This window comes from Peromyscus californicus, unplaced genomic scaffold (assembly GCF_007827085.1).
Source record: "Peromyscus californicus insignis strain IS unplaced genomic scaffold, ASM782708v3 Scaffold_10__1_contigs__length_136768540, whole genome shotgun sequence".
Lineage (NCBI taxonomy): Eukaryota > Metazoa > Chordata > Mammalia > Rodentia > Cricetidae > Peromyscus > Peromyscus californicus.
This window is the reverse complement of record NW_026294391.1, coordinates 103,148,754-103,220,842: the sequence shown is the minus strand read 5'-3', so window position 1 is coordinate 103,220,842 and position 72,089 is coordinate 103,148,754. Positions and strand designations below refer to the sequence as shown.

The window sequence follows — 72,089 nt, the reverse complement described above, 5'->3', positions numbered from 1 at the left end:
GATGTGTAAAGGTTAAAACCTTCCTTTTTAAGAAAAGAAAAGGGGAAGTGCTGTGGGATGGTCTGTATGTCAAATGTGTTGCTGATTGGTCAATAAATAAATCACTGATTGGCCCGTGGCCAGGCAGGAAGTGTAGGCGGGACAAGGAGGAGAATAGAGCTGGGAAGTGGAAGGCTGAGTCAGAGAGACACTGCCCGCCACCATGATGACAAGCCGCATGTGAAGATGCCGGTAAGCCACAAGCCATGTGGCAAGGTATAGATTAATGGAAATGGATTAATTTAAGCTGTAAGAACAGTTAGCAAGAAGCCTGCCACGGCCATACAGTTTGTAACCAATATAAGTCTCTGTGTTTACTTGGTTGGGTCTGAGAGGTTGTGGGACTGGCGGGTGAGAGAGATTTGTCCTGACTGTGGACCAGGCAGAAAAACTCAAGCTACACTTACTACCAGAAGTTATATGTACAAAAAGGAGATTTATTTGGTTGGATTACATGACAGGGGTCTGGTAAGTATAGTGCTTTTGTGCACACTGGAGAGGCTGAGAACCTAGTAGCTTCTCACAGTCCACAAGGCTAGAGGCTTGAGTAGTCCCACCTGGCAATGTCCTTTTGATAATCTAGTGGTGAGCATAGTTCCCTTCCCATCTGACATGGAAGGCCTGGGGGATTCCTGGCAACTGCTGCTCTTCAGTCCACATTGGAAAGCTGAAAAAGCTGGGTTCTAATGTTAGCAAACAGCAACAACGAGTTTGCACTCAGCAGCAAGGAGTTAGTCGTTCCTGGAAATGCCCATACTGACCCACCCAGAGGAATGCCTCTTAGTTATATCCAGATCCAACCAAGTTGACAGCCAAGATTAACCATCACAGACTCATAATATTTATATTTCACATATTTGAAATTTGAGGCTTAAAAGGCTAAAGTAGCTAGCCTAAGGTCATCCATGTCTCTCAATCTTTAAATTTTACCCCCATTCCATCTGACAAACTTACTCTAAGATTAGTGTTCCCCATATCTTATATATGTAGCTGTTTTCTAAACATTAAGACTGAATTTTCAGAGTCAATAACTATTCTATTACCCTTGTAACTGATATTATTTAAACATCTATGAACCATAAATAAACATGAGTCAAGACACAGTGCTAGATTAAGTGTGATGATCTAGGTGAAGGTTTGCAAAGCACAGAAAGAACAGTACAAGACAAAAAGAAAATAATTAAAATGTGGGTCTCTTTGATAAGCACAATTCCTTTTAACAGACAAGTCAACTGATACTTATCTGGCAAAACCTTGAAACATACATTATGGACTTTTAGAAATGTTGTGACAAGGCTGAATTATTCTCTGTAAAGCTAATCTCCAGAATTCTGTATAATCACATAGTAGTTGACTTCTCTAGTAAGTGGGATCTAAGAACTGTAACATGAATCTTAAAAGGTCTTACAATAAAAAACCCAGAGCCAGATATTAGGGTGAAAGATAAAAGATCAGAGAAGCAGAACAGCCAGCCACTAGATTACCTCTATGAAATCCTCAGCCTAAAGGGAGTGAGTTCCTATTTCCTCACGACTTATATAGCTTTCTGTGTCCTGACATATTACTTCCTGGGGTTAAAGGCATGTGTTACCACTGCCTGATTCTATTTCTCTCATGTAGCCCAGTGTGGCCTTGAATTCACAGAGATCTAGATGGATCTCTGCCTCTGGAGTGATAGGATTAAATATATGTGCCACCACTGCCTGACCTCTGTGTCTAATTTAGTGGCTGGCTCTGTTTGTGTAAGCTTTATTGGGGTACATAATATATCGCCACAAAGAACATTTCATGTCACATGAAGAAACAAGTGGATGGTAACAAACAGAAATAATGAATTATAATCCCTGCATTTTCTCTCCCCCAAAGACAGGTTTGAAAATGTGATAAAATTTCAAAGCAAAGACTGTCTTTTTTTTTAATTCTAGAGAATGTCACTACCATCCTTCTATGTTTTTCAATTAAGGAAACTGTTATGAAGTTTTCTGAACTACATCCCTTCAGATTGGCAAAATGATGTGTTAGTATAAATGCATGTGTTTTTTCTGAAGATCTGAGTTCAAATTCCATCATTAGATGTCCATGCTCAAAATTAATTTATTCATGTCAAAAATAGGCAAAGTTTTTTTAGGGCAATTATGAACAGTAAAATGAGATGATGTAGTTGTCTTAAAGTACTTATTTTTTATTTTTATAAACTTTTCTTCAAACTACAGCTTTAGATGAAGCTCAAATTATACAACAGATGAGTACAGAGCTGTTCTTCAAGATTCTGTGTAGGTAGAAACAGAATTGGAATGTACATTTTAAAATCACTCTTTATGTGTATAATGTTCCCAGTAAGTGCTATATGGTAAGCAAAAATAAGCAGCAACAGTTGCCTTTGTTAGAACATTCTCCTTTAAATCAGCTGATAAAAAAATATTGAATCATAGACTGAAATAATTGGCAGCAAAAAATCTTTTATTCCACTTGCCTTACAATACCATGTTTATTCTGGGAAATTTTGACTTCAAATTTAACTTATTAACATCAAAGTACAGTTCAAGAAGAAAACTAGGGTTTTTGGCATAAAAATGGTGTAAATTCAATATTAGCACAAATAACTACCTTTATCTATCACTGGCCTTTCATGCTGAAGAAACCATGAGATTAGCAGACTACAATAGTCTGCATTTTGCTGCTAAATAGTTATTGTGTGTTTGTGTCTTTCCAAATTTTGTACCTTGAAATGTAACTTCCATGGTGATGGTAATGGACCTGGGGATTTTACAATATGATTAGGTCATAAAGGCTCTACCTTCATGAGTAGAGTTAGTACCTCTAAACAACAGAACTGAGGATATTATGTGCTTTTGTCATTTCACACTGTGAGGACATGTAGTAGTCCCCAAGAGGCACTCGGACAGGACAGAATCTTCTGCTGCCTTTATGTTGGCTCTTCCAGATTACTGATCTGTGAGCAGAGCATTTCTATTGCTTATAAATTAAACACCTATTTTGTTATAGGTGTCTGAAGACTAAAGACCTTCCCAGGTAAAGATTTTGTGTGTGTGTGTGTATGTGTGTGTGTGTGTGTGTGTGTGTGTGTGTGTGTGTGTGTGTGTGTGTTTTATATCCCAATCAAAGTTTCCCCTCCCTCCCATCTTCCCAGTTCCTCCCTGTTTCCTTCTCCCCATCCACTCCTCCTCTACTGTTTCTCTTCAGATACAGGCTGACTTCCTGTGGCTATCAGCCAGCCATGGTATATTAAGTTTCAGTGAGAACAGGCACCTCCTCTTCTATTCAGGTGGAACAAGGCAATACAATATGAGGAATAAGATCCAAAAAGGTGGCAAAAGAGATAGCCCCTGCTCCCACTACATAAGAATATCAAGTACACAACTGTAATACATATGCAGAAGGCATAGCTCAGTCCCATGCAGGCTCCCTGGTTGTCCTTCAGTCTCTGTGAACCCCAATGAGTCTAGGTTACTTGATTCGGTGGGTTTTCTTGTGGTGCCCTTGACCCAACTGGGTTCCACAACCCTTCCTTCCCTTCTTTCACTGGATTCCTGGAGATCCACCTGATGTTTGGCTGTGGGTCTCTGCATCTGTTTCCATCAGTTGTTGGGTGAAGCCTCTCTGATGAAAGTTGGACTAGGCACTAATCTGTGAGCATAGCAGAATATCAACAGGAATCATTTCATTGACTTTTTGCCAGTTGTGTTTGGTTCTATCCTAGGTCTCTTGGGTACCCACCCTCTGATTCCTGGCTCTCACGGGTGAGCTCCCTCTCAGGATATTATTCTCAAGCTGGGCCAGTCATTAGTTGGTCACTCCCACAATTCCTGTGCCATCTTTAACCCAGTACATCTTGTAGGCAGGACAAATTGTAGGTTGAAGAGTTTGTGGCTGGTTTAGTGTTCCAGTCCCTCTACCAGAAGTCTTGGCTGGTTACATGAAATGGCCAATTCAGACTCCATCCATATCCCTATTGCTAGGAGTCTTAGGTAGGGTCACCCTCATAGATTCCTGGGAGTTTCCATTGCTCTAGGTTTCTAGCTCATCCCTCCTGTTCCCATGCCCACCTCTCCTTCCAGCCCCCACACTGGCAATGTCTATTCAATTTCCCTTTCACAGTGAGATTTACGCATCCCCTCCTTGAGCCCTCGCCTCGTTACTTAACTTCTCTGGGTCTATGGATTATAGCATGGTTCTCCTTTTCTTTACGGCTAATACCCACTTACGAGTGAGTTACATACTATGTTTGTCTTTCTGGTTCTAGATTACCACACTCAGGATGACCTTTTCTAGTTCCATCCATTTGCCACCAAATTTCCTGATGTCATTGTTTTTAACAGCTGAGTAATACTCCATTGTTTAAATGCACCACATTCTCTTTATCTATTCTTCATATGATGTCCTTCAGTCATTAAACAATACTCCATTGTTTAAATGTACCACATTTTCTTTATCTATTCTGTTGTTTCTAGGTTCTGGCTATTATGAATACAGCTGCTATGAACATAGTTGTTCAAGTGTCCTTGTGGTATGGTGGAATGTCCTTTGGGTATATGCCCAGGAATGGTATAATTGGATCTTGAGGTAGATCGAATCCCAATTTTTTGAGAACCTGCCATATTGATTTCCAAAGTAGCTATATAAATTTGCACTCCCACCAGCAATGGAGGAGTATTCCCTTTGCTCCACATCTTCTCCAGCATGAACTGTCACTGGTAGTTCTGATCTTAGCCATTCTGACAGGTATAAGATAGAATCTCAGAATCATTTTGATTATCATTTCCCTGATGGCTAAGGATGCTGAACATTTCTTTCCATAATTCTCAGGCATTTGAGATTCCTCTGTTGAGAATTCTCTGTTCAGATCTGTACCCCTTTTTAATTGGCTTATTTGGAATTTTGATGTCTTTTTTCTTGAATTCATTATATATTTTGAATATTAACCCTCTTATGGCTTTGGTCAAGACCTTTTCCCATTCTGTGGGCTGATGTTTTGTCCTTTTGACAGTGCCCTATGCCTTACAGAAGCTTTTCAATTTTATGAGGTCCCATCTGTTAACTGTTCATCTTAGTGCCTACGCAATTGATGTCCTATTAAGGAAGTTGTCTCCTGCATCAGTATGTTCAAGGTTATTCCCCACTTTCTTTTCTATCAGGTTTAATGTATCTGGTTTTATGTTGTGGTATTTGATCTACTTGAACTTGAGTTTTGTGCATGGTGATAGATATGGATCTATTTGCATTCTTCTAAATGCTGACATCCAGTTAGATTGGCACCATTTGTTGAAGATGCTTTTTTCCATTCTATATTTCTGGATTATTTGTCAAAAATCAGGTGTTCATATGTATGTGGATTTACTTCTGGGTCTTCAATTCTATTCCGTTTATCCACCTGTCTGTTTTTATGCCAATACCAAACAGTATTTAATACTATTGCCCTACAGTACAACTTGGAGACAGGGATGGTGATACCTCCAGAAGTTCCTTTATGATACAGGATTGTTTTAGCTATCCTGGTTTTTTTTTTCCACATGAAGTTGAGTATTGTTCTTTCAAGGTCTGTAAAGAATTGTGATGGAATTTTGATTAGATTACATTTACTGTGCAGATTGCTCTTGTTAAAGTGGCCACTATGTTAATCCTGATGATCCATGAGCATGGGAGATCTTTCCATCTTCTAATATCTTCTTCAATTTCTTTCTTCAAAGACTTGAAGTTCTTATCAAACAGGTCTTTCACTTGCTTGGTTAGAGTTACCCTCAAGAGACTTTATGTTATTTTCAGCTATTGTGAAGGGTGCTGTTTCCCTAATTTCTTTTTCAGCCCATTTATCATTTTTATATTGGAGAGCTACTGTTATTTTTTTTAGTTAATTTTGTATCCAGCCACTTCATTGAAGGTATCTGTCAGCTGTATGAGTTCCCCAGTAGAATTTTTAGGGTCATTTATGTGTAGTACGATATCATCTGCAAATAACAGTACTTTGACTTCTTCCTTTCCAATTTGTATCCCTTTGATCTTCTTAAGTTGTCTTTTTGATCTAGTTAAACCTTCAAATACTATACTGAATAGATAGTGTGTGGACAGCCTTGTCTTGTCCCTGATTTTAGTGGAATTGCTTTAATTTTCTTTCCATTTAATTTGATGTTGGCTATGGACTTGCTACACACTGCCTTTATGATGTTTAGTTATATCCCTTGTATCCCTGATCTCTCCAAGACCTTTATCATGAAGGGGTGCTGAATTTTGTCAGTCTTTTTCAGCATCTAGTAAGTTGATCATGTGGGTTTTTTTCTTTCAGTTTTTTTATATAGTGAATGACATTGATCCATTTTTATATGTTGAATCATCCCTGCTTCACTGGGATGATCATGGTGGATGCTTTTTTTGATGTGTCCTTGAATTCAGTTTGCTAGTATTTTATTGAATGTTTTTGCATCAATGTTCATGAGGGAAATTGGTCTGTAATTCTCTTTGTTTGTTGAGTCTTTGTGTGGTTTGGGTATCAGGGTGACTATGGCCTGACAAAATGAGTTTGGCAATGTTTCTTCTGTTTCTATTTTATGGAATAATTTGAAGAATACAAGTAAAGTTTCTTAAGAATTCCAATTTTACTGTTTTCTTTACAGGATGAGCCATCACAACCTTTCTAAAATAGTCTAGACATTTTTTAATATATTTGTTTGTTTGTTTATTAATCTATTTATTGTGGTTCCTAAGCCAGATGAGGGGTGGTAGAGCCTTGCTCGTACCCCTGATATCCTTCACAGAACATGGCAAGAGTGGGGGCTGCTTACTACACAAATTAGTCTTGGGCCTACTCAACTCTATAGGGACAAAGGCCACATCATGATAAAGTCAGTCAAGCTTCTTTTCCCTACAACCTGGGACCTGGCTTCTCAGAAATCATGTGCATATAGAGGCCAGAGGCACTGGATTCCCCAGAGCTGGAGTTACAGCCCAGTGTGTGCTGTGGATAATTGATTGATAAATAAAATGCTGATTGGCCAGTAAACATACAGGAAGTATAGGTGGGACAAAGAGAGAAGAGAAGTCTGGGAAGTGGAAGGGTGAGGCAGAGAGACACTGCCAGCTGCTGCCATGAGATGTTAAGATACTGGTAAGCCAAAAGCCACGTGGCAACTTATAGATTAATAGAAATGAGTCAATTTAAGATATAAGAACAGCTAGCTAGAAGCCTGAGCCATTAAGCCAAAACAGTTTAAATAATATAAGCGTCTGTGTGTTTATTTTATAAGTGGGCTGGGGGACTGCGAGGGCTTGGTGGACCCCGGAGAGAAACTCTCCAGCTACAAATGTATATGCTGGAAACTAAACTCAGATCTTCCAGAAGAAAAGTATGTACTCTAAAACACTGAGATATCTCTCAAGCCCCTCAATTTCATTAAGTAGAGCTTGTTTCAAATATGTCTTTTTAAAATATTATTTTTATTTGTAGTCATATTGATCAATTTGCTTAAACATTTAATTTCCAGTGAATCACTGAAACTGTTTCATTTATCTTTTTAGAGATGAAATTTTGGCCATGCTAATCATGTCTATTGTATTTGTTATGCCTCAGATGCAAAGTCTTCCCCCAAAAGTCATAGTTATTGAAGGCTTGGTCCATAATGTAAGCAGTGCCCAGAAATGGGGATTTTGGAGGAAAGATCATGGGGGCTTTGGCTTCACAGGTGGCCTAATATACTGACACATTTAAATTCTGAATAAGTGATGGAAGATAGTGGAACTATGAAAGATGGAACCTGGTGAGGGAAGAGTAGATTGTTCAGAGTGCATCTTTGAGGGACAGCTCATGTTTCCCCCCGACCCTGTCACACTTCCTGGCTGCCAGAAGCTAAACAGTGAGTATTAATAGATTCTTATGTCAAGATGTTATATGTCACCACATGCCCTAGAATACTGGAGTCAGTCAACTATGGATCAATACTTCTGAAACAACAAGCCAAAAATCTATCTTTCTTTTAGTTAATTTGGTCAGGTATTTTCACAGTGACAAAATTATGAAGCAGTATTAATAACCTCCTTTGACCTGAATACTACTCTTATTTGTACTATCTCCCTTTTTCAATATTTATTTATATGTAATATTATTGTATATTATCAAATTAATTGTCAGCTTTCAGTGTAGAGTTAAAATAATTTAGGTTCTAGAGAGTTGGCTGAGCAAAGAGCTTTCTAGATGACTTGAATTTGGTTCTTAAAACCCATGTCAAATATTGTACAACTTCCAATTTCCTGTTATTCCAGGATTGGGATTTAATACCATTTGGTGCCAGTGTCTTCACAGATACCCACTCACATGTGGTACACATGCACACACACCACTAATAGATAAAAATAAATCTTAAAAAGTGTCAATGTAAGATATACAAAAATGTTCTAAAAATGTACTAACTAGTCAGGCACAGTGGTAGACACCTTTAACCCCAGTACTCAGGAGACAGAGAGGCAGGCTCATCTCTGTGAGTTTAAGGCTGGCCTGGTCTACAGAGCGAGTTCTAGGACATCAAGGAATACACAGAGAAACTCTGTCTCGAAGAAACAAAACAAAAAGTTCTGACACATATAAACATTGTGAAAGGAAATGGCAGCAAAGCAAAGCTAATTAATATACCAAAAATGACATAGTGGTTTTTCCTTTATATTTGTGCATTAAAGGGAAAACTTAAAATCTGTCATCTTAGCAAATTTCAAATACATAGAACAGTATCAGTTTATAACATTATATATATTTATATATTCATTTACCATATTACATATTAAGTCTCCATAACATAGTTATCTATCATAACTAAAACTTTGTGCTTTTTATCCAGTATTTGCCTCTTTTCTCTGACTGCCATTGTTATTCTCTTTATGAGACAACTCTTTTAAATTAAATTTCACAAATACTCAGAATTATTTTATATTCTTTCTTATACCATTCATCCACTGATTAGTAGACATTTTGTGTATTTTTATTTATTTACTATTTTGATGACTATGGCAATGAAAACAGAAGTACAGATATTATAATTATTTTCTTTTCTTCAAATATATTCAAAATTAGGATTTCTATGTCATATGGTAGACCCATTGTTAATTTCTTAGGGAACTACCATACTGTTTTTAAAATGGCTGAATCAATTCACATCATCACAATAATGTACAAGATTCCCCTTGACAACACCTGAAATCTATTGAAGTTTTTATAATTGCTACCCTAAGTCATACAGGTGTTATCTCAGTGTCATTTTTTCTTGCATTTCTCTGCAGTGTTCAGTAGCTTACATATAGACATGGACCATTTTATGTCTTTGGAGAATTACTCAAATTCTTTGATTTCATTTTTTCCTAATTTATATTTCATTCATGAAGAATTTTTATGAAGAAGTCTATTTTTTAAATTTTTAATTGGCAATAATTGCATATTAATGAAATTTAACATCATTTATATATACTTACTACTGTAAGATTGCTACATTAAAACTAATGAACATATCGATCACTATGTAATTTTTTTGGTCAGAACACTTACTTGAAATCAGCCTATTATGAAATTTTGAAATATATGCTACATTATTACCTATACTCCTTCAGTCATTTTGAATTGTGGTTATCTATTTTCTTTGCTATTGTGGTATGTAAGCTCTTTATTTATTTGAGGTTTTGAATCTTTATCAGATATATGTTCTTTAAACATTTTTTCTTACTCCTTAGTTTGCATTTTCAGCCCATTATTTCCTGTGCGTTTAAGTTTGAAGTAGTAAAACTACTCCATTTCTTCTTTTATTACTTGTGATCAATATCCAGAATTTTTTCCCTTTATGGATTTCAGTCAATTTACATATGTGACTGGAGGAAATGGTTTAGGATGTATGTATGTAACAGTGAGAATGCTAGGTTTAAGTTGGGTGCATGGTGGTTTCATGGACAAGAACATGCACATAATATTGTCAGAACATGGAGAGGTATGCCTGGCTCAGGAAGCACAGGGACCTCCTAATCTTGCTTCTTATTGATTCTTGGTTTTAGGTACTTGAGATTTAAATGGATTCATTAAGATAATACTTTTCAATCTTTCCTCTTCTCTATTATGTGCTATTAGGGTAAAAGTAAAATATTCCTCTCTAAAAAGTACTTTAGAAGATTCCTGTAATTGATATATTTGTGATATATAAATTATATATATATATATATATATATATATATATATATATATATATAATTGTATCACTATTTGTTTGAATAAAAATGGCCCCTATAGGCCCATAGGGAGTGGAACAGTTAGGAGGTGTAGCCTTGTTGGAGTAGGTGTGGCTTTATTAGAAGAAGTGTGTCACTGGTCATGTGGGCTTTGAGTTTTCAGAAGCTCAAGCCAGGTCTAACAGTTCACGGTTTCTTCCTGCTGCCTGAGGATCCACTTCCTATCCAGGACCCTGTCTGCCTGCTTGTGGCCATCTGTGATGATAATGGTCTAAACCTCTGAACTGCAAGCCACACCCAGTTAAATGTTTTCCTTCATAAGAGTTTCTGTGGTCCAGCCAAACAATAGGCTGAGCTCAGGGAATCATGCTGTAGAGAGGGAGGAAGGATTATAGGAGCCATAGAGACACCACAACAAAACCCACAGAAACTACCCTGGACTCATGGAGGCTCACAGAGACTGAGCAAACAATCAGGGAGCCTGCATGGGACTGACCTAGGCCTTCTACATATATGTGACAGTTGTATGGCTTGGTCTACTTGTGGGAATCCTAACAATGGGAGCAAAGGCTGTCCATAATGATTTGGCTGGTTCTTAGGAACCTATTACTCATACTGGATTGCATTGCCCAGTCTAAATACAAGGGGAGGTACTTAATACTATAGGAACTTTATATGCCATGCTTTGTTGATACCCATGGAACGCTTGCTCCTCTCTGAACAGAAACAGGAGAAGTGGGTGGGGGTATGGGAAGGAGGAGAGATGGCGGAGGGAATGGGAGGAGAGAAGGAAAGGGAAACTGCAGAAGGGATGTAAAATTTAAAAAAAAGAGTTGCTGTGGTCATTGTGTCTCATAACAGCAATAAAACCCTAACTAGGACACCTTTAATTTCCAACATATGCTAATTTCTATTGTGATTTTTTTATTATTTTACATAGGTATTAGGAAGTATTTTGGTGTATTTCTTTATGTCTTGGATTATTTATTTATTTATTTATCCATTTATTTATGTATTTATTTATTTATTCATTCATTCATTTGTTCATTCATTCATTCATTTTTTGCTTCCAGTGCTGTGTATAACATCAAGATTTTCATTCATGGTAGACAAGTGTTTTGATTAAATGTCAAATATAATAGAGTCTTCTTCAAAAGACAATTTGTTTTATTTTGTTGTTGTTAAATTTATTCACAATTATTGACAAGACTGAACCATTGGATTTCAATTGTCTTAGTTCATTTTATGTTGTTTTTTTCAGTGCTGTGGATGTAACATAGACCTTGTACATGCTGGACTAGTTCTCAGTCACTGAGGTACATGATCAGCCCCTGTTTGTTTTTAATAATGTTGACTTTTAATAAGTCATTAATTACAGTACTATGTCAGCATTATGGTAGAGTCTATGGAATTTTTCTCTGTAAATAACATCTTACTTGCATAAAGGGGAATTTTCCTTTTGTCCCTTCCAATCTGTATGCCTTTAATTTCTTTTTCTTGATTCCTTGCACTGGTAAAGATGAGAAAGTGGTTAAATGAGATATTTCTCCATTGTTGAAATGAGGGTAAAGTATTCAGTATCTTACTGCTAAATATAAAATTTTAGTGGTATTATATGATGTTAAATAGATGTTTTTGTAGTCTCTCAGTTTTTAAGTTGAAGTTCTATTCCATGCTGACAATTTAAACATTAATGGATAATTAAACTTGTCAAATCTTTTTATGCAGTTAGTATTATGTTCATGTAATATATGACTATGATTACATGGATTTGGTTGATTTTTTTTAATTACGAATGAGTTTTGTTTTCCTAAGATAAACCCCATATGATCAAGATATAATTTCCTTCTTATAAATTGCTAGATTTGATGTTAATATCCTCTAAAAATATTCACATTGATATTCATGAGGGATAATAGTCTACAACTTTTACTTGTGTTTTATTTTCATATTCATGGTCATCAGGGTAAGCTTGAATAAAAGAGGTTTGAATGTGTTCTCTTCTACAACTTCATGAGACTGTATAGAAGTAGTGTCATTTTCCTTTTGTTCATTGTTAATATATAATTAACTAGTTTATTTATTTAGGCATGTAACTTTCTTTGCTGCAAGCTTTCCTGAAAATTGATTTCAGTTTCATTAAGAGATGTGGAATTACTTGTGATTATCTACTTCTTCATAAATGAGCTTTTTTCCTTTTCTTTTTCTTTATTCTTTTCTCATACAATATCCCTTCCTTCTCCTCCTCCCAGTTCCCCCCACCTCCTTTCTCCCACAGAACCACTGCTCCTCTGTTTCCCTTCAGAAAAGATGCATTTCTAGTGATTTATGTCTTCCAAGCAAGTGAACTACATCATATAACTTGTAAATATTTTGATTATACCATTGTTCTTACTATTGTCATGCTATATATGATATTAACAATTTGTAAGTTAGCCCTTCTTATTAGTTAGACTAAACAGAGATTTAATAATATTGATCTTTTCAAGAACCAGTTTCTGGTTTCTTTGATTTTTCTCTAATTTTTATTCTTTTCATTTTTATTTTTTTCTGCTCTTAACCATAGATTTGCTTTCTTTCTCTTGCTTTAAATTAATTTTTCCTTTTATATTACAAATGTCATATGAGAACTCATAGTTTGAAAGCATTCTCCTTTTAAAGTATTGCATTCTAACATTTCAAAAAGCAATAGAGATAAAGGTTACATACTGTCTCAGTTTATTTTCCTGTTGCCATGTATCTCAATTAGAGTTTCTATTACTGTGATAAAACACCATAACCAAAGCTGCTTCAGAGAGAGGCATGCTTTATTTCACCTTACCATTTATAAGTCAGTCATTTAAGGAAGTTAGAGCAAGAACCTGGAGGCATGAACTGATGCAAAAAACGTGGAAGAATACTGTTGAATGGTTTGATTGCCCATTGCTTGCTTAGCCTTACTTCTTATAGCACCAAGCACTGCCCAGAGTGAACTGGGCCCTCCCACAACAATTATCAATCAAGAAAATGCATCACAGGACTAACCACAGTCCAATCTGGTGGGGACATTTTATTAATTCAGGTTACCATTTCGGAAAAGAATCTAGCTTGTTTCAAGTTTACACAAAACTTGTCAGTGCATTGTGATAGAATACCTTGTCAAAACTAGTTTAAGGTGGGAAGGATATATTATGATCGATAGTCCTAGAGTATGGCCAGTTATAGTAAGGAAGTCACTATAACAGTAGGAACTTGAAAGAGTGGATAACATCATATCCACAGTTAGGACACAGAGCAATGAATGCATGCTGCCTCTCAGTTCTCCTTATTTACTTATACAATCCTGGATCCCCTGGAAAACAAGGAACAGTCTTGCTTTCAATTAAGATGAGTAGTCCCACAATAATTGACAAAATATAGGAAATACCTTGAAGGCATCCTCAGAGGCCCTTCTTCCAAGTAATTATAGATTCTGTCAAGTTGACAACACTAAGCATCATACATACAAAAAGGTGTTTCCTTTACCTTTCTTACCTGGCATTGCCTTATATTCATTGTGTAACTCAAGCTTGTCTTGATTTACAACTGTCCTGCCTTTGTTCTCAGAAAACATGATTATAAGCATATGCCATCATACCTGCTACAAGGAATAATCTTTTTTTATTAAGCGATTTTCTATTCATTTTACATATCAACCACAGATTCCCCTGTCCTCCCTCCTCCCACCCTCCAGCCCTCCCCCCCAACACACCCCTCATTCCCACCTCCCCCAAGGCAAGGTCTCCCATGGGGAGTCAGCAGAGCCTAGTACACTCAGTTGAGGCAGGGCCAAGCCCCTCCTCCCTGCACCAAGGCTGTGCAAAGTGTTCCACCATAGGCACTAGGTTCCAAAAATCTGGCTCATGCACTAGGGATGGGTCCCATTCCACTGCCTGGGAGCCCCCTAAACAGTTCAAGCCGAACAACTGTCTCACTTATCCAGAGGGCCTAGTCCAGTACCATGGGGGCTTCTCAGCTACTGGTCCACAGTTCATGTGTCTCCACTAGTTTGTCTAGTTGTCTCTGTACTTTTTCCAATCATGGTCTTGATATCTCTTGCTCATAGAATCCCTCCTCTCTCTTGTCCATTGGACTGCTGGAGCTCCGCCTGGGACCCGGCTGTGGGTCTCTGCATCTGTTTCCATCTGTCACTAGATGAGGGTTCTATGATGACAGTTAGGGTATTCAGCCATCCTATCACCAGAGTAGGTCAGCTCAGGTACCCTTTCGACCATTGCCAGTAGTCTATGGTGGAGTCATCTTTGTGGATTCCTGGGAGCCTCCCTAGCACTCTGCTTCTTCCTACCCCCATGGTACCTTCATTTATCATGGTATCTCTTTCCTTGTTCTCCAACTCTATTCCCATTCCAGCTTGAACCTCCTGCTCCCCTAGGCTCTCATTTCCCCACCCCTTGCCCTCCATTACCCCCCTCACCCACAGTTTGCTCATGTAGATCTCATTCACTTCTCCATTGCTGGGTGATCCTTGCATCTTTCCTAGGGTCCTCCTTACTAGCTAGTCTCCCTGGAGCTGTGGGTTGCAGTCTGGTTATCCTTTGCTTTACATCTAGTATCCACTTATAAGTGAGTACATACTGTATTTGTCCTTTTGAGTCTGGGTTACCTCACTCAGAGTGATATTTTCTAGTTCCATTAAAGATAGACACCAACATTCTTTTTTTAATTTTTTTTCATATGAACTACAGTTTCTCCTCCATCCTCTCTTCCCATTCCCTCCCCCCACCTCTCATATATCCCCTCTCATCTACTCCTTCTCCATTCAGAAAGGGGAAGACCTCTCATGGGGGTCAACACAGCATGTCATATCACATTGAAGCAGGACCAAAGCTCCTCCCCCTGCATGGGGAATAGGTTCCAAAAAGCCAGCTCATGTGTCAGAGACAGGTCCTGATCCCACTGATGGGGCCCTGCAAACAGACCAAGCTACACAACTCTCATCCACATGCAGAGGTGGGTCCCATTCAGGCTCCCTAACTATCCTTCCAGAGTCCAAGAGTTTCCATTAGCTCAGGTCAGCTGTCTCTGAGGGTTTCACCATCATGAACTTGATCCACCTTGCTCATACCATCCTTCCTCCCACCCATTGACTGGACTTCTGGAGTTTGGCCCAGTACTTGGTTGTGGATGTCTGCATCTGCTACTTTCAGTTACTGGATGAAGGTTCTCTGTTGACAATTAGGGTATTCACCAAATTGATTACATGAGAAGGCCAGTTCATGCACTCTCAACACTATTGCTAGGAGTCTTAGCTGGGATCACCCTTGTGGATTCACAGGGGTTTTCCTGGTACCAGGTTTCTCCCTAACCATGAAATGGCCCCCCTCTATCAAGATATCTTTCATTACTCTCCCCCCTCTGTCCTTCCCACAACTCAACCAACCCAATTCCTCATGTTCTCCTCCTCCATCCCCCTCCCCTTCCCCTCCTTCACCCCCATTTTACCCAGGAGATCTCATCTATTATTTCCCCTTCCCAGGGAAATCCATGCATCCCTCTTTCTCACCAAGCTTCTCTGGGGCTGTGGTTGTAGCCTGGTTATCCTTTGCTTTGCATCTAATATCCATTATAAGTGAGTACATACCACATTTGTCTTTCTGGGTCTGGCTTACCTCACTCAGGATAATTCTTATCTAGTTCCATCCATTTGCCTGCAAATTTCATGATGTAATTGTTTTTAGCAGCTGAGTAATACTTCATTGTGTAAATGTAACACATATTCTTTATTCATTTTGATTACATGATTTTTATTTATGATATTTTATTATATGATATTTTATTTGTGCTTTAATAAATAAAGCTTGCCTGGAGATCAGAGGAAAAAGCCAGCCACAACACAGAAGTCATGCAATGTTAGCACATGCCTTTAATCCTATCACTTGGCAGGCAGGATCTCTGTGTGTTCAAAGCCATACTGGAAACAGCCAGGTGTGTTGGCACAGGCCTTAAACTCCAAAACTAGTTAACCATGGAGGTCTGTAGGTCTGTGCTGATAGACAGGAAGTGACAGAGCTGGTAGGAAGAAGAAGTGATGTAGCTGAACCAAGAGAGCAAATCAGATGGCAGAACAGCAAGGGATATAGGTGTGGGTAAACAGGAAGTTGTGACATTTTGGAAGCTGCAGAGTTGGTGAGGTAAGGTTGGCTGGTAGCTTTCCCTATTTCACTGATCTCTCTAAGGCTTTCAACCCTGTATCTGGCTCTGTGTTTTTTTTTTATTTAATAAGACTATTTAGAAATTCATCTACATTCATTCTTTGGCTGAGGAGCATCTAGGTTGTTTCCAAATTCTGACTGTTACAAATAATGCTGCTATGAACATAGTTAAGCAAGTATCCTTGTGGTTTGATTGAGCATCCTTTGGTTATATAACCAAGAGTGGTATCATTGGGTCTTGAGGTAGAATGATTCCCAATTATCTGAGAAACTGTAATACCAAAGTGGCTCTACAAGTTTGTACTCCCAACTCTCTCCATCCTATCTAACATAGGATATTCTTAGCAATTTTTATCTTAGCCAATCTGACAAGTATCTCAGAGTCATTTTGATTTGCATTTCCCTGATAGCTAAGGATGTTGAACAATTCATTAAGTGTTTCTTGGCCAATTGAGATTCTTCTGTTGAGAAGTCTCTGTTTAGATTGGTACCCCTTTTTAAAATTGGATTATTTGGTATTTTGTTGTCTAGTTTCTTGAGTTCTTTATATATTTTGGAGATCAGCCCTCTGTCAGATGTGAGTTTGGTAAAGATCTCTTCCCATTCTGTAGGCTGCCATTTTCTCTTATTGACCATGTCCTTTGCCTTACAGAAGCTGTTCAGTTTCAGGACGTCCCACTTATTAATTGTCTCAGTTTCAGGAGATCCTATTTATTAATTGTCGATCTCAGTGTCGGTGCTACTGGTGTTCTATTCAGGAAGTTGTCTCCTGTGCCAATTCATTCAAGGCTACTTCCCACTTTCTCTTCCATTAGGTTCAGTGTAGCTGAATTTATGTTGAGGTCTTTGATCTGCTTGGACTTAAGTTTTGAGCAGTGTGATAGATATGGATCTATTTGCAATCTTCTACATGTTGACATCCAGTTATTCCAGCACCATTAAAGATGCTTTCTTTTTTTCCATTGTATATTTTTGGCTTTTTTGTCAAAAATCAGGTGTTCATAGGTGTGTGGATTAATTAAAAATAGCAATCTTACCAAACGCAATCTACAGATTGAATGCAATCTCCACCAAACTCCCCCTACACACACACACACACACACACACACACACACACACACACACACACACACACACACACAAGGATATTCCATTCGATTCCATTGATTGACATGTCTGTTTTTATGCTAATACCATACTGTTTTTATTACTATAGTTCTATAGTAGAGTTTGAAGTCAGGGATGGTGATACCTCTGAACATTCCTTTATTATAAAGGATTGTTTTAGCTATCCTGGGTTTTTGTTTCTCTGTATGAAGTTGAGTACTGTTCTTTCAAGGTCTGTGAAGAATTGTGTGAAAATTCTTTTGTGTGTGTTGGGGGGGGAGAAGTTTGGTGGAGATTGCATTCAATCTGTAGATTGCTCTTGGTAAGGTTGCTATTTTTACTATGTTAATCCTACCAATCCATGAGCATGGGAGATCTTTCCATTTTCTGATATCTTCTTCAATTTCTTTCTTCAAAGACTTAAAGTTCTTGTAATACAGGTATTTCACTTGTTTAGTTAGAATAACCCCCAAGATATTTTATGTTGTTTGTGGCTATTGTAAGCGTTTTACTTCTCTGATTTCTCAGTCCATTTATCATTTGTATATAAGACAGATACTGTGTGTATGCGTGTGTGTGCGTGTGTGTGTGTGTGCACGTGTGTGTGCACATGTGTGTGTGTGTGTGTGTGTGTGTGTGTGTGTGTGTGTGTTAATCTTGTATCCAGCCACATTACTGAAGGTGTTTATCAGCTGTAGGAGTTCTCTGGTAGAATCTTTGGGGTCACTTATGTATACTATCATGTCATCTGCTATGTATACTAAGATATCATCTGCAAATAGCAAAAGTTTGACTTTTTCCTTTCCAATTTGTATCCCCTTGATCACCTTTTGTTGTCTTATTGCTCTAGCTAGAATTTCAAGTACTATATTTAATAGATATGGAGAAAGTGGACACCCTGTATTGTTCCTGATTTTAATGGAATCACTTTGAGTTTTTCTCCATTTAATTTGATGTTGGTTGTCAGCTTGGACAGCAATGTTCTTATGAAGGACAAATACTATTAAAAAAGTTGCAAGATCCTTGAATTTCTGATAAAAAGAAAATGCATATCAAACCATAATGTAGGCACAGTGAGTATTTTATTCAATAGAGTGTTTAAAGCTTTCTGGTTAAATTATTGAATAGACAGTCATTTTCTAAAGAATATTGATGAAACCCATGCCTGAAACTAGTCAAGTGGCCATGAAATTGAGACTAGATAGGCCATGGGCCTAGGGGAAGACCAAACATTATTGTTCTGCTAAAGGAACAAAGCAATTCAATGACTCCTAATAACTCTGCTATAGTCATGGGTCAGTATCTTGTTCAGCCATCATCAATAAGCTTCCCCTTGCAGTATATGGGAACTAATACAGAGACCCATAAGTAGACATTGTGCAAAGAGTGAGAGACTTTGAAATACTCAGATCTATATGGGATGTCTTTATTATAACCTTCCACTCAGGACTCAGAGAGCTATGCTAAAGAGAGGTGGAAAGATTGTAAAAGCCAGATGGGCTGGAGGACAGCAAAAAAAAAGAAAAAAAAATAATCAGAAATATCAAGACTGATGCACATATGTACTCACATATGTGGCAGCAAGAGCCTTCACGGGATCAAGCCAGATATATTCTCAGTTCTGAGAGGGGAGATAAACGTGAGATCCCATCCATAACCAAAAAGGACAACCACTTTCAAAGTAAAATTTAATTTTCTCCATTGGAGTCTCACTGAGTATATAAACCACACTTAAGTGTAGAATCCAGGCCCAGATCAAAAAACCTTAATGTAAAACTTAAAAGTCTGAAATTACTGTAGAAAAACATAGGTGAAGAACTTGCAGATCAAGGCAAAGACAAGGAGTTTCTGATCAGAAGAACTCCAGTAGCTCAGGAAATAATATTAAGAACTGGCAAATTTGATTGCATGAAATTAGCAAACTGCACAGCAAAGTAAGCAATTACCAGAAAGAGCAGATAATACACAGAGGGGAAAACTCCTTTTTCAGTTATTCATTTGAAATATGATTAATATCTAATATATACAAATAACTATTTAAGTATCAAGAGAATAGTCCTATCAATAAATAGAGACATGAATGGAACAAAGATGTCTCAAAATAAGAATTACCAATGCCCAATAGGCATTTTGCAAAGTTGTATAACGTGCTTAAATATCACTGAAAAAGGAACAAAGAAACTGCTTTGCGATTCCATCTGATGCCAGTCAGAATGATGACCAGAAAGGAAACAAGATAAACCACAAAAAACTTTGGGAAGGATGCAGGAAATGGAACCCTTACCTATAGTCATATGAGTCTAAATTACTGAAGCCATCATGGAAATCAGAACAGAGATTCCTTCAAATCCTGTAAGTAGAACTGCAACATGATCCAGCTTTCTTTCTCTTGAGTATATGCCTGAAGGAACCAAAGTCATCATAAATAGTGATAATTCATTACATAGCCATGCTTCTTGTGGCACAGTTCACAACAGAAAGAGATAGACTCAGTCTAGGTTCTCTTAAACAGATAAATACATTAAAATGTGTTAGTTGTATACTAGCATTTTAGTCAGTCATAAAACAGCATGTAATTTTGTCATTTCCACATGTTAGAACAACAGATCATCAAGATAATTGAAATTACTCAGATTTAGAAAGATATATTGCTGTGGGTTATCATGCTGTATGCTGTGAATGTGTGTTAGTCTGATTGGTTGATAAATAAAATGCTGATTTGCCAGTAGCCAGGAAGGAAGTATAGGTGGGATAAGCAGACAAGGAGAATTCTGGAAAGAGGAAGGCTGAGTCAAGAGTCACCAGCCAGACACAGAGGACCAAGATGACAAGGCAGAACTAAGAAAACATAGTAAGCCACATAGCTAAACATAAATAAGAATTATGGGTTAAATTAAGTGTAAGAGCTATTCAGTAATAAGCCTGAGCTAATGGCCAAGCAGTTATAATTAATATAAGCTTCTGAGTGATTATTTTCTAAGCAGCTGAGGGACTGTGCAGCTGGGCAGGATGCAGAAAAACTTCTGGCTACATTTGGCACCCAACGTGGGGCCCCATCATCTTTCTGGAGAGTTCAAATTCACTGTTAGACCTGGTCTTGATTCCCTGCAGAAAACTGATAAAAACATGTATATGGTAAGGCAGAATAAGGTTAGGCGGGACATTCTAATGAGACAAAGGAAAGAGAAAGGCAGAGCTTAGAGATGCTGCTAGCTGCTGCCAGGAGAACTAAAATGTAAAGTACTGGTAAGCCACAAGCCATGTGGCAAAGTATATATTTATAGAAATGGGTTAATTTAAGATTTAAGAGCTAGCTAGCAAGAAGTTTGAGCTATTGGCTATGCGATTCATAATTGATATAAGCCTCTGTGTGTTTACTTGGGTCTGAGTGGTTGTAGGACTGGGCAGGACACAGGAAAACTTTCAGCTACAATAGATATTGCATATTTTCTCTCATGCATGGAATCTAGGCTTTTAAAGTCATAAAAGCATAGGGGGGACTATTTTAGAAAATGAAGGGGAATGTCAAAAGTGAGAATCAGGACAAGAGAAGTTAATAGTGGGTGAATATGATCAAAATATGTTATACACACATACAAGGTTGTAATGAAACTGTTTTCTATAATTAGAAGCTAAATACAATAAAGCAGAAACAAAGAGTGGGAAATATCTAAATTGGAAATATGTGGGGTTATTAGATCTGGTAACCTGTAAAATTCCTCTATCCTCTGGTAAGAGGTTTGAATTTCCAAATTGACTTAGACATTAACATGATGAGAATATTCTCCAAAAGCATCAAATTAAATACCCTAGTTTTAGACCTATAGATCAAGTGACTTATAAATTGTGTCACTTTAATGACAGTTGGAGGGAGAAAGATGAATCAAACAAAACTCATGTAGTTGCAAATTAAAAGCAGGTTAATAACATACAAAAGTCAGACTTTCCTTTCGCCAATGGGATCATCAACTCATCAACCATACATAAAGAAATTCCCTTTGTGATAAATCAAGAAAATAGTACACTTCTATATGGTGCTACTGTGTTCTCCAATGTATTGTGCACCGTAATACACTGATCTGGGGTCAGAGAACAGAACAGCCACTAGATATAGAGGCCAGAAAATGGTGGCACACACACACCTTTAATCCTAGCATTCTGGAGGCAGAGATCCATCTGGATCTCTGTGAGTTCAAAGCCACAATAGAAACAGCCAGGCATGGTGACACAAGCCTTTAATCCCAGGAAGTGATGGCAGGAAGCAGAAAAGTATATAAGTCATGAGGACCAGGAACTAGAGTCTGGTTAAGCTTTTAGGCTTTTGGGCAGTAGTTCAGCTGAGATCCATTGGGATGAGGACTCAGAGGCTTTCAGTTTGAGGAAATGAGATCAGCTGAGGAATTGGCAAGTGAGGTTAGCTGTGGCTGGTTCTGTTTCTCTGATCTTTCAGTGTTCACCCCAATACCTGCTTCTGGGCTTGTTTTTTATTAATAAGACCTTTTAAGATTCATGTTACACTTCTATTACACATATGAGCATGAAACCAGTCACATTGATTCTAGAAGGAAAATACCTATTGTCCTCATACTGAAGATGCTCCCATCATCATAGTGCCATGCAATTAGAATGAAACTGCCAGTTCCCAACTTCTCAATGAAATGAAAAAAGGAAATGGACCCTATGTCTAATATCCTGATTCTTTTTCTGTGATGAGTTTCTGTCTCATCTGTCTCAGAGCACAGGTGAAAATCTCCTCATACTCTGTGTACAAATCTGCCTCAGAGCAAAAGTGAAAACCTCCTCATACTCTATGTACAATACTCTTGCTTCAATGAATCCATGGTTAAAGAGGACAGAGGCCAAGGCAGCTGAGCAACGTCTCTGGACATAGAGAAAGAGAAGAATCAACTGTGTATCTAGTTCTCTAGTTGTTTAAGAAGCTGCACACACACAAAAAGCCTGATTTCTACAGCACCTAAAACTTAGGAATTGACTGAAACTAGAATATAAAAGACTATTGGGAAATGTCACATTTTACGAGATCTACAAAGAAGTAGATAGGCAAGGCCCAAGTAAATAAAATCTCTATAAATTGATATTGGAAAAACAAATTATGAAATACCTCACAAAGAACTCAAAACACCCAAAGGAAAATGTTCAGAACACACAAATGACCAAAGTGTGAACAGATACAGAATTTCAATGAAAGGAATTTATGTTTAAAAACATAAAGATTGAATTGAAATGATTCCTAACTGAACTAAAAAAAAATCACAAGTATGGAGCAACAGCAGAATGCATCAATCAAAAGAAGTAGCAGTAAATTCAAATGCAGACCATTGAAAATTACCTAGTTAAAAAAATAACATGTATCTCCCTTTTAAAATAGCTGAAAAGCTTCACAAATCTGAAAAAGTAAATTGATATCCACAAGACACACAGTAAAATTATCAAACATCACAAATGAATGCCAGTAAGATGGTTCATTAAATAAAGGTGCTTGCTGCCAAAACTGATCATGTTATTTCAGTATCTGGGACCCACAAGATAGACAAGAACCTACTGTTCCAAATAGTTCTCTGATTGATACCTATACATGAACTGTTACACAGACATGCCCACACACAGACATAATTTTTTTAAAAAAGTAAAGTCACAGCTGAGAGAATTTTGAAAACTATGTACAAGAAAACTCCAATAACTCTCAGCAGATATTTTGCAAGATGCAAAGGAAGACACTGATATATTAAAAGTAGCAAAAGAATAAAACTTCCAACCAAAACAGCAGTATTTGTAAAATCTGTCTTCAGAACTTGAAAGAGCAATATTTTGTGCTTAAACAAAAGCTAAGGGAGTCTATCATCACTGCTATGTCTTACAAGGAATTCTCAAGAAGACTTTAAAGTGGCATAAGGAAAGCACTAAACACAACTGAAAATGTGTAATAGAAAACCAGTCAGTAAAGTTTTATGTGGGCAATAGATATAGATGACCGTATATATGTAGGTATAGATATATAAACAGAATACTATAATGATGGACTATATAGCAATTTCAGTGTTATAGCAAAAATACATGAAAAGGAAGCATAAAATGTCTATAATAATATGTTAGATACTCAACTTAAGATCACGTGATTTTTAGCAATAGTAAAAAATGAGTAAGAAGAATTCAAAGTACAGTTTTTATATGCAATTATGGCTCAGTTGTTATTAGCTTAAATTATGTTGTTGTAAATATTTTTCCATACAAATCCTGTGATTAATAAAAAGAAAATACATACAAATGAAAATGAGAAAGGGCCAGGCATGGTGGTGGACACCTTTATTTAATCTCAGAAGCAGGTGCCATCTGTGAGCTGGCAGCCTGCCTGGTCTACATAGCAAATTTCAGGCAAACCAGGAATACATAATGACATCTAATCTCAAAAGAATAAGAAAGTGAGAAAGAAATTGTTGACACTTGACTGTTATTTGGGTGTGTCACTCAAGAGTTCAAGTGATAGAAGTTTGGCCCCAGTGTGGGAATTAATAAGAGATTCCTGAACGTTTCTAATATTTGGCCTAGTAAAATGCCTTTGATCATTGGGGGTATTATCTTTGGAAGAGATTAATGTACTTATGGTTGAGCTCTATTATCTCTTACAAGAAAAGTTATTATAAAATGAGACTACTCTCTGTGCTTGCTCGCTTCTGCATAGCCAGACTTTTTCTATTTGTATACTCTGTCATGATATAGCCAAAGAGATCTTTTCTATCAAATAATCTTAGACTTCCAGCCTCTGAAACTATGAAACATGTTTTTAAAAAGACACATACTCATTACAAAGTACCCAGCTTCAGGTATTTTGTTACAGAAACAGAAAGTATACTAACACTGAAATCAAAGAATTTCACTAAGGTGTTTAAAATTAAGGCTGTAAATATGCAGAGTTGGTGAAAACGATAGATAGATAGATAGATAGATAGATAGATAGATAGATAGATAGATGATAGATAGAGAGAGAGATAGAGAGATAGAGAGATAGATAGATAAATGATACATAAAAACAGGAAATCCTCAAATCAAACAAGTATTTTAAATATAAATAGACAAATGTCCCAATTCTAAAACATTTTTATGGATAAATTGTAAAAGTATATACAGAAAAATATAGGCTATATCTAAGATTCACTTTAGTTATATAGATGTCCGTAGACTACAAATAAAAGCAAGAAAAATAATTCATGCACATAGTAATGCTACACATGCTAACTAAATAAATTTACATAAAAATGAAGAATACAGAGAACAATAATAACCAAAGAATGAGAGAGGTAGTCATACTCAGAATACACAAAATAGACTTTAAGTAAAAATTATTTCAAGAGGCCAAGAAAGACATATGATTATGAAAGGACCAGATCATCAGAAGCATAACAGTCTTACAATCATACACAATACTCCCACAAACACACACAGGGAGGGGCTCATCATAGCATCCTAATAACACATGAAGAAATTGTTGATGACTGAAAAGGAAATAATGGTAAGTAATAGGACATTTTAATACCTGACTTTCAATAATAGGTGGAGCTTCAAGGCAGAAGATCAATGAGGAGGATTAATAAAATCATATATAACTATAGTTCCAGATATTCAAGAGGCAAAAGTAAGAGGATCACTTAAGCCCAGAATTCAAGACCAGCCTGGGCAATAAAACAAGACTCCACCTCAGAGACAATGATCGATGATGAAATATAGGGCCTCAGCATACTATACACCAAATGAACATAAATATAGAACTATACTGAAAACAGCAGTATATACATGTTTTCAAAGAATATGGATTCATATTCAGGCAAGGCCACATAAAGTCATCAAGCATTAAAATCATACCAAGTATTTTAAATAAAAATCAGAGAATGTTAAAATACAATGAAGGAAAAAAAGAGTCAGTAAAAGTCATTATTTATGGGTTGGCACAATGACTCAGCAGGGAAAGTCCACTGCTTCATAAGCCTGAACTTGATCCCAATGTACTTAGTAGTTTTTATCAACTTCTCACAAATCTAGACATACCTGGGAAGAGGGCCTTTCAATTGAGAATTGTCTCCAAAAGATTATTCTGTGGGCATGTCTATGGGATATTTTCTTGATTGTCAAGTAACATTATTAGTGCCCACCCGACTGTGGGTGATACCACCTCTGAGCAAGTGGACTCAGGATGTTTTAGAAAGGAAGTTGAGCAAGCTAGGGAGAGTAAGCTAAAAAGCAGAGTTCCTCCATGATCTCTGCTTCATTTACTGGCTCGGGCTCTTGCCATTATTTCCTTTGATGATGGCCTGTGACTTGTAAGCTAAAATAAAATCTAATCTCCAGAAGTCTCTTTGGTCTTGGTGTTTATCACAGCAACAAAAATCAAATTACACAGAAATTTTTCCAAAGAAAGCATTATTGCTATGACATACCTGACCATGTTGCTTCGGGGAGGATCATGAAATATTTGTTTCTTTGGACTGGAAAAGCTGATGAATATCAAGATTATTGAGCTTAGAAGATAAGAATGTTGGGAGAAATACACATGATGGAGGTCTGGCTTGAGGTTTCAGAGGAAAGTTTGAAAGTTTGTCAAAAATTTTCAGAGCTATTTGTGTGATATGGATTAAGAATATGTGATTTCTGGTCAGCTACCTCTGAAGAATCAGCAACCAGTATCATTAAAACAAAATCTGGAAAGTGCTTCTTAGAGGTGATCCCACAGACGCTCTGGCCCAGGGGCCAAGGGTGCATCTCAAGCTGTAGCCAAAGTTGATAATGTGTAAGAATCTCGCTCCCTCAAAAAAAAAAAAACTTGTTTTGAAGGCATGAAGGGGTCATGGAAAGAAGCTAAGGCTTGACACATCATGGAGTCCCTGAAGAGAGATCACTGGTGAAGGTGCAGTCTCAGTTTTAGTGGAAACCCCAGAATATTAGAAATGCTAGTACTGTGAGAATGACCACCAAGGACAGAGAGGTATGGAATGAAGCCAGCCTGAGACCCCCTAACAAGTTGTGTGTGCTCACTGATTTTATCTGAATCTACACTGTGAGAGAAGAACAAGGGGAACAGAAAGATAAAAACTGTGCTCTGAGGCAAGGAAAATAATGAGTTTAAAGTTTCAGAAAAGGTTAGTATTAAGGAAACAGTGGTTGGTAATTGTTAAAGTAGCTAACAAAATTCAAGTGAAATTTCTTTGCCTCTTGTGGTGATTTGAAAGAAAATGCCCGCCACAGGCTCATAGGGAATGGCACTATTTGAAAGAATTAGGGCATGTTGCCTTGTTGGGGTAGGTTTGGGCTTTAGCATTTCAGAAGTTCAAGCCATACCCATTCTCTTTCTTCCTGCTGCTTGCTTGTCATGGGAAAGTGTGGTAATTTGAAGGGAAATACCCTAATATGAGAATACAGCAGAAAGCGTTCTGTTCTGGTTTGCTTCTCTGTTGTTGTGATAAACCACTCTGAACAAAAGCAACCTCGGGGAGGAAAGAGTTTGTCTTACACTTCCAGGTCAAAATTTATCACTGAGGGAAACAGGGCAGGAACTGTCACAGAAGCTAAGGGGGGAACATTGATTACCAGCTTACTCCTTCTTTCTTGTACACAGCTAGTTTTCTTATACAGCCTAGGACCACTGAAACAGGGGTGCAACCACCAATAGACTCCATCACCAACTATCATCAGAACTTGGCAGTATCATCCACATGGTGCTAGATTTGCAGGAATGAGAGTTACAAGATGAGATAATCACAGAGCTTTGTATTGGCCGTGGCTCCAGAGAATCACTAAGGTCATGTACTATGTGACAACATTGAAGTCCTTGCAAGGGGACCCTGAAAACCCACTACATGAAGCTGTGGAAATGAAGAGAATGTTAAATTGGAGAGCTCAAGATGTTGGAGATACTATCAACATGGAACATCAACTAAAGACAGCTGCAATCATGAAATGGAGACAGCCAAAGAGAAAGGCTATGTTTGCTGCAGAAGGGAGAGTCAGAGAGGTGGGGCAACTCAATTGTAAGCCCCATATGTCATACATAGAGCTGCAGGATTTGTTTTTTGTCCTGCTTGGTTTCAGTCTTGCTTTGGTCTGATCATTCCTTGACATGCTCCATTTTCCCTTTTGGAATACAAATGTTGAATCTGTGCCATTGTAAGTTGGACCTATATATTTGGTCCTAATAGGGTTTCACTTTATGAGATTACCCAAGTGCTGTGGGATATTTTTCTGTATGCTGTGAATATATGTTGCTATGGTTGGTTAATAAAGAAGCTACTCTGGCCTACAGCAAGTCAGGTTATAGCCAAGCACAGTTATATAAAGAAATAGATAATTTTAAAAAATAAAGTCTTTAAAGAGACAGTAAAAATAATATAAAAGTAAGCCATATATAGATGGAAATCACACAGAGTCTAGATTATACTATCTTTGGGATTTTTAACTGCAAAAAGGACATTTGATTGTAAAGGCTAACCAGTTAAACCAATATGTATATTTTAAAGGTACCTCAACTTCAAAATTTGTGTCTAAGGATACATTGCTTTGGAAAAAAGTTCTGCTTTTGTTTCCACAGAAGATGAGAACCCATGGATTGTTACCATGCTAATAAGGTTTGATCAGCCAAGATGCCCTGAAAAGTCTTCGATGATAGCATGGCCCAGATGATTCAACATCCAAAATAAGCTTCAAAGCAACTGGCTGAGATGATCCATCCTCACAGACTACAGCCAAGATTTAACTATAATTCTTAATTTTTTTAGGATCCCTATAAGATTATCAGTGCCCCCAATCAGCAGGAAGTAGTAAGAGATGCTATACCCAAATTCCCAAAATATTGTTTATAAATGTTTATTTTTATTTAAAGGCGGTTGATTATAAATGCAATCTCTAAAAGAATAAAAGGGGATATGATATAGATATGATAGGATAAAAGGGTAGATTGTTGAATCTACTTTTAAAGAGCAACAATTTGTTTAAAATGTTTTACATTGCTATGGATTTTAGCTTGGTTAATAAAGAAGCTGCTCTGGTCTATGGTAAGTCAGGTTATAGCCAGGCAGGAAATCCAAGACAGAGACAGGAAGAAGAAAAGAGAGTAGGGGAGAGATGCCAGCCACTGCCCAAGAAGCAGCAAGATGCCAGCAGACAGGTAATGCCACTACCATATGGCAACATATAGATTAATAAGAATGGGTTAATTTAAGATGAAAGAGCTAGCTAACAAGAAGCTGAAACCATAGGTCATATAGTTTGTAATTAATATAAGCCTCCAAGTAATTATTTTATGAGCAACTGTGGGACCTGCAGGTGGGAGAGATTCATCCAGACTGTTGGGCAAGGCAGGACTGGAGAAATTTCTGGCCACACCCAAGTCTCAGAAAAGACTTTGTATTTACACTTTTAAACAATGTATGAACTATTGGGATTACACGGACTCTTGAAGATGGACAGAACACACTTAGTATGTGAAATTTCCATGAGGCTATGGGGGCAAGGGATCAATCAAAGGTTACAGCTTCAAAGTCAAATGTTTGGGTACAAAGTCAAGCGTTTGGGTACAAACCATCTAGTGATGGTTTGCCCATTTGATGAGATTTAGGCTCACCATGAAAACAGACCAGTGTATGTGTCTTTTAGGGGATTAAGTTAATTTGGGAGAGAATTTCCACTCTAAATGTGGACAGCACCGTTCCACGGGGTGAGACTCTGGGCTTAACTTTTTTTTAAAGAGAGAGCATATGATCATAGCACACACATTTATTTCACTCTACTTCCTGATTGGGTGCAATGTGACCAGGTGCCTCGTCTTGCTTCTGATTCCATGACTTTCTCACAGTGATGAACTATTTACTAATACTGTGATACAGAATAAGCCTTTCCTTCCTTAAATAGTTTTTATCAAGCCTCAGCAACAAGAAAAGTACCTGAAATATATGATGAAAACTTTAACTGAAATTAGAAAACCAAATAACATTCTCTGTTTATTTTTTTAAATTGTCTTGTACTACACAAAGTGATCTAGAGATACAATGCAAACTCTATCAACACCTCAATGACATTTTTCATTAGGAATACAAATAACATTAAAATTTGCATAGAACAGAAAAGACTATAAATAAAAAAAAATCTTGTGTAACAAGGGCAGAGCTTGGTGTCTCACACTTTCCCATTCCAAAACTTAATACCAAACAACTGTATTCAAAGGAGTATGGGATTATCACCAAAACAGATACATAGTAAAGAAGTCAAGAAGAAAACTTTGTATAATCTGTCAACTAAACTTGGTTTGTTTTCTTGTCTATTACAGGCTTTCTCTTGGTAGGTCTAAAACCTTCTTGCTATGCAGGCTGCCTTCAAGCTCTTGATCCCCCTCTTTCTCTGTATGCTGGGATCATGGGTCTGTTCCACAACTCTCAACAACAATCTTTGAAAAGAATAAGCAGAATACAGAACAGAGAAAGAAAAATACCTTCAGTAAATGGTGGTGTGAAAACACTAATATTCTAATGCAATAGAGTCAAACGGGGTCAGTGTGCTATATGGCCACAAAATCAAAATCACAATATGCTAAAGACTTAAACATAGAACCCATATCTGTACAAGCTCTAAAGCAAACATAACAAACTTATTTTTTATCTTAAAATTCTTTTTATTTTAAATTATGTGGTGGGGGTGGCATGTGCACATATGTGAACATGCTTGCAGAACCCAGAAGGCATTACATGTCATAGAGCTATAGATCCATGCAGTTGTTAGCCTCCTGATGAAAATTCTAGGGAGCAAACTTGGGTCCTCAGGAAGATCAGTACATGCTCTTAACCACTGAGCCATCACTTCACTGCTCCTCTCCATAATATAAATCTTAATGACATTGAATCTGACAATCATTTCTTGGAAATAACCCAAAAAAGTATAGAGAGCAAAAGCAGCTCTAGATAAGGACTACATCAGGATTTAAACCACCATGACCCTGCACTCAAATATGTTAGTATGGCCATTATCAAACAGAAAAAAAAAAAACAGTTTAGTGTTGATGAGGATGTGGAGAAAGCAGAGTCTCTGTGTATCCCTGGTATGATTATAAAACAGTGATAAAGCTGTGGGAAATAATAGGACTCATCTTCAAAAATTCAATATAGAGCTCTATATGATCTGACAATTCTAATCCTGGGCATTTGTCCAAAAGAACTGAAATCCATTTCTCTTTCAAAAAAAGATTTGAATTATTATATTCATGCAGCACTATTTATAATAGCTAAGAGGTGGAAACAAGCTGAAGGCCCATCAATGCTAGGATAGATAATGAACACGTGTTACATACAAAGTGTACTATTATTCAGTCATAAAAAGGAAATCCTGTCTAATGCTACAACATGAATAAACCTGGAGGTCATTATGCTAAATAAAATAGCCCAGTTACAGAAAAACAAATATTGCATGATTCTATTTACATAAGATACCTAAATAGCCAAACTCAGTGAAGCAGAAAGTAGAATGGTAGTTTCCAGGGACAGTCAGACAAGGGAAACGGTAAGTTGTTGTTCAACAACACTGTAGTGTGTGTTTCAAATTTTAAGAGGGTACATCTTAAACATTTTCACATGTGTTTGCACGTGTGCATATGCAAATGACCATGCATGTATGTGCACATGTGAGTGACGGTGCAAAATTGCCTAAGTCTCTGGGCAAAGTGCAAAGATGTCTAACATCTTTCCAAATCACTCTTCACTTAAGTTATTGAGGAGAGTCTCTCACTGGAACTCAGAGATCAATAATCCTGGCTAGTCTAACTAGCCAGGTTGCCCCAGGAATCCCTGTCTCTATTGTCAAACTGCTCAGATTACAGGCAGTCATCATGCATGCTCAAGTTTTTCTGTGTATTCCAGTAATCTAAATTCCAGTCTTTGTTCTTGCAAAGCAGGAATTTTTTTCCACTGAACCATTTTCTCAGCCCTTCTGAATCTCATTTTAAAACATATTTTAAATATTTGTTAAATTTTGAGAATGTTCTATGATACATTTGATCATATTTTGTCCCCTCCCCAAAATCCTCTCAGGTCCTCCCTCATCTCCATACCCAACCAACTTCATGTTCTTTTTCTTAACAACAATATCAAAAAATAAAAAAACTTTAACAACAATTTTTTAAAAAAATGTTCGTTAACACTTTGGCACATATTTCTATTTTGTTATTTATTACAACATCACAGTGTAATTTCACTGATTATGTTCAGTGCTGAAGGCTAAATATAATACACTCTGAAAACAACACATACAAAGGATGTTTTTAAGATTGCTATATATTCACTGCATCGAGGTAATATTATTTCAGAGGATAAACATTTAAGTGGCACTGAGGTACATACAATAAAGTTTTAAAAGCTAGTTCAATGTTTGTGAATTATAAATCAGGACACTTATTTCAGGGGGAAAATAGACTTTGCTACACTACTGTATATAATACAATATCCACCTGTTATCCATAATTTAATCTCCATAGTTTTGATTGTGTTAAACTGTGGCCCCAAAGTATTACATGAAAAATTGAAGAAATAAGTAATGTTTTACATAGTATGCCATTCTTAATAGCAAAATGAAATCTTATGCTATACCACTCTGGCCCACCTGAGACAAGAATCATTTCTTTATGCAAGATATCCATATTGTGTAGGTCACCCAACTCTGAGCTTAGTTGATATCTCAGTCATATCATAGGCCAGCACAGTAGCATAGCACGTATGATCAAATAACTGTAGTTCATAATTAAAATGTTCAAACTGGGCAGTTTTACTTAGCACACTACATAATAAGCTGTACATATATAAGCATTCTTGCAAATTCATATAAATATACTAGAAGAATATACTTTTATAGAGAGGAGGGGTAATTGAGTAGCATGGATGAATGGGAATTTCCCTTTCCACTCTATTTTTGAGCTGCTCTAATTTAATAAGAAAGAATATATTCAGGCATCTAAAAAAACTTTTTTCTACAATTTTGGAGAACACAGTTCTTCTTTTTAACTTAATCTTTCCAGATTATTTCTCTACCTGGTAAGTCCATATTCAAACCTCTATCTAATGACCATGGAAATTACTTGTCTTCATCATAGTTTGCTTCTTTTTCAAAAAAGGATGATTAAGTAAAGGAAAGCTCTCAAATGAACAGAAAGACTTAAGCACTTCAGGAATTGCCTTGACTGTATTCTCATTTTATTTTTGTCTTTGAAAGACCAAGGGTTTTTTGTTTGTTTGTTTTTTATTTTTTTGTTTTATGGCTAGCAAGGTAAATAGGAACAGGTATAAAGTGTACTAAGAAGTTTAGTCTCAATCTTTTGTCTCAGAACTTAATAGACATATTGCCCATTTCTCATTCCTTTCTTTGAACATATGTTAACTATAACTTGGGAGTTGCATAAACTTTCAGTTAGCTTTTTATTCAACCAAACCATTATTATATTAATATTTGTGTCTTTTTGTTGTGGAATATTACTTTAACTATGTAAAGATGTGTTACATTTGTTTATGCTGCATTTGTTTAATTATGTAAAGATGTGTTGCTATTTTACTTTGCCTGCCTAAGGCACCTGATTGGTCTAATAAAAAGCTGAATGGCCAATAGCTAGGCTGTAGAGGGATAGGTAGGGCTGGTGAGTAGAGAGAAAAAATAGGAGGAGAGAGGATAGAATGAGGTTGAAAGAGGGAAGATGCCTGGGGCCAGTCAGCCAGGCAGCCTCCAGCCAGCCAGACACGGAGGAAGCAGAAAAGTAAGACATACAGAATGAAAGGTACAAAGCCCAGAGGCAAAATACAGATGAAGAGAAACATTTTAATTTAAGTTTAAATGGCTAGCCAGAAACAAGCCTAAACTAAGGCTGAGAATTCATAATTAATAATAAGTCCCCATGTCTTTATTTGGGAGCTGGTGGCAGCACAGAAAAAGCCTGCTACATCTTCTGGATCTTAGTACCATAAAATAAACTCATTTCATATTTGAGGTGACATCCCATGTATATACAAGTTTAAATGACACGAGGGAAATGCATGAATTATTTTAAACAATATGAATCTCAATAGCATAGCCTTGTAACTAAAAAGATCAGCTTGGGGAAAGATATAATTAGTCCACTGAATGAAAGACAATTATTCCTTACTTGTTTCCATTACAAAAACACTAATTGGATTCAACTTTCCAAATTGTCCTCAATTTTGATACTATTTAATTTCAACTTCTTTAAGACAATATGTAACTCTAAGATAAAAGTTGATCATTCTAATACAAATTAGCCTATCCTTAACCCAAATGTTACAAGTAAGAAAAAAAACAGGCAATCTGAATTCATTGAGTTCATTTGAAGAGTATATCTCTTTTCATAATTTTTCAGTCATATGTATTAATTATACATACTCATGGGGTATAATATATTTTGACTAACATATACATTATCTAATGATCACCTCATATGTCAACATTTCTTTATGGTGAAATAATTAAAAACATCCTTTGTGGTTATATTAATATATATAATACATTGTCAACTATAGTAACCCTATTGTGAGATACAATACCAGAACTTGTCACTTTATACTTTTTGCCAACTTTCCGTATCCATTCTGAATCCTTCCCTTCCAAGGCTCTGGTAGCCACTGTTCCACTCCGTATGTCTATAAGGACAACAAGATATGTCTGTACAGAAAAAGCACACACATTTGCACTCCTGTCAAATACACCCACTTCAGAATTCCTTGAAAATATAATGTTTGCTTATACACTAATACAAATGGTTACAAATATATTCCTGAAAACATACCAGCAGTGAAATTTTGTGGGGATTTAGAATACACCAAAGTAATACAGTCTTAGGGAAATTTATAATTATAATAGACTTTAAAATCCATTTGCCTTACAATACATCATGAAGGATATATTATGTGGTATCCCATAAAATATTTGACAAAGTAATCCATTCTTCCCTTGAAACAATTCTAATTATTCAAATTAATTCTGCCCAGATAAGTGTTTTCTCCATGTTATTATCCATCCCTAAATTTCAGTTCTGCCTTATAAAACACCCATCCCTAAAGTGAAGGAACTGCATTGTATGGCCTGCACAAAACTATAAATTTAAAACAAGATACACACGACAAAATTAATTAATTAATTGAAAAAATAAGCTTTAATCTTTAACTACTGGCTAAACTTTAAGACTGTAAAAGCAAAGAATAGACTCCAGTGAAGGAAAAATCATTCGCTGGCCTGCATTTATAGCCTATTATAACAACACAGACTCCCAGAAATGAAAGGCTTACTAGTCATAGGCATCCAAAAAAAATCTCTCACTAAAGTAAAGGAGTCATTTTTATAAAGAAAATTCAAATAAGCTTGAGGTAAACGGTGCCATAAGTAAAATGGAAAATGATAAATAGAACTTTACACAAAATTTGTGTGGGGAAGAAATCAGTGAACCTAAAGATATACTAATGAAAATTACCACTTATGAGGAACAAACAGATTCAAAAGTAAAACAAAATGAACAAAACCCCTAAGAGACCTTAAGGATTGCTCTTAAACATTTTAATAAAAGCAGAACATAGGTTCCTGGAAAGGAGGAATTTAAAAAATGAGCAGAAAGTGCTACTGAAGAACTATTAACTGAAACATTTCTCAACTGAATGAAATAAATTGGTTTCCTCATATGAAAAGCCCAGTGAGATCCTAATAGAGATCACCAAACTACCAAAAGATAAAAAGACCAACCTTTGAAGTAGCAAGAGAAGACTGACTTGCTATATACAATGAATTCTCAGTAAAGGAAAAAAAAGAGTGCACTGATGATCAGAAATCATGCAAGCCTTAAGACTGGTACATGATAGATTGGGCGGGGTGGGCTGGAATGGGAGAATTAAACAGAAGAGGGAGGGAAGAGAATGGTAAGGGAGGCGATACAGGGAGAGACAGCTAAAACTAAGTGTCCTTTGAGGGGCCATGTAGAAACCTACTACAGTAGAAGTTCTTAAAAATATCTTAATGGAGTCACCTAATAATGACAGAGACAATGCCCTCACTAGACTTCTGTCACCACCTAATGAAACTTCCAATACCAAGAATGGGTTATGCCCACTTGAACTGTTTGCAAAAGGAGCACTATGGAAACCCCCAAACAACTCAGGATATTACCAAGGCTATTGATTGCTCTCCCCAAAATCATGGCAAGGCCCTATTGCCAAAGGCAATACATCCATAACTCATTGAACATGGAGAAGTCAAGCTGGTGACTACCTAGAGCCTTCACCCTTCCTGACTAGTGTTCATGGTACTGGAAGATATTCTGCACAGTACCAGAACAGAAAGGTAAACATCAACCCAGCTACAAACCTTTCAATCTACAATGATGACCTGCCTACATGATGGACTGGTGTAATAGTGGCACAAAAGTTGGGAGAGTCACCATTATCTGGCTAGATTAAGGGCCACTTCCTGAGATAGAGCCCATGCCTGACACTGCTCAGGTGGCCAGGAACCAGAGACTAGATAGACCATGGGCATAGAGGAAAACCAAATACAACTGTTATGCTGAAGGAATATAGCAATAAAATGACTCCTAACAACATTCTGCCATAATTATAGATCAGTGTCTTGCTCAACTATCATCAGACACTTACTCATGCAGGACATGGGAACAAATACAAAGACCCATAAGTGGACAAAGTGAAAAGAGTGAGACCTTTGAGCACACAGCCCTAATTTGGATGACTCCATTGAATCCCTCCCCAAGGACTTATGGAAGTTTGTGGAACAGGAGATGGAAAGATTGTAAGAGCCAGCGGGAATGGAGGACACCAAAGAAACAAGGCCTTCTAGACACAACAGGACTGACACACACATGAACTCACAGAGACTAAGGCAGCATGCACAGGGCACAGGTATAAGTCAAATAGGGTCCCAGGACTGAGAGACAAAGTGGAAACAAGCCCCAATCCCTATGCCAAAAGTTATCTCCAATTGGTAACCACTTGAAAAAAAATTAGTTTTTTTCCAATGGAGACTCACTGGGTAATCAAACCACACTTAAGGGCAGTTCCTATGTCCAGAAGTAGATGCCCAGCACAAAACAAAGGGAAGGGTTTTGTGTCATATTGCTTGGGCTTTGGGTTTTTATGCTGTTGTTATTTTGTTTTGTTTGTTTCTGTTTTTTAACTTTACAGGTCTTTTGCTTATATATTATGGTTTCCAATCTTCTGTTTTGATTGGATTTCTGTGTTTGAGTGCATCTGTATGTTGTGCTTCTTGTGCTTTTTCTTTAGCACTCTTTTGTGTTTGTTTTGTCCAATTATGGGTTGTTTTTCTTTTTTGTGTGTGTGTGTGTGTGTGTGTACGTGCATGTGTGTGCTGCTGATTTGTTTTCTAATGAGAGGAAGAAGTGGTATGGATTGGGATGCTTACGGAGGTAGGGGATCTAAGAGGACTTGGGGGAAGGGAACCATCATTGGAATATATCATGAAAAAAATATATTTTAAATAAAAATTAAAATTACATATAAAAGACTATAGAATAATGCATAAAGCAATACTTTGTTGTGTCAATATGGATGAAATACACAAAATGCTACTTGTATGATAACAAAATCACAAAGAAAAGAGAAGAAAAGAAAAGGAAGATACACAGAATTATTTTTTGTTTTGTTTCATTTTTTTCATGTTACTGTTTTGTTTTGTCTTGAAACAGTATTTTACTTAGTTCAGATTGGCCTTGAATTTTCTATGTAACTGAGAAGTACCTTGAACTTTTTTGATCCTCCTGCTTCCATTTCCAAATTACAGAGAAATTTTGATGCTGTAGAATGAACTCAGAGACGTGGCATGCTTGGCAAGTGCTTTACCATCTAAAGTACATCCCTAGCCATAGAAATAAATATTTGTGTACAAATTAAATAGCATCACTATTAATCTGAACTTGGTTGTAATAAGCCTAGATGTTAATTATAATCCTCAGAGATACTACTAAGGAAATATCTCAAAACCAGAAAAAATACAAAAAGAATTATGTGATAGTCATTTGGGGCTATTGTGTGCCAATAGAAAAATTGGTCCTCCTCAGGTAGTGGTGGTGCATGCCTTTAACCTCAGCACTTGGGAGGCAGAGGCAGGCAGATCTCTGTGAGGTCAAGGCCAGTCTAGGCTATAAATTGAGTTCCAGGAAAAATACCAAAGCTACACAGGGAAACCCTGTCTTGAAAGAAACAAAACAGAAAACACACAAAAAAAAAAAGAAAGAAAAATTGGTCCTCAAATTAGAAAAGAAAATGTGGCCGGGCAGTGGTGGTGCACGCCTTTAATCCCAACACTCGGGAGGCAGAGCCAGGCGGATCTCTGTGAGTTCGAGGCCAGCCTGGGCTACCAAGTGAGTTCCAGGAAAGGCGCAAAGCTACACAGAGAAACCCTGTCTCGAAAAACCAAAAAAAAAAAAAAAAAAAAAGAAAAAGAAAAAAAAAAAGAAAATGTGTATGTCAACTACACAGGATACATATCCATAGGATACTCTTTTGCAACAGAAAGGTACATATTCTTTTTGTTTTAGGAAAAGTCTGTCCTAAAGATCATTCTGTTTATGTTTGACAGTAATGTGGACATCTTCATTTAAAAAATGTAAATAATTTCTGGAGATCTCATACATGTGACTAGAGTATATTATGTTATATATACTTGACATTTTCTTTTTTTATATGTAACAAAAGAGTTTAAGATAAATTTTAAAAGAAACAATTTTTAATAATAAAAATAAAATGTTCTTACTAAAGAGGCATAAGCAGAAGAATTGTGTCTGGGAACATCCTGAATTAAACAGCAATATCTTCCTCAAAACTGATAAAATATATAGGCCCTGTAGCCAGATGTTTCTTGGTCCCACCCTGCCCCACAATCTGCACAAATCTCTCCCACCTCTGGTCCCAAAGCTGCTTATAAAATAATCACTCAGAGGTTTATAATTAATTACAAACTGTATGGCCTATGGCTTCAGCTTCTTGCTAGCTAGCTCTTTCATCTTCAATTAACCCATTCCTATTAATCTATGTGTTGCCACGTGGCTGTAGCACTACTGGTCTGCTGGCATCTTGTTGCTCCTTTGGGGGCAGCTGGCTTCTGTCTTGACTCCGCCCTTCTTCTCTCTGTATCTCTGCTTGGATTTCCTACCAGGCTGTAAGCTTTCTTGCTATAGGCCAAAACAGCTTTATTTATTATCCAATGGGAGCCACATATTCACAGCATACAGAAAGACATCCCACCACATAAGTCCTGTGTCACTAACCTTAAAATCTTTACAGAATGAAGCATCCACTTTGTAAAACTACAAGTCCTAGTGCATACTAAACCCAAAGGTCACATAAGGGGGGAAATAAAATAAGGAGTGGGTATTAGTTAAAGAGAAAGAAAAATGAGGTTTGTTTTAATTCATAAGTAACTTTCAGCTAGACAAAATAGTAGAAAAAAAATAAGCAATGTTATCCATGGTTGACCTGACTGAATCTCAAAAAGGTAGAAGACACAAATTACAAAGATAATGAGTAAACCTGGGATACTACTGCATATCCTATGCACTTAAATAATGCAAGGGAGTATTATGAGCAATCATACATAAATCAATTGGAGAACCTACCTGTATGAAACAGATGAATATCTACCAAAAAAATGAAGCTACTAACACTGACTCTAGGAACTTACACATACAAGTAAGATTATATGAACTGAGCAGGTTGTATTTATGTATTAGGAATATATATATATATATATATATATATATATATATATATATATATATATATACATATACATATATAGCAGCAATTAAGAAAGAGAACATGAACTTGAAAGAGAGCAAGAGGGTGGTATATGGGAGGATTCGAAAGGAAGAGGAAGGGAATAAATAATATAATTATATTATCTCAAAAAACAAAAACTTTTTTAAAAATGAATAGAACTTATTACTATTATTTTGCTAAATTGACACAATATCAAAACAGCCTTCTAAATCTGTATTGCTACTCCTTTAGACTTGTGATATTCTCAGACCTTATTAGGGAAGTTTGTTTTTAGTCAATGGTAGTTATTGCCAAAATGTAACTAGAAGTTTTTTCTGTGTCCTGCCTGGCCCATGGTCAGGACAAATCTCTCACCCGCCAGTCCTGCAACCACTCAGACCCAGGTAAACACACAGAGGCTTATATTATTTATGATCTGTATGGCCATTAGCTCAAGCTTATTACTGACTAGCTCTTATACTTAAATTAATTCATAATTCTTATAGCCACATGGCTTGGTACCTTTTCTCAGTTCTGCCTTCACATCTTGCTTCCTCTATGTCTGGCTGGTGACTCCTGACTCAGCCTTCCTCTTTCCAGAATTCTCCTTGTCTCCTTACCCCACCTATACTTCCTGCCTGGCTACAGACCAAGCCACATTTTATTTATCAACCAATCAGAGCAACACAGTCACAGCATACAGAGCGACATCACCCATCACCTAAACTCACCATAGTCAAAGCACAGAAAATAAGTGTCAAATGCTCAGTCCCAAGTGGGACATCTGTTTCACACCCTTCTAACCAGTGCTCAGAAATCATTGCAGAAGAGGGAGTAGAAATACTTTAAAGAGGTAGAGGTCAGGTACTGACCTGGAAATTTCACCACTACTGACTACCTTTCATAGTGATGCAAGGTACTATGTACACTACCAGAGGAGAAAACTGAACATCAGGCTTACCTAGCTGTGAACTCTGTGAACTACAAGTAACTAGGGCTTAATATTTCTTTCTATAGTCTCTTGTATATGCTCATTCCTCTCTTAAGCCTGAAATATTGCTTCCTGTGCTTTCTTTAGCTTAGATTTGTTGGGTATAAAAAATTAGGCTTTTTTATAATATGGAAATTCTTTTTTTCTCTGTCACCTATGGCAGATAGTTTTGCTGGGTATATTTGTCTAGGTTAGTCATTGTAGTATTTTAGAATTTAAAATGTATTGTTCCAGGATCAAAATTTCCACTGAGAAATCAGCTGTTTTTGTAATGGGGTTTTCTTTTTTGTGTGTGTTTCTATTTTACTTTTTCATTAAGAACCAAATCCATGTGCATCTATGAATTAGAAAGTATTAAGGATTTGTTCATGACTCCAACTTTGTTTTTTTTTCACATGCTTTGACTTTTTTTTAAATTTTTTTGTTCAACCACAGATCTTCCTCTCATCCCACTCTCCCCTCCCCTGCCTAACCCTCCCTGTCCCATCTCTTATCTCCTCTTCCAAAAGGGTAAGTTCTCCCATGGGAAGACAGCCAAGCTTGGTACATTCAGTTGAGGCAGGACCAAGCCCCTCTCTGCTGCTTCAAGAGTGTGCAAAGTGTCTGATCTTAGGTAATGGGGTTTTCTTTATATGTGACTTGTTTATTGTTTTATTTTTTTCAGGTTGTTGCTGTTATTGTTGCAACTTTCAGTAAATTTTCTTTTTTCTGTATACATAGTATTTTAACTATGCTACACCATTGGTATTTCCTTTTCTGGTGGTCTTGTTGATTTTGCTGTTCTGTGTGCTTCTTATATTTTTATGGGTATGTCTTTCTTGAGTTTGGTAAAATTTTCTTCTATTATCTTGGCAAATAGTCAACTGTCTAGGCCATTGACTTGGGACTCTTCATCTCTGGCCATAATTTGGAAGTCTTTTCTTTACATGGTGTCTCAAATTTCTTGTATTTTTTCAATGTCTCATATTCTTTGCTTATTTAATCTAGGTCCTCTATTTTACTTCCAGTCCAGATATTCTATCTTCTGCTTGATTCATTCTACTTGTAAGGCTTTACTTTGAGTTTTCTAGTTGAGTTACTAGGTTTTTCAATTCTGTCTTCATTTCAATGTTTCTCTTTCTTGAATTCCATTTCAAATCCTGGATTGTCTTTGTCATTTTCAGCAGTCTTATGTTTGTGTTTTCTTGGGAATCACTCAGGCATTTATTTTCCTTAGGCATTTTCTCTTTAATTTCCTTGAGCTGTTTCTTTAAATTCCTTGAATTGTTTGATAAAGTTTATGATTATTCTTTGAAGTTCTGTGTGGTAGATTTTGGGTGGGAGATACTGCTTGATCTTTCATATTGTTTGGATTTTTGTGATGAGATCAGGGCATGTGGATTATTTCATTGTTTCTATATCTGATATGGACAGAGCAGTTTGAGGCAGGAGAGGATGTGCTGAACACATTGGTCCTAGAGGTTAGATATGGATTAGATGGAATGAAGTCATGCAGACACAGGAAACTGGGCTGATATTTAGTATGTGAGTCCTGGTGAAAGTCTTGACTTTGTGGGTAGATCTGGGGTTTGGGGAGTGTATATGGAGGGGATATTTAGGCATACTTACTCAACTATAACCTGGATAAGGATGTGCAGGATCTGAGATAAGATGTAGCATGGGAGTGGCCTGTGGGTGACAAGCAGGCAGTATGGGTCATGGAATAAACCTAGAGGTTGGTTGTGGAGCAGGAAGGATGCTCAGACTAGTTTCAGGTACTGGATATGGTGCCTGTGCTAGATCTGGGGGGTTGGGGAGGGGTTTTGTTTGAGGGGGTATCAGAAAGACTCATCCAGTTAGACCCTGGAGAAGGATATCAAAGTTCTGGTTGAATGGAGAAGTTGGCTGTTATCATACTTAATGGCATGAGAATTAAAATATTCCCCCTAGTAGGGCAAATAAAAATATGTCTGGTTTGCCTTGGTTACTCACTATTGTACTAGAGATCCTAATTGCTAGCATAATTAGGCAAGAAAAGTAAAGAAATTCCAAGTATCCAAATTAGCAAGGAAGTAAAATAACTATTTGTAGATAGCATAATCCTATACAAGGGAATCTATAAATATTAAAACCAACAATAAATGAGTTGTACAAAAGCTGTAATAATTTGGTTTGATATATTAGAAATAAATAAATAAATAAATCTTAAAATGAAAACAATATTTTTCACTTGAAATAGCATTCAAAAGCACAAAATATTTAGGAAAATTATCAAGAGTATAAGATTTACATACTCCTAACTACAAAAACGTTCCATGCCAGGAACATGACTTTGGAAGTCATTCATATGAGATACATAAAGTAATGACAATGATTAATTTATTAAGGAAACCCATGTAGAGCCATTCATGTAGCTACTCACAAAATTCTAGAAAAAAGGATGGTTTTTGCTTTTGTTTTAAAAAAAATGACACAAAATTGGGTAACTAGTAGAGCGATGGTAGGTCTAGCATGAGTTGGGGGTGAATGTAATCAAAACACATTATATGGAACTCAAATCTCTCAAAGAACTAAATTTTTAAAAAAGGAAGTAAAGAGAAAACAGATGAAGCAAGTAAGTAAAAGTTTAAAGAAGATAAGGGTGTTTCAGATAGTCAACAATGCAAGATTGCTTAACTCTTCAGATACAGCCATCTGGCCTCAACAGAGCCCCCGCCCCCAGAAGGCACAGGCTCCACCCCCACCAATCGGAGTTAGAGGTGGGTGACTCTTCTCCAGGCTGGACTGCTCCCCCACCCCCGCCACTCATTCTCCAGGCCCTAGGCTCTGGGGCACATCCCATGCCCTTCCTCCATCCATCCAAGCCCAACAGCCTGTCAGCAGGTAAGATTCCTGCAGCCAGGCCACTCCACCACCCGTACCACCCAGCAAACCCTGTAACCTACAAGGCTCACCCTGCTTCCCAAACACAGGGAAACCATCATCCTCAGCCTGGTCAATCATCCCCCATGGCATCACATGCCCCCAGAGGCACAGGATCCACCTGCACCAATTGGAAGAAGAGGTGAGTGACCAGTCTCCCGGATGGAGACTTATTGGAAAGGAAGAATTCAAAAGTTTGCTATTTGCAGATGATATGATTGTATACATAAGTGACCCCAAAAATTCTACTATGAAACTCCTAGAGCTGATAACACTTTAAGTAATGTGTCTGGATACAAATAACATAAAATATCTTGGGGTAACTCTAACAAACAAGTTGAAGACCTGTATGACAAGAACTTGAAGTCTTTGATGAAAGAAATTGAAGAAGATATCAGAAAATGGAAAGGTCTCCCATGCTCTTGGATAAGTAGGATCAACATAGTAAAAGTGGAAATCTTACCAAAAGTAATGTACAGATTCAATGCAATCCCCATCAAAATCCCAACATAATTCTTCAAGACCTGGAAAGAACAATACTCAACTTCATATGGAAAAGCAAACAAACAAACAAAAAACCCAGGATAGCCAAAAGAATCCTGTATAATAAAGGAACTTCCAGAGGCATCACCATCCCTGACTTCATGTTCTACTGTAGAGCTATAGTTTTTTTTTTAAAAAAAGCCTGGTATTGGCATAAAAACAGACATGTCAATCAATAGAATCGATTTGAAGACCCTGACATTAATCCATACCCCTATGAATACCTGATTTTAGACAAAGAAGTCAAAACTGTACAATGAAAAAGAAAAAGCATCTTCAACAAATGGTGCTGGCATAACTAGATGTTGACATGTAGAAGAATGCAAATAGATCCATATTTATCACCCTGCACAAAACTCAAGTCCAAGTGGATCAAAGACCTCAACATAAATAGTTACACTAAACCTGACAGAAGAGAAAGTGGGAAATAGCCTTGAACACATTGGTACAGGAGACAACTTTCTAAATATAACACTAATAGCATAGACACTGATTAATAGCAACAATTAATAAATGGGACCTCCTGAAACTGAGAAGTTTCTGTGAGACAAAGAACATGGTCATTGAGAGAAAACAGCAGCCTACAGAATGGGAAAAGATCTTCACCAACCCCACATCTGACAGAGGACTGATCTCCAAAATATATAAAGAATTCAAGAAACTAGATATCAAAATAGCAAATAATCAAATTACAAAATGGAGTGCCGATCTAAACAGAGAATTATGAACAAAAGAATTTCATATGGCCAAAAGACATTTAAGGAATTGGTCAACATCCTTAGCCATCAGGGAAATTCAAATCAAAATGGCTCTGAGATACCATCTTACATCTGACAGAATGGCTATGATCAAAAGCACTGATGACAGCTTATGTTGGAGAGGATGTGGAGTAAGGGGAACACTCCTCCACTGCTGGTGCAAGTGCAAACTTGTACAACCACTTTGGAAATCAGTATAGTGGTTTCTCAGAAGATTGGGAATCAATCTTCCTCAAGACCCAGTTATAACACTCTTGGGCATATACCCAAAATATGCTCAGTTATACCACAAGGACACTTGCTCAGCTATGTTCATATCAGCATTATTTATAATAGCCAGAACCTGGAAACAACCCAGATGCTCCTCAACCAAAGACTGGATAAAGAAAATGTGGCACATTTACACAATGGAGTACTACTCAGCAGTAAAAAAAAAATTACATTGTGAAATTTGCAGGCAAATGGATGTAACTAAAAAATATCATCCTGAGTGTGGTAACCCAGACCCAGAAAGACAAACAGAGCATGTATTCACTCATAAGTGGATATTAGACACAAAGCAAATGATAACCAGGATACAATCCACAACCTCAGAGAAGCTATGTAACAAGGAGAACCCTAAGAGAGACATGCATGAATCACCATGTGAGAGTGAAATAGATAAGATCTCCTGGTAAACTGAGAGGTGAGGAAGAGGGGAGGGGATAGAGGTTGAGAAGATGAAGGAATGGGATGATTGAGTAGGGGGAGGGACAGAGAGTGAGAGCAATGAAAGAGATATCTTGATAGAGGGAGCCAATATGAGGTCAGGGAGAAACCTGATGCTAGAGAAATTCCCAGGAATCCAAAGGATGACCCTAAGATGCCTAGCAATAGTGGAGAGGGTACCTGAATTGGCCTTCTCCTGTAATCAGATTGGTGACTACCCTAACTGTCATCATAGAACCTTCATCAAGTGACTGATGAAGGCAGATGCAGAGATCCACAGCTAGGCACTGGGTAGAGCTCCTGGAGTCTAGTCAAAGAAAAGAAGGAGGGATTGTTTGAGCAGAGTCATCAATATCATGATGGGGAAACCCATGGAGACAGCTGACCTGAGCTAGTGGGAGTTCATGAACTATGGATTGACAGATGGGGAATCTGCTTAGGACTGGACCAGTCCCTCTGAAAGTGAGTGACAGTTGTGTGGCTTGGTCTACTTGTGGGGTCCCTCAAAGTGGGACCAAGATTTATCCCTGGTGCATGAACAGGCTTTTTAGAGCCAATTCCCTATGGCAAGGTGCTTTGTGCAGCCTTGATGCAGTGAGGAGAGGCTTGGACCTCACTCAATTTGTTGTGTCAGACTTTGTTAACTCCCCATGAGAGGCCTTGCCCCCTCTGAGGAGAGGATAGGGGTGGGGAAGGAAGCGGGGAGGAGTGGGAGGAGGTGAAGGAGGGGGAACTGTAAAATGAAACAAAAAACTAAAATAAAATAAAAAAGATACAGCCATCAGTTAGCTTGGTGTTTTTGTGGGACTCCTAACAGTGGTCTTAGGACTCTTTTCCTCCTATTGGGCTGCCTTAGTCAGCTTGATAGGGGGGCTTTTGCCTTGTCTTATTGTATCTTGTTTTTCCATGTTTGGTTCTTGTCTCTTAGAGGCCTGTTCTTTTCTGAAGGAGAAAGGAGAGGGAGTGGATCTGGGAGAGAGGGGAGGTTGGAGGGGAGCTGGAAGGAGTGGAGGGAGAGGAAACTGTGGTGCAAATATATTGTATGAGAGAAGAATAAGTGAATCCATGTACCTCACAATATATATTTTATTATGGATACTGTATGCTTATATAATAGAAGAGGGAGAATATATACTTTTAGTATATATAATAATGTGAGATTCCAATCACAGTTTTGTCAAGATGCTTCTGTGGCTATTAGAAACTTTAAGTGTGTAGGAGTCCTGCTGAGAGCAACTGAAAATCACCTTATAGGAGGTCCCTAGAGCTTGATTTAATAAGAAAGAAAGGGGGACTATTTCATTATGTTATATACAAAATAATTTTCACCAATAAAAGATTTGAGAATGTTACCCTTTCAACTAGTTCTGTTTTACAAAAAAAAGTGTTTTTTAAATAAAAAATATAAATCCAACCATATGTTCCTAAGGCAAAGGTTAAGTAAAAAAGTACATTTTATCACCTTTTCACATTTTATCTTGTTAACTTGTATTAGAAACAACAGTAACTATAAGTATAATGTAGGAGTGAGAACAAGATATTACAAAATTAATGCTATTCTTAAGGAGGAAACTCAGAAACAATAACAGGAAATAAATGAAATAAACCATTTATGTACATGACATTGAAATGTTTCTTAAAATTAATTCAAATTACTGTAGCAAATTCTCTTCTAATCACCATCTTCAAAGTCCTTTGGCATCCCCTACTTTAGGAAACTAATAATGAAAGAAGAACAAGGAAGGAATATAACATCATCTGACAGTTCTCAAGCATCTATTGGAAGGATGCCCTTGTTTAGTAAACACATTAATGATTCTGAATAGATAAAATGCTACTTGTTTCAGTATAGAACACATCTATGCATTGCTCTACATAGCATGGTGTCATAAGAAAAATGTTGTTTGTTCTGTTTTTCAAAGGAGAGGTACGTGTTAGCATAAAACAAGGGAACCTGATAAAATCATGGAGATAGAAAAGAGTATGGAAATAGATAAAAATATGAGGACATACTAGAAGTGAGGGAAATGACAAGGCAGGCTGACAGAGGGGTAGATATGAGCAAAGTACAATGATACACATGTATTAAACTGTCATAGACCCACTATCCTGTATGTGTACTAAAACTGATTTTTTTTAAAGCAGAGAGAAAAAAATACATGAGATGAAATACTACCATTGGCAGATATCACAGACTCTTAAAAAGAATATACAAATTTAGTTATTAGGATAACTACAATGTAAACTCTCTAGTCATTGAAATAAATGTAGTTTAAGCTCCATGACACATACAAAGAGCAGTGTATACACATGCAGATAAATAATGCTGTTAGTGTCCCTAGTATTCCTTTCAGGATCAACCAAGATCATTTTCCCTGCTCTGGCACCTTCCAGTCTACTTAGGTAGGCCATGACTTTTCAGGCCAGGGTGCCTGAAGTATGCACAATCAATCTTATTCTTATAAGAACTAAGAGTAGAGAAAGGGTGGGGGGGGGAGCAGGGGAGGACAGAGAGAAGAGGGAAAAGCGAGAGAAGAGGAATGAGAGAGGAGGAGAGAGAGAGGGGAAATAGGGAGATAAAGAGGAGAAAAGGTGGAAAGTAGAGAAAGAGAAATGGGGTAGAAAAAGCTAACAAGTTAGGAGAGCATCAAATAAAAAGACTTGAATTAATATCTTGTTCAGCCAAGCACTGAGGACCGAGGGCATCCTTAAACGGTAAGATTTGAACAAGATGGAAAGTTTAGTTGAGAGAGGAAACTAGAGATAGAAGTGACCTAGTTAGAACATACACCTTGAAATTAACAGAAATTTTGGAAAGGATATCTTTCTTCCTAGAGAATGGAATTCCATCTGCCTATCAAAGCACAAGTTTGCTACAAGTACTACCAACACAATGGCTGTTAAAGGCATCCAAAGAATATCCAAATTCAGTTATGGAATTTATCTTGGATTACCCATAAAATAATTAATTTAATATATCTGAAGCTGTAGCCTTGATATTCTGAACCAAAGAAACACCAAAGATGCATAAATATGCATACATATGTGAATATATACATGTAGAAATATACATGTAAATTTTCACTAATAATATCATGTGTTTAATCTGATGTGTAAAATACTCTGTCATTATAATTTTATCATTTCAAAGATAGCTCTAAGTCTCATAAACTATATATACATATATATCCTATAATGGGCTATAGCAATACAAAGTCATTGCACTTTTAATCTAACCATTCAATAACTATTTATCATATGTTATCATTGTTCCAGACAATGCTAAGTCAATGAGACACAAATTATCTTAAGTGGTCTATAAATTCAAGGAATGATTTTTAAGGGTGGATTCAGAAGCAAAATAATTCCTCTTATCATTCATTTTAAGCTCACTATCATTATATAGTATATATTTTACCTTTAATTAGTCTCAAATACATACAAATCTACTATCAAAACAGTTTGAAAGTAAGGCCACTTCTAACATTCCAACCAAGTATCTTGACAATTGCTTATCTAATAAAAGTGATAAAATAAAGTATAGCAAAAGCTTAAACAACTAGAAATTCTTTTTTGCTTTTAATTTATTTTATTATATTTTCTATTCATTTTACATAATTCTCTAAAAGTTAGATCATTTTCCTGATGTTCAATTCTGGAGGATATTGTGTCTCATGGAAGAAGATACAATGTGGGAAACGTTTCTCAACTAATAAACACAAATTATATTTATTGGAAATAATAGAGGGGAAATTATCTCGATGTTATTAGTTTTTATATTAGGATGGAAGTCTTCATAATGCTGAAAATTTAATAGTAACAGCAACCTAATGGAGCTTTAGTTACAATGACCAAAATCTGTGGCAGACACAAATCTGTATTTTGTAATTTTATAGTTGCTAAATGACTATGCAATCAAGGCCATTGTTGATTCTTCTTCTTGTAAGCAATAGAATATTCTCTTCTAATGGGTAATAAAGAGGACAATTTTTACAGAAGATTAAAGTCAATCTAAAATAAAAAGGAGGAGGAGGCACTAATCAGCCAGATTTTCAATCAAGTTATTTGTAGTTTAGAACTTAACATTTCTAAGGACTTCTTTTTTCTGACCCTCAAAGCTTTAGTAAACATTAGAGGAACTTTAAATTGAATGAAAAAATTAACACAGTACTTATTACATTCAATAAAGCCTAAAGCCTGCCCTCAATTCAAATCAAGAATCTAAAAATCCTTGTAACAAAAGTTCAAATAGTATAGAACATCGTGTAAGTGTTATATTGTATAATATAGGTTATAAATACTCTATTTCAAAAGCAGAGATCAAAGGAGTTGGAGGTACTCAGGAAAGCTTTAAGGAAAAAAAAGGCTAAAATCTAAGTGACAGACAGAAGGTTGACTCAAGATTCCAAGTTCAACTGAAATTTAAAAAACAAAAATAAAATAAAGTGCCTGAAGTTAGACTCATTTTACTGCCAGAAAAAAAAAGAAATGGGTCTCTCTCTCTCTCTCTCTCTCTCTCTCTCTCTCTCTCTCTCTCTCTCTCTCTCTCTCTCTCTCTCTCTCTCTCTCTCTTCCCCTCTCTCTCTCTCCCTTGCTCTCTCTCTCTTTCTCTGTGTGTGTGTATGTGTGTGCGTGCATGCATGCATGCACACAAGGAGTGCATGCACGTGTGCTTGTTTGCATGTGCATTTGCATGTAGAGGCCAGAGGTCAATAATGAGTCTGTTACATTGTTGTTCAGCTCAGTTTTGAGACAGTGTCTCTTATTGTACCTAGAGTTTACCAATTTAGCTGAACTGATTGGCCAGGGAGCTCTAGGGATTTGCCTGTCTCTGTCCCTCTATGGTAACTAATATATTCTTCCATACCCATGGGTGCCAGTGATAAGTTTACTGATCCCCAGCACAATGTTAGCATACATGTCTGGCTAGTACATGTTTGAGAGTGGGGGCTAACCCTAGTACCCCAAAAGAATGGGAAATTTTCATTATGATTTGGATTGAGGAAATATTCATGGTTGATTATAGCATATACATCTCTTTTTCTCTGTATGTTAGTTCTGTTTCTGATAAAAATACCTGGAGAAAAGCAGCATAAGAAGATAGGGTATATTTAGGTTTATAGTTTCATTGGCGAAACAGATCATCATGTTGGGGAAGGCATGGTAGTAAGAGCATGAAGCCAATCTTTGACATTGCACCAGTAGTCAGGAAGCAGAGAATAAACAGGAAGTGAAGCCAGGCTATAAAGCCTCAAAACCTGCCATCAGTGACATACTCCTTCCACAAGACTATACCTCCTAATGGTTGCATAACCTTTCCAGTCATTGCCACCAACTGGTGACCAAGCATACAAACACCTGAGCCTATGGTAGACATTTCACATCCAAACTCCAATATCATATTTCTGTTCTTAAAACCTCTGGTGTCCTGAAATGTCCTTAAGATTTTCTTCCAATCATTTTATGCAGTCATTTGCACTGCATTGATACATTATTTTTTGAGACAGGGTCTCACTGTGTTCCATAGGTAGCCTAGAACTCACTATGTAGACCAGGCTGGAGTTGAACTCACAGATATCTGTCTGTCTTCTAAGTACTGAGACTAAAGGTGTGATCCACCATACCTGGCTTATACTATGGTAATATTTGGGTCAATCACAGAGTGTAGAGACAACATTGGTCTTGTAAGATTATAATGGAGGTGAAAATTCCTATCTTACAGTGTTTTGGTCATAGCTTGCCTGTTTTTTGATACCTAAATATTTGCCATTGTGTCACAGTTGTGTATATTATCCCATGAAGCAACATTCAGCCTAGGAAAATCGTGTACCTAAGTTATGTGGTATAAAGCAGGATAGCTGCCACCTGTGGCTGTTGTAGTCATACTATGGCAAATTATTAACAGCACATTCCTCAGAAGGCAGCCTTATCATTAGATGATAAATGACTCTGTATAGCTTGGTTCTTATTTTATAGAAATTAGAAGAGCCTCAAGCAATTATTTAGATTAATACCATAACTACAATCAGTCAAATGCAAGAACAAATGATCATTTGGTACCTAGCCACAAGATAAATATGCAATATAACCCCCACAGCTAAAGTTTAAGGGCATATCACAGAAGAGGGAGTAGAAAGGTAAGAGCCAGAGGACCAAGGTGGGACATCTGCTGTTATATGGCATCTTCTATATATGCTAAGAGAGCTGAACCCAGGAAATCACAATACGGTTATCTAAATAAGACCTAAAATAATGGCAATATCAGTTGGTATGACAGCATAAATTAAGGAATTCTTAAAAGGCTTCACCCTAAGAAGAAGAACTGTAGATAATTAATGGTTGCTGGGAAAGGGAGAAACAATCTCCAGAGATGAGACCATTGATATGTTAACCCCTTACGGGTTATCCAATCTTAAGAAGTCAGCCATTAACACATATGAGCAACACTAAATGATCTCAGCAGGACATTAATTTGAGAATTAGTAAAGAGAAGGGAGGAACTGGAGAGAGAAAATGGAGGTGTGTTTTAAATATAGCAATGCAAGTGTGAAATTTTCAAAAAATGAAAAAAAATAATGAGAACATTAATGAAATATTTATTGTGCTCCTATTATATACTTAGAATCATGTCAGGTAGAGAATATAAACACACAATCTGTATTATTAAAAGTTTTATAAATTTGTAAGAGGAAAGAAAGGAATAGTAATGTATGGTTCCCAGTGAAGACAATGAACCATTGTACAAATAATTCTTGAAGTATATTAAAACTTTCCCACTTCTAGGTGCATTCTCTTCTAACAACTGTCTACCTGAGGTCACACCTGAAGTCCACAGGCTCTTTGTTCAGTCCCCAGTCACAATTCCTTTCTGTAACTTCACCAAACAAAAGCATATCTCTCAGTCATCAGCAATTTTATTATAATAAAATTATTGTCGCAGGATGGGAAAATCTGTGATGTATCAAAGAAAGAAATAATTTGAACCTACATTAATGAAGTAGATAAAAATGAGTGAGTTGCCGGGCGGTGGTGGCGCACGCCTTTAATCCCAGCACTCGGGAGGCAGAGCCAGGCGGATCTCTGTGAGTTCGAGGCCAGCCTGGGCTACCAAGTGAGTCCCAGGAAAGGCGCAAAGCTACACAGAGAAACCCTGTCTCGAAAAACCAAAAAAAAAAAAAAAGAAAAAAAAATGAGTGAGTAATAGCTAAGCAATGTCTTTATACAACTTAAGTGGTTTCTAAGTCCTTGTTCTTAATGAATTTGAAGAAAAACCTAACTGAATTGCCAGCCAACAAATCATTCAAAATGATTTTGGATGATAAATCAGCATGTGATTCTTGGCATATAACTCAAAATATATCCAAAAAGTTAAAAAACATTGAAAGTAAAATTCACTTTATTTTCATCTAATTGTGCATGATGACACATTATACTCTGTCCTTAAATTTTAGAAATGAAAGAAAATTAGGAAAATTATAAAGCTTGTCTCATTCTAAAATATAAATTCATCCACCCACAAGCATTAACACTGTTGAAAAATATGTATCATTTTAAGAGACATACTTCCAATCACATTTAATCTTTTAATTATTTGTCAAAATTGATGTGATTTTGTTGTTTGGATAGTCTACAAACTAGTGATTCATTGCACTGAATTCATTGCATGTAATAAATAATCAGTATATTTTAAGTCCCTTATCACTAAATTAAGTTCAGATATTGTAGGAAACTTAGAATTGGAAAATCAGCTAGCAGAGGGAGAATAATGATTATGTTCATACATATATATATATATGTATATGTATATACATATATATATATATATGAAATAGTCACAAAACAACACACATCATGATGCTACTTCTATAAAGTGTTTATAGGTGTGTGCACTCACAAATACATATAAAATAATCTGGAAAACTAGTCAGTGAAATATCATACTTGCTTAATCATTTTAGTTCTATACATTTATTGCTTTTGTTTAATACAATCTTTTCCCTTCTTATTCAATGAGAATGTATCACTTTTTTCTCATGTATTTCTTTAAACTTGATCTAAATAAGTTAATATACATTATACAATTCCAGAAAAAGAGAAATGAGACACAAACAGTGTCTGTCTCTAGATTATAATACTATGAATTGTTTTATGTCTTCCTTGCCATTCATTTATGGCTTTTTAAAATCAGTATATGATATTTGGTTCATCAAAATATAAATTTTGAAATGTGAAGTCACTTATCTTGAGACTTGTGTAATTATATGAAACCAAATTTGAAGGACACACTTCAATATTATCATGTGGTAATTTGAGGTTTACTTCTGAGAGAGTGGTTTAGGTTAAATTTTTTTCAATTACCCCATATATATGACCATTTTATCACCTAAACCACAGAGATTCCAAGAAAATTCTGGTTGATGGAAGAGCTGAAGGCTCTAATCACAAACATAGACCAAAAAATTCCTTTTTCTTTGAAAATCTCTTTTTCTTTGGTAATTCCTTTTTTTTCCTTTGAGAAAGGTCTGAAGAGCTAGAACAATGTTTTTATATGTGCTTTATTCTTTTATTTAAAATGCAGAAAAGATGGGAGAAAGAGTCTATATGTTGTGCTAAATCTTTGTACTATAAAAGAAAGAAAGAGTAAACAGTAAAAATCTAATAAAGTAGTCTAGGAAACAAATGTGAAGTCAGAGAACAGGAGCTCTAGAAGTATACATACTCCTTCTGTCCAAAACCTGCCTTAGTATATTAACTCCATAATTACATATTCTGAACTTCTATAATCATAGATTTTACTTCACTGTCCATTTCCTTACTTGTCTAAAGGGAATAATAATAGCAACTACCTCTTAGAGTATGACTAAACTCAAGAATCTTTGAAAGAATGCTAGCTAATAATAATATTTTATAAATATTCAGTCGTTTTATAAATATGCTATAGTGAATTGATTACTTGTGTGACTCTGGTCAAATTAAATACATTATAATACATTCAACTTTTCACCAGTAAAATTGTCAAATAAAATATTCTGCTGTGGCCTTATAGGAATTAAAAGAAATAACGTATGGAACAAGGTTACAACAATAATAAAAAAGTGTGACCTGAAGGTATAGAGCACTGGGTTGACTCGATCCTCCTTTCTATCTGACTTTCTTCCTCAGTAGACTGGCCTGGCCTGTATGGGCTACACCACTGCACTCCTCTGGGCTCTGGGTTCAGCCAATGGGGAGCATCTGCAGAAGATGAAAGTAGAAAGCATAGGAAAGTTATTTCCTCTTCTGGCTTCCTCTTAAGAGAAAGGAACTCCTGTGATAGCAGTTAGCTTCTCTTAAACATACTTTTCTTAGGTTCCATGAATTCATTCCCTCTTTTAATCTCTTTAATAGTAAAGGAAATATTGTCAACATCCGATAGGACTTATGCTAACTCCTGTGGTTCCCATGGACACAGTCCAAATCATTATGAATAATAATTTTGTGAATAAACCCCACTCAAATTATTGTATTATAAATGTTCCATTTGTTTTCTGTTGAGATCTTGCCTGACCATGGCTCTTAATAAAGCTTATTGCTTCATAAGAATAATTTTAAAAGATACTTGTGCTAATGAAATTTAAACATTTAGAAGAGTTTAAAATCAGTATTCAGCTTTGTTGGGACAAAAAAAGCAAGAGGCGTTCATAGATGCCAAATCTGAATCAATTTACGGTGGAGAAGTGATGAAACTTAGAAATAACTGTATTCTACAGAGCAGTTGTCCACCAGGCTGCAGGAATCAGTGGTTCATTTGCTAAAATTTGTCTGTAGTAAGGAATCTCTATTGCAGAGGAAATAACTACTAACATCCAGAGCATATTACTACAGGGACATATGAGAATTATGTCCTTGTTAGCAAAAAGAGAAATTTCAATGAGTTGCTTCATTACAAAAAAAAAAAAAAACAGGTAGGGAAGCTTAATTCTACATGCTCTGGTCATCCAAAAGTCTTATTACTGCTCTGTGGAAATGCTTTTGTTATTTTCATCCTTGCTCAAGTAACACTTGAGTACAAAGATAGAGTGGGTTACATAATAACACACCCAGAGATTCTGATACGTTCACTGATACTTTCAAAGTAACAGAAACATCTCATATTTTGTTCTTGATATGGTACCAAGATGCTATGATAGCTTATATCAGATGTCTATTTTCATATGTTACTTAGCTACCAACATCTTTAAATACACAAATAATTAATAAACTCAAATATTCCAATTATCTTATTTATAAAAATAGGTTGAGTGGACAAAACTTGCCAATATCCATCTTGTGAAGCTGGAACACATGCGTCTCAAAAAATATAAACATTTTCCTCTTATGCAATGTGACAAATGGTAGACTTTAATAATTACAATACTGCGTGTGGCCAAGCAGATTTAATGCTGCATACAAAGTCTCAAATCCTCTAAGGCTCCTAACTGAGGTAACCGCAATCAGCAACCAGCTCTTGTGGATAGGGAACAATTTGGTGATTTTACCCTGATTGATGCATTTCCGGGCTATACTAAGAGCCAGGAATTGGTGTAAGTACATGTCTGAATAGGAAAAATTTGACAGAAAAGCGTGCATGCCAGGAAAAAATGAATTAGCACAAAGTGTGCATGGGGAGCATCTGAAAAGCAACATTAAAGGGGAGCAGAAAGCTGAACTCCTTTGACATTTGTGCACATTAAATGAATATTAATTAGGCACACTTTTGGCAAATTGCCTCTTATAACCACTGCCATCTGGAATCATAAATGCAACCCTAAGCCCAAACAAAGACTAATACACTGTATGATTCAAAGCACAGAACCCACAGTTAGTAGCATTCTCTTTAATGTATGGTTTACAAGAAAGAAGTATATTTAAAATCTTTCCTACAGTACAGCTAAGTATATTATTATAGAAAATTAAACTTCTAGATAACTTTTTCCTGCTAAGATAACAAGGTGCCTACAAACTCAATAATCCAACAGGAAAGTATGCATCAATTCAACTTGAAATATAGAATGTAGCAGTATGGAAATGTCACATTTACTTGCTAGTTATTAAACATATTTTTATGGATCCTTTAATGGGAGGACTCTACATGTTTTTATTTCTTGGATTTTGCTATCCAAATGCTTCATTGGTTCGACGGCACTTCTTAACTGTAATTAAACTATATCCCAAATCATACCATACCTGGAAATTGAACTATTCATGCTGTAAATTGAATTTCTCAAAGTGAATCTTTTATAAATAATGCACATTAACATAAAAAACTGTCTAAATGAAATGAGGTTATTTCTATTTCTCAAAGGAAGCTTGATTTGCAACTCTATCAACTCCAATAAGACATTTCAAGTAAGTTGAAGCAAGATGAACTCAAGACCCATGAAAATTAAAATTCATCTCTTTCTTAAAGGGGATATGTATTCTCTATGTGAATTTTACTGAATTTTATTTTAGAATCACACATAGGTATCTTCTCATTCATAAATCAAAGAACTATGGACAAGACAAATCAAAAAAATGAGTATGTGAAACAGTCTCTATTAAATCTGCTTAGATATGAGAAAAATACACTAATATTATTTGTGTACACTGTATTGATGATATTGGACACATTATTAAAAGTTCTAGCTCAATTTAGAAATAGGAATACAAATAATGAGTTATGGACTTAGTAGAGAAAATAAACTAGAAGCAGACCCACAAATTCCATATTCATGAATCACACTCATGCATATACAACAAAATGTGTCTCCAAACTGTTGGAGTTGACCCTTGAAGTACTTATTTAAAATAAATAAGAAAATAAATGAATAATTATATGTGAATAAGAAGAAAATGTAATATGGGGGTTACAGAAACAGAACAAAAGGATCTAATATAGGAACTAAAAGGAAGCAAGAAAAATCTCAATTGTCTTTTAAAAGAAATAACAGGCAGAAGTTTACAAAAAAACCCAAATAATACATAATCAGAAGTTTTGGCAATCCATGGGATTGCCTGATGTTTTTAGCCCCTAATATTAAGGAAATTGAATGATCTAAAAAGAGAACCTTGTAGTACTACTCTCCTTTGACCACAACCCCCCTAATAATCTTTTGGGAGAATAATTGAAGTTTTGATCATCTGGGTCTTAGGATAGGGAAAGGATTCCCATAAGAAACCAAAATACCCATATACGTACCATAGAGTTTGGAATCTGAATTTAAACTATACATATAACTGAGAGCACTATAGCCTGGAATTAAATATGGATTGCATTTTAAATTGTGAAACTGTGTGTGGAATGTATTGTTTCAACAAATGAAATAACAAGTCTCATAGTTCTCTCAGGTTTAGCCTACTTGACATACATGAATTGGTTTCCAACTGATTTGTCCTATGGTCTTCCTTCTCACTATAAAACAATCAGCTGTACCATCCAGATAAGAATTACTTTTCTTTTTCTGTAACCAAAACACTACTACTTTACTCCCCTCACACAGAGAGCTGTTTCTCTATTTCTAATTTGTTTTTAGTAAGTAATTAAATTTTCAATCACTAGTTATCTTAACATCTAATGAAAGCTAGCAAGCCCTGTAAACCATTCATAATAGTATTCTCAAGATAAACAGTTTATAATCCTTAGAAATGGTTTTTCTTAATATAGTTTTCATGTTTATTAACAGGTCCATATATAATTCTCTGTATTGTAGAAAAGATGTCAAATTCTCTATACTGTATAAAAATGATGTATCAATATGCATATACTTAAAACTTATAGTCATCAATTAATGTTTAGTTCCCACCTGTAAAGGTTCTTGGGAAAGTAACATTGGTAGATTTTGGTCTTGTCTGGCTTCCTGTTTCACAGTGGAATCTCTCACCTCTCTTTATGCACTCTTACCATGGTGTCACTTACTAAGTTGTACTATAGCTAAAAGACACCTGTCAAACATGTCTTAATGTGATAGAAAGGAAACTACAGAACTCTACAAAGTAAACATATTTTCTTTATAAGTAAACTATGCAGCCTCACATAGTCTTATGAGAAGATCCCAAATGAACTAATACAAAGGTGACATGTGATGGATAAAATAAAATGACAAGTTTATATTCGAAAGACATAAAAATTAGATTTCAGGGGTAAGTATCTTTGTTTTCTAAGACAAAGAAGAACACAGATAAGAAGTCCAGCTAAGACAAAATAGACAAATATGAGGCTTATCTAGACACGTTTTTCTCCTATTGAAAGAATTCCTATTGATTTTCCTTTACAGAGAAAAATTATAATCAGCTAAATGCTATAAAGCTTTCCTTTACATACCACTTATATTTGATAGATATTATTTATTTTCTTTTTTAATTTAATTTTTAAATATATATTTTAGAACATCCTATATATAAATTCCTCTGGTGCCCTGCCCAATTCCCTGTCAAATTAATAACTTCTTTACTTATATATAAACATATTTAATTATATAATAATTGTGTGTGTGTGTGTGTGTGTGTGTGTGTGTGTGTGTGTGTGTGTGTGTGTATCATGCTGAGTTAATTTTGTGTCACTCATATGTGTATTTATTTAGGGCTGACCACTTGGGATTGGATAAGGGGCTTGTTATTGGAGTTCACTGATTCTCCCTCTATCAGAAGGAATATCAATTGGTATATTCATTGTGCAGATCTTGTTCAGGCAACTATATTGTTGAGATTTCTTGAGGATATCTTTCCTATTGTATATAGAAAACACTATCTTGAACCTGACATCATAGTTTAGCTTTTACGACCATTCCAACTGTTCTGTGATGTTTCCTGAGACTTAGCTGTAGATCTTGTATTGTAATTGTAACAATAGGGCCTGGGCACCCCAGGGACATTAATTCTCTGTATTTTGATTGTCCCCATATGCTACAAAAAAGCAACATAATTTGTTATCTAGATTGATGATTACAGGGTGTTGTCATTTAAAATGATTATTATATCTGGGCTCAGCATAGAAAGTTCTGAAAAATAACTCAACATGCCTTGCCCAAAGGCCTAACTTTTATTAATATGGTATCTGTCTTCTTTTCACCTTCAGAATAGGAGAATAGCTTTTAAAAAAGGTTAAGAAATCTGTTTGCATTTTTATCAATTATTTACTTATGCTTAACATTTGCCTGTCAGGAGTCTTTTGAAATACCATATATTCAGGAACCCAATTTTCAAATATTTTCATGAATGAACAGTTTCGTTCATCTGGAACACAACACATAGTAATGATTACAATTCTCATTTATTGTTATTAATATTTAGCCATTTTGTAAATCCTTTCAAATTTGAGACCTAATCCTTATATATATAAAAGTTTAGCATTGTTGGAAGCTTGGGTAATCAGTTTTAGGGTTTTTGTTGTTGTTGCTGTTGTTGTTTATTGGTGAAATTATTAAGGCCACTCCACGTAGTTAAAAGGAGATTTATTTAATGGCGTAACTTACAAATTAAGGAATAGGTAGGTCGCGGAGTCTGGGGAAGGTGTATCACAGTCCAGCGGTGTTCTCTGGAGCTCTGCTCAGTCCACCTCTCCAGTCCAGGGTCCCGCCCCAGAGAGAGCGCCCGCCGATCCAGATCTCGGGTCCCCCGGCGCCTCCCTTGGCCCCGCCTTGTAGGCGTGGCAGTTGCCGAAGTCTCAATGGGGGTTGGAACTTCCAGATCAAAGCTGGAATGGCTACCCACTACATCTCCCCCTTTTTGTCTAAATAAGAAAGTTCTAACCTAATACAAGACTATATACAAAGGAATGGTTATCAAATATTGTCCAGGAATAATGAGGGATAATGACCTAGATAAGATGGAAGTACAACCAATGCAAACAATATCAAGCAAGAAACACATACTAACGTTTAGAGAAGTATAGAGCATAGGTAAATGGCATGTTACAAAGATCCTATGGCGTCCAACGTGGTGGCAAGAGTTTCCACCTAAAAACTGAGAAACAAGATTCTAAAACGGAGCTAAAAACAGTTCCTAATTGTTTCTCTCAAATGAGCGGCAGCTGCCGGTTTGAGCTACTGGCCGGTTGCTGGCGTGCACGCTCGACCTGCAGTATGGCGGGAATGAGGCCTCTGCAAGTGGCACATTAAGCTACATTGTGGATTTAGCCTTTGCTAGTACAAAACAAAAGAGGTTTTTGGGCTACACGCTGCTTGGATAAAAGCATAGACCCACGATAGCTCCCAGAGCTGGTGGTAAAGTACCACGCCACGTTGGGAAGCTGAGGTGGGCGGAGCCAGCAGCCACAGCTGCTACAGCTTAAAGCAATAGATTCACAATAAGACAGATTCAGATGTAATAGTTTAAAATGTGTGTAAAATATACATAGGCTTGAAAGAGACAAAAAAAAGGTGATATATACAGTATAGAAACAAATACATGGTTTTAAAAAATAAAGTCTTTAAAGAGACAGTAAAATTAATATAAAAAATAAGCCACGTAGAGATGACTATTACACAGAGAGTCTGGATTGTGTTGTCTTTGGGATTCTTAACTACAGAGAGATGTTTGATTGTAAAGGAAGCTGAGTTAAACCAGTATGTATATTTTAAAGATACTTTGACTTCAAAATTTGGATGTAAGGATATGTTGCTTTGGAAAAGAGTCTCTTTTGTTTCCACAGAAAGCAAGAGGCTATGGATTTGTTCCAGATTAAGACACATCAGGTTTGACCAACCAAGACCCCCTGAAAGGTCTCCGATGACACCATGGCCCAGATGATCCAACATCCAGAACCATTTCAAGGCAACTGGCTCAGACGAATACACCGTCATGGACTACTCCATAATCCTAAAATGTTCTTTGTGTCCCCATAAGATACAGCGCCCCCCTCCAGCAGGAAGTAGTAAGAGAAGCTACGCCCAAATTCCCAAATATACCAAGCTGACTTTGGAGATGTGTAAAGGTTAAAACCTTCCTTTTTAAGAAAAGAAAAGGGGAGGTGCTGTGGGATGGTCTGTATGTCAAATGTGTTGCTGATTGGTCAATGAATAAATCACTGATTGGCAGTGGCCAGGCAGGAAGTATAGGCGGGACTAACAGAGAGGAAAATTAAGAGAACAGGAAGCTGGGAAGAGAGACACTGCCAGCCGCCATCAGGACAAGGAAGATGTAAAGTACCGGTAAGCCACAAGCCACGTGGCAAGGTATAGATTAATGGAAATGGATTAATTTAAGCTGTAAGAACAGTTAGCAAGAAGCCTGCCACGGCCATACAGTTTGTAACCAAAATAAGTCTCTGTGTTTACTTGATCGGGTTTGAGCGGCTTGGGACTGGCGGGTGAGAGAGATTTGTCCTGACCGTGGGCCAGGCAGAAAAACTCTAGCAACAGTTGTTTGTTTTGTTTTGATATTTTTGTTTGTTTAAGATTGCCTTTTTAGATTGAATTGGGGCTTTCAAAAACAAATGAAGAGCTAAGAAGGTTATGTAAGCTTGGGTTCAGTAGTATTTTCACAGTAATCTTTCATTGCATGGAAATTTTCCTGAAGCTAGGGCGGGGGTAACCAGAACCTAATGTCAAATTCAAATATTTCTATAACAATTCCCAACCTGTGTCCATCACTCAAGTTATGGGTTTGGCACTGAGATGTCACTAGACCAACTTAGTAAATGGTTCTCTATCACCAAGAAAAACAGACTAAGAAAAAGAAAACACAAATGTATATGGCTATCCAAAATCTAAAATCAAATATGTCCTGCAGTAACTGCCACTAACCCTAACGGCCATCGTTACATTAAAAGGTACAATCCTGCCGGGCAGTGGTGGCGCATGCCTTTAATCCCAGCACTCGGGAGGCAGAGCCAGGCGGATCTCTGTGAGTTCGAGGCCAGCTTGGGCTACCAAGTGAGTCCCAGGAAAGGCGCAAAGCTACACAGAGAAACCCTGTCTCGAAAAACCAAATAAATAAATAAATAAATAAATAAATAAATAAATAAAAGGTACAATCCCTGCTACTAACTCATCAGCCAACACAAACTCCAAATGTCATGTACTCTCATGTCATAAACTAATCCTGGATTCCAAAGAAGGGACATTAGGAAGCTCAATCCAAAAAGAACAAGTCACAATCCAAGGAACTCATTCACAACCCTGGGTGCTCTTTGAAGATGACAGTGGGGGTATCAAAAGGGAAGAGCAGGGCTGTTTCTGCATTCCTGAAAAGTCACTAAGATTTATCAAAAGTGCATTTGATGTTCCTTTGTGGTTGCTAAAAACTGTCAAAAGACAAATTTTTCACAATTTTAAAATCCTAATTAGCTTTTATTTGGGATTCTAAAATTGGGCAACATCTTGTCCTATTAAAAAAAAAAAAAAGAAGTAATTTCGTTAGCGAAGGAGGTTGACTTTATAGACAGAAAATGTTTAAGAGAAGCAGAAAGGGGAGAACAAGAACATTCTTCATGAATTTTAGTTTGTTTATGAAAACTAGCTGCTTTCAGAGATCACTTGTATTACCTGGCATCTAGCACAAGAAGCTTTTTGGTTTGATTTAGTCTTTTGGGGCCTAGTGCAGGGCGCTAGCCAAAACAATGGCTTTCCATAAGCTTCATACAACATACTGCAGAAAAATGTCACATTTAAGCCAGGCGGTAATGGTACACGCCTTTAATCCCAGCACTCCGGAGGCAGAGGCAGGCGGATCTCTGTGAGTTCAAGGCCAGTCTGGGCTACCAAGTGAATTCCAGGAAAGGCACCAAAGCTACACAGAGAAACCCTGTCTTGAAAAACAAAAACAAAAACAAAAACAAAAAAAGAAAGAAAATGTCACATTTGTGTTTGTGTATAGAAATGCTCAACATAGCATAATTCTAAAATAAAATTTGTAAAAAAAAGAACAGAAATGTCCATCAATACAATTTCACATATATCACTATTTTCTATGTCCTTGGAATTGTCAATAAGCATAATTTTGAAATATTTAATATAAATGACACATAACAGAGAAATTTATTGCTATACTATAACAACTTCATCCCACAATAATTTTAAAATTATAGTAGTGGGGCTGATGAGATGGCTCAGTGGATAAAGTTGCTTGTCACTGTCAACCACAGCTCTCGTCTTAAAGGAAGAAGAAACAGTTTATTCTGGAGCCATTTAGAGTAACCACGGCCAGGAAACATAGATTTAGGATATTCAATGTTCCAATGTGGAAGCAGTTTCACAAGGTTTTTCTAGTTTTACAGAACAAAGAAAGTCATACATCACGGAAATTTTTTTTTCACAGCACCAAGCTTTATTCTCAGGAGTAACTGTCATTCACTCATATCAATCAAAGAAGTCCCTTCTTTACTCTGTACAGCAAAACTTTACATTTTCATAATTTGAAAACTAAAACACTGCCAACAACAAAAGACCTTTGACAACTTTATTGTCTATCATAAATCAATCTGGCAAGATCAAGTGACAAGATATGAAAAGTCAAACTTAAACTTCTGTCTGTTAAAATCATACTATTCTTTGTTTGTGTAGTGCATGGATTTACCTTTTGTAACCTACCAACAAGCAATATTTCTGGATGCTTGACATAGATAAAGTCACATTGCACAAGTAAAATTAAAACCTGTATCACTGCCATTTTTAAAAGTATAAAGGAAAAATGTTATAATATATAGAGTATCTTCACTATACAGTAAATCTGAACGCTTGTTGTGATACCTAGAATGCAGTTATCCTATGTGAAATTCTCATGTTCTAACATCCAAATTTATGAGTCCAGATATATCGGTGTCATTTCACTAGCATTCCTGGCCATCTTATAATATACACCCCCGGCATATTTTGAGAAATCTAACTCATACATTCTGAAGTTATGTTCAGAGTGAGGACTGAAGGCAGCCATCTTTCCTCCACATGAAATGCTTAAACAGCAGGACTAAATAAATGCACGTGACCATAGTGCCATAAATCAGAGGAAGATTGGGGGAAATGCAGATAGAACTAACATGTCTTTTCTATGTCTGGGCCCTAGCCTGAAGTTCCCACATTTATAGCAATGAACGCTGCTCTTGGTGTCTTTGAGTTAGGTAGCCATAGTACCTCTTTCATTAATTAATATCATGTTCTAATTTGTTCCTAGCATGCCCACTTTGACAAAAAAACATCAAGGAAATTTTAAAATACATTGCTTGGTATATCAGAGAGGCGGGTACATCAAGATGGGGGAAGCTTTTCTATAGACTCAAGATGCTATCTGATAGCATTCTTAGCTTTTGGATTGGTAGAAGCCAGTTGACTATTAATTTAATAGACGCTAAAACATTTTTATCTATTGCCATGAGACGTTAGTTCCAACACAGTGTGAGGTGGAGAAAGGAACAGCTGTTCTGAAGGGCCATAATATAGTCCAAGATAAGGTCATTAGACTCTGGACCTGCAACAATGCAACCACTCCACTGGACTGAAAATCTGAGCAGCCAACCAGTCTCTGCAGATGCAGCTTCCTTTCAGGGATTTTCCTTCACACCACATAAGCCTGACAACCTGAGTTGATCCCTGGAACTCACAGAAAGGTGGCTAGAGATAACTGATTCACAAAATTGCTCTCTAACCTCAACACATTAGGCATGCAACATACTCCTTCATACACATCAAACAATACACAATAACAATAATAATAAGAGCAAATATAAATATTTTAAATAGAAATAATAAAAGCATGATTGATGAAAGAATAGGCAAATTTTAATAGTGGAGCCATGTGTTGTAAAATGTTTAATATATATATATATATATATATATACATACACACATATTTATATATATGTATATATATTAGTATATACGTACCAACGTGTGGATATTATGCACAATATTTAGAGTGACATTATTAGGAATAAGTACGATTGCTTATTTTTTTTCTATTTTCCTGTGTCATACCAAAGAGGAGATATTAATGAAATAATAACATTATAATAACCTTAACCTATAATAACCTATAATAAATAGCTAATATAGTTCCAAATCTTGTGGACATCTGGATATATTCAATGCACGATCTCAAGTGTGCAGACTGACTTAGATAGGGCGTCATATTGGCCAGATGGTTGTATCTTACAATTTGACTATTTGTTTTAAAGTTCTGTAACTAACTTGTTTATTCAGTCCTAATACATGAAAAAGTATAATGTTGGGGTGTAGCTAGAGTTTTCCTGCCTGGCCCACAGTCAGGATAAATCTCTGCCACTCGCCAGTCCCACAACCGCTCAGACCCAACCAAGTAAACACAGAGACTTATATTGCTTACAAACTGTATGGCCGTGGCAGGCTTCTTGCTAACTGTTCTTACAGCTTAAATTAATCCATTTCCATTAATCTATACCTTGCCACATGGTTCATGGCTTACCGGCATCTTCACTGTTTGTCATCATGGCGGCTGGCAGTGCCTCTCTCAGCCTTCCACTTCCCAGCTTTATTCTCCTCCTTGTCCTGCCTACACTTCCTGCCTAGCCAATGGCCAATCAGTGTTTTATTTATTGACTAATCAGCAACACATTTGCCATACAGAACATCCCACAGCATTGGGGGACAGGAAAGAATATGATAAAATAAACTTTCTGAAATTCTTAAAGAATAGATAAATTTTAAAAAACTATAATGCATAGCTATAGTTGTGTTTTGATAAAAAAAAGAAACTACGTAGTGAAAATTACTAGTCAGTGCTCAGTAAATGTTTGTTAGCCGTATTATTTCATTCCTTTAATAAATACTAATACTTCTCATACCAGACACTTTATGAAGTGTCACTTCATTGTTATAACATATTTATGATTTTATTGATGCCTATGGGTAGGTATAGATTCATGGCATATGGTCCTTAGAATATATCGGAAATAAAACATAACCAATTACAGATCTCCTAACTCCAGGGTATGCTATGCTAATGTAGTATTTGATCTTTTGAAAGAACACTCATAATACCTCATAATACTAGCACAAACCTATTCCTATGAATAGTGCACACAAAATAAATAGCCCCACAAAGTAGATCATTATTATATATTTCTTTACTTCATTCCCAGACGCTGAATGATCACAACATATGAAACTTATCTTTAATTTAACAACTTCCTGAACAGTATTAGAAAAGTTTCATTTGTGAAGAAACTATGTATCACTGAAAGCTTAAACAATACTGGTAACAAGTTAGTGTTACTTGGGAAAATAAGGGCTCAAGTTCTTAGAATTTTGTTTGTTTGTTTGTTTGTTTTTGTTTTTTGTTTTGTTTTGTTTTGAGACAGGGTTTCTCTGTGTAGCTTTGCACCTTTCCTGGATCTCACTCTGTAGAACAGGCTGGCCTTGAAATCACAGAGATCCACCTGTCTCTGCCTCCTGAGTGCTGGGATTAAAGGTGTGTGCCACCACTGCCCGGCAAACTTTTTTCTTTTCTTTTTTAAATAAAAAATTTACATTCTTCCTGGGGAAAGGAGCAGAGGCTTTATGATAAATCTTTATAAATTTTGTAGACTACTGTCCTCAGAACATATGTTGTGTGGCAATTCTGTCCCATTGGAAATTCCATCCTGGAGGAAAGCTCATTAAAACTCAGGAAGTTATAAAGAAGACTCATTAAGACTGCAAAAGTAAATAACTCATAAGTCTTAGGAAGTCCCTGAAACTTAATAGATTCATAATGCCCCTAACTCCTAAAGGGTTTATGAGAAGTAAGGACTTTTGAGAGTAGGAGATTTTATGATATATTGAGTTGTAAGCAACTCTTGCAAAGAGTTCAGGGTTCCAGTTTTCATGAGTTGTCACTAACACTGGGGTGGAATTTTAATATTTAAGCTTCCTTCAAGTCCTCTGAATCTCCAAATATACACCTGTACTGAAATAGGTAACCACAATACAGTCATCAGTTGACCAAGATGAACTCTGATGATAAAATTACTTTGGTTGGCTCTCTATCTGGAGTGAGTAGATATTTGTTAATTCTCCATAAGAATAATGTCACATCACAGAATAACATAGATAGTACCATCTTAATCAAAGCAGTTGTGATTACCCACAAGAGATTCCCAACAAGATCGGGTCTTAACATTCCCTCAGAGAAGGACATGGTGGATAGAATCACTGAACTCTTACCTGAAATTTCAGCTGCTCCCTCCCTCCTGCATGTCTCTACTTAGCTGTAAGTAATTTTGCCCCTCCTGTAATGGGTCTCAGGAGGTGTAAGCATATAGAGGGAGTGAAAAAACAACTGGGGGGAAGTCTTCATCATCCATGGTGAGGTCACTATTTTTGATAATGCAGTGTGTAGGCTACCCATATTACTGTAGGAAATCCTTCACTCATGCTTCCGTATGGAAATCCAATAAAATCATTGGTTCACCAAGCTACACTTGGACAGAATTGTTTCTTTGGTCTGTCATTGATACTGTACCTTGGATGAATACATGTTTTCTCACGTTTCCCAATGAAATATTTATTCATCGTCAGTGGGTTTGAATCGTCTGATTTCAGTAAAATGAATGTATGTTCTTGAGGCCATTACTTAGTTCAGCAAGGAATACAAGTTGCTATGGTTTCAAATCAAGCATTTCTTTAGGATCTAGAATACAACAAGCAGGAAATCAACAAAATGGCAGGTTTCAACATCTATTATACATTATATAATCACAATGGCACCATTTTCTTATATAAGGGGTATAGTTGTTACAAGGGTACCAGGTCTATCTCCAAGCCTTCAAAGTGGTAGTCAGTGTTCACTGCTTTAGAACAGAATGAAATTTCAAAAGATCAAAACACTAGATTTGAACTAGAACTATAAATTATGTAGTCTATGATCATATATAGCTAAGGCAAGTACTAGGAATTTTATAAAATTACTTAGAGAATAAAACTGAATAATTTTGAAAATAGCTTCATGTGGAGACACTGAAATGCCAACCATGAAGAATCTCACCATATATGTGTGTATGAATGCATTATATATATATACATGTATATATATGTATATACCTTAGTATATACACCATATATATTTTTATAAATACATATTAAACACATAATATAACACACACACACACACATTGCAGTTCATGAGGAAGTGGATAATTAAAGTTGCTTCCCACAAGCTCCTTCTTTACTCTGGAAGCTTTTGGAAGAGGTCACAAACCTTCAGTTAGACTGAGAAGCTGAATTTGTAAATCATGATAACATCCAAGTTCAACATATTGCTGTCATCAGACTTATGTTTATATGCTAAACTTACATGTCCATATTAATGAGTATGGCTTATTATCTTATTGACACAAGCACTCATGAAGTTCATTTATGAACACAAAAGCCATCAATATCTGTATAACAGTATTTAATTCAAATTTCATCTCCCAACTGTTGATTTTATTCTTTCTCACTCTGACACTAAAGCTGCACTAGCATAAAATCCATAATGTTCTCTCCATGCTCATAAGAGACCAGGTAGGAAAATGCTTCAAACTTTCCAAACATATATTACATAATGTATGTTTTCTATCTTCCAAAATCCAACAACTGCTTCTCCATTTCCAAGTAAACTATTGTCTGATTTGAGAGGAAATGTTGTGTGCAGAAATATGTGAATACAGAAACTGTTGTGGTTTATCTTTTGCCACAATTTTGTCTCATTTACATTACCAAATTTTTATGACTATTTTGATCAGTAACTAAGTAAGCATGGCCTTTTTGCTAAAGTTTTTTTCTAGGTAGAACTGTAATAAATTCCTTTTATAAACAAAATCTTAACTGAAAAGCCACAGTAGATGGAAAGGAGAAAGGATATTCCTTTGTAAAATCCAGTGAACATCTGCAATAGTTTTACAGCACATTTAAGCAGTCTAGGGTTTTATATCTTTACCTGCCTTCCTTTTCTTAGTTGCTCCTTATAAATTTGACAGTTATGAAATCAGAGTTGACCTCAAACCCAGTCTTGAGTTTGAGTGCCAGGAAAAGTACCTAATTTTTATCTCGATTACAGATAAAATTGTAAAAAAAATAATTGTAAAAAAAAATAGTTGTTTAGAACAAAATGCCCAAAAAATGAGGGGAGGAAAAACAGAAAAATAAGCAGCAATATTTAATTATATATAATAGTTATTCATTATATGGAAGCTATGTTTTGGGATGGTATCTAGAATGCACTTGCTCTGTTGGGGGGTCTCTTCAATAATTAAACTGACCTAGACCAATACTACCAAAATAAGAGTACTATGTAAGAGGCACACATTTCCAATTTTGCTATTTGTAAAGGCAGTAAAGCAAAAGAAAATATTATCAAATAGTACATGCATATCCTACACAACTTCCATGGAACTACCAATGGTGTCAATGCAAGGTGCCATTTTTCCGTAACTGTACTATACCACCTACTAACAAAGAAAAGATGAGATTGAAAATAATGGTACTGAGCTGAATTGTTTGAAGCCAGTGTCCCATACATGGGGAAAGCGCATTTAGTTCAGCAGCAATACAGCACAGTGTGAAGATATTGTGCTTAGACACAGATACTCCAGAAAAGAAAAATGTACAAGACGAGTCAAGATATAAAACCATAGTACACTGTTAAATAACCTTGAAACATACACAGACTGCAGTCTTTAGAGAGAGACATTCACCTCATTGTACAAGGAGAGGGGAAGGATGTGTATGACCTTGTTTTTCTTGAGGTTCTAATATTATCAAACAATCTTCTGAAGAAGCTTCCCCATGGTCTTGGAAACCTTAGAAAGTTATGAGAATTAGACCTAGAGGAGAACAAACAGGAGTCCTTGCCCAATGAGATTGCTTACCTCAAGGATTTACAGAAATTAGTCTTAACAAACAACCAGTTGGCCACTCTTCCCAGAGGCATTTGTCACCTCACTAACCTCACACACCTTGCCCTTGGAGAGAACCTGCTAACTCACCTTCCTGAGGAAATTGGTACACTGGAAAATCTAGAAGAACTGTATTTGAATGACACCCCAAGTCTTCACAGCCTCCCCTTTGAACTGGGTCTCTGCAGCAAGCTATCAATCATGAGTATTGAGAACTGTCCACTCAGTCACCTCCCACCTCAAATTGTTGCTGGAGGGCCTTTGTTCATTATTCAGTTTTTAAAGATGCAGGGTCCATATCGTGCCATGGTCTGATGTAAACTGCTGGTCCCACACACTGTTCAAAAATAGACTGCCATTAATGTTTCATATCTATATCTGTTTCTGTGGATATTGATCTATGGCAGATTTATAAAGACTGCATTATGTGTTTCTGCTAATAGAAGAATCATAGCCATTTAGATTTTTTTAATTCTGTAAAGAAAAAGGCTTATATAAGTTTTCTTTGCTAAATTTGATGGACGGTTTTCTGTTATGTAATCTGATATACCAGTTTGTTTAAAAATCTTCCAATAAATTATGAAGTCATTAAATTTAAGGGATAAAGTAATATAGTTAGATATGTGTTTCTTTTAGGAAAATGTGGGCCAAAAGTTTTGTTGCAACTTTTCATATACATTTCCCCTTAAAATTTCAGATTTATATAATAGCATAAACCCTGAAGGTAGACTTTTTCTTTAACTTATTTTGAAATTTGAAATTTAAATTTTATATATTGTTTACAGTCAGAGTGAATCACTGGATTATTTTGATTTGCTCTGTTTTAATCAGTCAGATACAGAGTTTATATTCTCTGTTAAAGAATTTGCATCAGTTAGTTTAACTATTATAAGATACTTTGTTGAAACAGCTGGCAAACAGAACATATACATTTAGAAATCAAAATTTCATTACTTTTATTTCTTTAATAACTCTAAAGTAAATATCTGGAGTGAATCTTTGGGGTGGGGTACTGAGCCCTTTCCTAGAATAAGTATTTTTACTTTGGGGGAGCAGAAATCTGTGGTGAAAGGTTTTCTTTTCCATTCCTGTAAGTTGCAGATCCACAAAAATTTAATGGAAATTTGGCAAATAAATTACACATAAACTCACATTCTATATATGTATATACAATGCTATATAGATATGTATTATTTACCTCATAAACTACAATAGGTAACTTTTGCTTAAGTTTTAATATAATTTAGACTAGACAAACCATGGGAGCATCTCCATAATTGTTTCCACTTGTTTATAGGGAAGCAGTATAAGTGCTAGAGTCTCACTTAGAAGTTCCAATCACTACTTTTCCCACACATTTCTTTATAATTACAAAAGGTAATTAGCCTTTTTTCTGCTTCAATTTTTTCAACTTTGGGGAAGATTATGCTAAAAATAAGAGTAGTAATAGAATTTATTGAGCCTTGACACATGTCATGTTTTACTTTATGCAATGAGGGTACAGTGAGAATTAAATTACAATACTACTAAAGTATACAAAATAATAGCTGCAGATAAATGCTGAATATATTTTAAACACATTTTTATTACTAATTCAATTAACATTTATTATTTATTAAGTATATGGCAAGCACTATGCTCCTTCCTGGGAAAATATGATTTAAAAATATAGTTCAATGCTTCAGAGAATTATACTGGGAGACTAATGTGCTTACAGAAAAAGTTATTTAAGTTATTTTTCTCTTGGATAATTTTCCTTCTGTTGGCATGTCATGTCCAATTCAGAAGTGACAGTTCTTGTTTTATCTTATTATATTTTATTTTGCTGTATTTGTAAAAATGAACAAATGAATGAACAAACAAACAAATGAATGAATGAATGAATGAATGAATGAATGAATGAAAGAAAACCTAGACACTAGGATGAAGATTACCAACTGAACTGTCACTTATACCTACTGGGAGAGAGAAAACCAGTTTTCTCCAGTGGAAACTGGTATA

General features: G+C 36.3%; 1 long non-coding RNA gene across 1 annotated transcript; it reads right to left on the bottom strand.

Annotated features, from left to right (window-relative positions):
* Positions 1 to 32,642: 32,642 nt before the first annotated feature.
* On the bottom strand, positions 32,643 to 67,837 carry LOC128115838 (uncharacterized). The gene is made up of 3 exons (XR_008220297.1): positions 67,676 to 67,837; positions 54,368 to 54,499; positions 32,643 to 34,253 (listed from the first exon to the last, which is right to left on the bottom strand). It is a non-coding gene; the product is annotated as an uncharacterized LOC128115838 (long non-coding RNA).
* Positions 67,838 to 72,089: the final 4,252 nt, after the last annotated feature.